Source organism: Primulina eburnea, chromosome 1, assembly GCF_022965805.1.
Source record: "Primulina eburnea isolate SZY01 chromosome 1, ASM2296580v1, whole genome shotgun sequence".
Taxonomy (NCBI): Eukaryota; Viridiplantae; Streptophyta; class Magnoliopsida; order Lamiales; family Gesneriaceae; genus Primulina; species Primulina eburnea.
In genome coordinates this window covers 490452-551109 of record NC_133101.1, presented here as the reverse complement: position 1 = coordinate 551109, position 60658 = coordinate 490452, and the positions used below count along the sequence as shown (strand labels likewise).

At 35.4% G+C, this 60658-nt stretch overlaps 9 protein-coding genes and 1 long non-coding RNA gene across 21 annotated transcripts; 3 read left to right on the top strand and 7 right to left on the bottom strand.

The window, feature by feature from the left end:
• Positions 1 to 1822: 1822 nt before the first annotated feature.
• LOC140830215 (phosphoglucan phosphatase LSF1, chloroplastic-like) lies at positions 1823 to 6671 on the bottom strand. Its single transcript, XM_073193516.1, has 10 exons — positions 6201 to 6671; positions 5772 to 5878; positions 5227 to 5683; positions 4451 to 4522; positions 3909 to 4030; positions 3456 to 3671; positions 3128 to 3233; positions 2884 to 2996; positions 2463 to 2607; positions 1823 to 2277 (listed from the first exon to the last, which is right to left on the bottom strand). Exons 1-10 carry the CDS (start codon positions 6531 to 6533, stop codon positions 2158 to 2160), a joined length of 1791 nt encoding a protein of 596 aa, XP_073049617.1. The 5' UTR covers positions 6534 to 6671; the 3' UTR covers positions 1823 to 2157.
• A 2682-nt stretch (positions 6672 to 9353) lies between these two features.
• On the bottom strand, positions 9354 to 10088 carry LOC140814540 (uncharacterized). Its single transcript, XM_073173564.1, has one exon. The coding sequence runs from the start codon at positions 10086 to 10088 to the stop codon at positions 9354 to 9356; it is 735 nt and encodes a 244-aa protein (XP_073029665.1).
• A 4209-nt stretch (positions 10089 to 14297) lies between these two features.
• On the bottom strand, positions 14298 to 17615 carry LOC140830113 (ADP-ribosylation factor 1-like). Of its 2 annotated transcripts, none has more exons than XM_073193420.1 (7): positions 17533 to 17615; positions 16559 to 16732; positions 16021 to 16091; positions 15545 to 15664; positions 15125 to 15243; positions 14803 to 14884; positions 14298 to 14560 (listed from the first exon to the last, which is right to left on the bottom strand). In XM_073193420.1, the coding sequence occupies exons 2-7, from the start codon at positions 16704 to 16706 to the stop codon at positions 14555 to 14557; spliced, it is 546 nt and encodes a 181-aa protein (XP_073049521.1). In that variant the 5' UTR covers positions 16707 to 16732; positions 17533 to 17615; the 3' UTR covers positions 14298 to 14554. The 2 variants fall into 2 exon arrangements, with proteins under 2 accessions (XP_073049521.1, XP_073049564.1); XM_073193463.1 differs by lacking the exon at positions 17533 to 17615 and adding an exon at positions 17465 to 17489.
• Positions 17616 to 21222: 3607 nt separating this feature from the next.
• Positions 21223 to 23630, top strand: LOC140830056 (peptide deformylase 1B, chloroplastic). Its single transcript, XM_073193354.1, has 6 exons — positions 21223 to 21492; positions 21619 to 21757; positions 22004 to 22196; positions 22271 to 22381; positions 22864 to 22926; positions 23073 to 23630. The coding sequence occupies exons 1-6, from the start codon at positions 21249 to 21251 to the stop codon at positions 23172 to 23174; spliced, it is 852 nt and encodes a 283-aa protein (XP_073049455.1). The 5' UTR covers positions 21223 to 21248; the 3' UTR covers positions 23175 to 23630.
• A 1366-nt stretch (positions 23631 to 24996) lies between these two features.
• Positions 24997 to 28538, top strand: LOC140829856 (shaggy-related protein kinase epsilon-like). Of its 3 annotated transcripts, none has more exons than XM_073193299.1 (13): positions 24997 to 25201; positions 25456 to 25636; positions 25745 to 25837; positions 26038 to 26097; positions 26299 to 26571; positions 26932 to 27003; positions 27078 to 27134; positions 27243 to 27383; positions 27498 to 27548; positions 27704 to 27799; positions 27886 to 27969; positions 28083 to 28185; positions 28268 to 28538. In XM_073193299.1, exons 2-13 carry the CDS (start codon positions 25535 to 25537, stop codon positions 28351 to 28353), a joined length of 1218 nt encoding a protein of 405 aa, XP_073049400.1. In that variant the 5' UTR covers positions 24997 to 25201; positions 25456 to 25534; the 3' UTR covers positions 28354 to 28538. The 3 variants fall into 3 exon arrangements, with proteins under 3 accessions (XP_073049400.1, XP_073049276.1, XP_073049337.1); XM_073193175.1 differs by having other exon boundaries at positions 25456 to 25645; XM_073193236.1 differs by lacking the exon at positions 24997 to 25201 and adding an exon at positions 25220 to 25338 and having other exon boundaries at positions 25456 to 25645.
• A 1235-nt stretch (positions 28539 to 29773) lies between these two features.
• LOC140829468 (phosphoenolpyruvate/phosphate translocator 2, chloroplastic-like) lies at positions 29774 to 32509 on the bottom strand. Of its 3 annotated transcripts, none has more exons than XM_073192765.1 (8): positions 32043 to 32509; positions 31545 to 31667; positions 31296 to 31448; positions 30968 to 31053; positions 30789 to 30873; positions 30584 to 30703; positions 30386 to 30463; positions 29774 to 30296 (listed from the first exon to the last, which is right to left on the bottom strand). In XM_073192765.1, exons 1-8 carry the CDS (start codon positions 32397 to 32399, stop codon positions 30096 to 30098), a joined length of 1203 nt encoding a protein of 400 aa, XP_073048866.1. In that variant the 5' UTR covers positions 32400 to 32509; the 3' UTR covers positions 29774 to 30095. The 3 variants fall into 3 exon arrangements, with proteins under 3 accessions (XP_073048866.1, XP_073048945.1, XP_073049006.1); XM_073192844.1 differs by having other exon boundaries at positions 32083 to 32325; XM_073192905.1 differs by having other exon boundaries at positions 31545 to 31682; positions 32043 to 32182.
• Positions 32510 to 33123: 614 nt separating this feature from the next.
• Positions 33124 to 35956, bottom strand: LOC140829635 (uncharacterized). Of its 4 annotated transcripts, none has more exons than XR_012117533.1 (5): positions 35773 to 35956; positions 34842 to 35291; positions 34125 to 34369; positions 33630 to 34011; positions 33124 to 33461 (listed from the first exon to the last, which is right to left on the bottom strand). XR_012117533.1 is itself a non-coding variant. In XM_073192972.1 (4 exons), exons 2-4 carry the CDS (start codon positions 35288 to 35290, stop codon positions 33779 to 33781), a joined length of 927 nt encoding a protein of 308 aa, XP_073049073.1. In that variant the 5' UTR covers position 35291; positions 35773 to 35956; the 3' UTR covers positions 33124 to 33778. The 4 variants fall into 4 exon arrangements, 2 of the variants coding, with proteins under 2 accessions (XP_073049073.1, XP_073049137.1); XR_012117553.1 differs by having other exon boundaries at positions 33124 to 33442; XM_073192972.1 differs by having other exon boundaries at positions 33124 to 34011.
• A 1007-nt stretch (positions 35957 to 36963) lies between these two features.
• On the bottom strand, positions 36964 to 47333 carry LOC140829404 (altered inheritance of mitochondria protein 32-like). Its single transcript, XM_073192648.1, has 5 exons — positions 46926 to 47333; positions 46493 to 46578; positions 45816 to 46121; positions 45594 to 45677; positions 36964 to 37627 (listed from the first exon to the last, which is right to left on the bottom strand). Exons 1-5 carry the CDS (start codon positions 47322 to 47324, stop codon positions 37300 to 37302), a joined length of 1203 nt encoding a protein of 400 aa, XP_073048749.1. The 5' UTR covers positions 47325 to 47333; the 3' UTR covers positions 36964 to 37299.
• Positions 47334 to 48283: 950 nt separating this feature from the next.
• On the bottom strand, positions 48284 to 60381 carry LOC140829147 (protein kinase PVPK-1-like). Of its 4 annotated transcripts, XM_073192279.1 has the most exons (6): positions 59680 to 60381; positions 59283 to 59417; positions 55026 to 55134; positions 51419 to 51599; positions 49809 to 50936; positions 48284 to 49262 (listed from the first exon to the last, which is right to left on the bottom strand). In XM_073192279.1, the coding sequence occupies exons 5-6, from the start codon at positions 50690 to 50692 to the stop codon at positions 48425 to 48427; spliced, it is 1722 nt and encodes a 573-aa protein (XP_073048380.1). In that variant the 5' UTR covers positions 50693 to 50936; positions 51419 to 51599; positions 55026 to 55134; positions 59283 to 59417; positions 59680 to 60381; the 3' UTR covers positions 48284 to 48424. The 4 variants fall into 4 exon arrangements, with proteins under 4 accessions (XP_073048380.1, XP_073048452.1, XP_073048298.1 ...); XM_073192351.1 differs by lacking the exon at positions 59283 to 59417; XM_073192197.1 differs by lacking the exons at positions 59283 to 59417; positions 59680 to 60381 and having other exon boundaries at positions 49809 to 50906; positions 55026 to 55093.
• LOC140829358 (uncharacterized) lies at positions 52537 to 54767 on the top strand. The gene is made up of 2 exons (XR_012117457.1): positions 52537 to 52653; positions 52794 to 54767. It is a non-coding gene; the product is annotated as an uncharacterized lncRNA (long non-coding RNA).
• Positions 60382 to 60658: the final 277 nt, after the last annotated feature.

Below are 60658 nucleotides of genomic sequence, written 5' to 3'. Positions count from 1 at the left end.
TCATTTTCCTAACTCTTTGCACTTCTATAAGTTTCTTCTACTTTTGTTTTGTTTTTTTTTTCCTTAAGCGCAATTCCAACCTGAAATAATAATCGTGTAACTACAAATATAAAAGAAAAAAAATCACTTTAATAATAATACATGTGGCTTTGACCAAAAAATAATAATATTCAAGGCATTCGTTCTGGTTAACTAAATCAGTTTTTAAATAGGAGCAATAAACTTTTTATACACTACAATATGCACATACTTTTTTAACAAGATTAAAATATCAAAATTTACGAACTCTTGAATTTATAAATTTCTACATATGACATTTCATCTTATATCCAAACATATCACACATAAATAAATCAATTTACCTCATTTTTTTAATATATTACAAAACTCACTTCACATTTCTCATATTTAACATTGACACGAGTTATCTCTCAATTTTTGTTTCTTTAGCATTTATACTTGACACGATTAATTTTTATTAATACATTAAAAACTTGCGATGTTTATTGTTAACTATATCATTTAATTACGAAAAAATTACTACCTGTTTTTTAATTCATATTTAATTATTTATTACACATTAACAAAAAACAAATTATTAAATAAGACCTACTCAAATATAAACACATGTTTACTTCCTATTTTTCCTGTATTTAGATGTTAATTCTATTTTTTTAATAGATATGTGATTAATAAAATTTTAACTTCTATATAAAAAAATTAACAAGATAAAAAAAGGAAAAAATGGTTTTCTTTTTAAAAAAGAACTCTAATATTAAAAAAAAAAAATTAAATGTACCGTCGTTTTCTCTTGTTTGTTCGAAATCACATATTTGTAATAAAAAGATAAATTTTTTTAACATTTTTTAAAAAAAGAGTTGAAAAAATTATAAAGAAAAAGTAACCAAAAATATAATTGTAACTTTAAATTAGATTATTAATCACATATTTTAATATAAATAATTTGGATCTTGAAATAATTAAAATATAAAGATTGCAAAATTTTTTTAAAAAAATAAATTTTTTTAATAGTGCATAGCACCCTCTGTTGTGCTGTGACTTGTAAGGAAGCCACAACAGAGGATCTTGATCCATATATATTGACCGAATATATATGGTAAATATATTATAGACAAATTTTAAATTTTCATGGATTGCGTGCATGTGAAAAAAATGGATAATGTTATGTAAAATACAGCTTCTTCCCATGCGTATCAGGTATGGATGATGGAGATGGATTCAGTTTTGGGTGGGGGGTAATTAAAAGATGAAGAAATTGCAATCAAATGCATGTTTTCATTTAAGCAACGCGATTATGTAAATGAATTTTTCTGTAATAATAGAATATTAAAATCTCATCTGACACCAAAATTCTAAATTTGAGACTATGTCTCGGATTCGAATCCAATTATAAAATCTTCTCCCCAACTCATTTAAAAAATCGTAAAAGTTTTGATTTTACAGTCAATATTTACCAAGAATTAATGTGTAATTACGGGTTGAAATTGAAAATGTAAATTGATGGATAATTCGTTTGAAGAAGGCAGACACATATGGTGGGTGAAGGAATAATATAAGATAAGGCCCCGTCTCTGCACATCTACATTATCTCCACCCCTGGATTGCTCTGCGGCAGGGGAACAAATGGAGTCCTGAAAATCTTATTTGGGCCGAGACTTTAGTGAATTATAGAATGATTAGCAATATCGAGTTCTACTATTGGATTTGTGGCCTTGTTTCGGACTTGTGGTCTGAACTCATATTACAGGTTAGATTCAGACACGTGTCGGTTGAATAGTAGTAGGTGTAAGTGAGCGAAAACTACTGCTCAACTCGAGTTTGATTTGACCGAGCTCTAGTCGAGTTCGAATATCTCGACCTACACACAAGTCAAGATCGAGCTTGAAAATATAAAAGCTTGACTACACCAAATAGAAGTAGGCACTTTTGTCACTGAACTTGAACTTGAACTTCGAACAATTCTAATAGCATATATGACCTTTAAAAACTTGTGCCGCAAGCCCGCATCCGAAGCCCTGCTCATTGTATCCAAGAAGATGTGTAATAATATTTACTCATTGTGCTTATGCTCGTGTAACAGGTCAACAGAAGATTGTTGATGAACTTCCTGGTACAATTCCCAGAAATTGTAGATCATCACTTTGGAGCCAACCTTATAGGACAGACAGAAAAGGCAACACATCGAGCGGCTTTTGCCAACATAAAGCGTTCATTTTCCGTCAATGGCCTCTCAATGACCTTCACAATATTTGCGTCCTAACAAAAGAAGTTTCCAAGTACCATCAGCGGTGAATGAAAACAATAAGGTGTTTATTGTTTTGTGTAACTCATTTTTCTTAGTAACAATTCAAGGGGTTGGCCAGAATAGTAATTACAAGGTGGTTTAGAGTTTTGTGGATTAAAACTGCAAAGGTCTCTCTCCATGTTTGGATTTACCATACCTTCTGTGGCGGCAGAAGAGAAGGTTCCACATTGGCTGTGTCACCGATTACGATTACATTGTTAACATTCCCCCTTTCATCCCTTTCCGTCGGCGAAGCTGTTGAATGCCTCCAGTTTTCATTAATAATGTACTTGTAGTAGTATCTGTAACAAATATTTTATGGTTAGTGTCTTGATAGCTATGAACCCAAAACTTAGTCCTTATCATGACATGACATGACAGGAACAAACAATTGAGGGATTCCCTAGCAATGCATTAGTATCCAGTCCTTTGATGGTTTGATTGACAGATGTAAATCTCCTGAATCTCCTACTCACCAAAATTTTGTAAGAAAGCAATATCTACCGAAGACTAATAACAAACTTGAAGACAGACACTCAGAATATTAGACTTCTAAATGAGAGGATAAGGAAACTTACTTTCCCTGTGGAAGTCTAATATCAACTTCATATTTGGGACCACCCTTGTGGACTGCCTTGATTGGCTCTTTCCAGTTTCCGGTAAAATCTCCAACCAAGGATACATCTTCCCCCTGCAAGAAGAAGATTTCCAAGATTAGAAATAAAGTAGACACAGATTCCTAAGCTGATAACAAACTGAAAGCATGTGGCCCTTTACCAATAGAGACCTCGGCTCTTAAAGAGTTGGGATTTATCTCCTCACCTCATGACCGTTCCATACAAAAGTTACAGCATGGGTTGACGGTCCATCATGGATACCACTTTCAACCATGGCAATAAGATCCCATGTTGCCCAGGCAATCGCTGGCCTGCATTTAAGATCTTGGTTAAAAACTCAACCAGATTATCTTGTACCAAATGATTGGTAGATATTTATTATTAATCTAGTATAATATCCTTTATAACAGAACCAGACTTAACACCGATTTTTCCTGATAGGATCCACGTAAGGACATGTGTTAAGCTCGAGGATAAGGCTGTTTATGGCAACGCATTCCTTAAAAAGTTTGAGAACCAATGAAGTGACAAACCTGTCAGGCCTGCATGTATGCAAACCCGTAACAAAGTTGTGAGCAGCATGAAGGGAGGTATCTGTTATCCAGTGTAGGTAGGCAATCACACAAGCAGGCGATCGATCAAACCCAGTGGTGCAAGTAATACAAACACGATGGTTCTTCTTAAGTAACCGCAACAGAAGACCCACACAGAATGGCAGTTTTTTTCTCATGTCAAAAGAATCTGAGTCCCTAATATAAAAAAAATGATAATAAAATGAAATTATAAGGACAGCAAACATTGGAGAAACAATTTCATAAAACAAAATACAGCAACATGAAATTGTATTGCTATTTATTTTTTGAGGTAGTTTGCGACGACTTTGCGTCAAATCCAGACAAGGATAATTAAGAGAAAAATCAGTGTAAATTGAAAGCATAAAGACACTGATTTGTATTATTCTTCTCAAGAAAGCACAATGCGACAACCTTATGGGATGGTTAATCATAAGAATGTTGAACTTTTGGCATGACTCATTAATCGAATTTGAATCAATTCCCCAATTTGCAGCTTCAATCGTACTCTGGAAATTCAGTACTGCTGTCACTCCCTGATGCAGACATTGCAGAATGTTTCAGTTGAGTAAAGGACCAGAAACAAACCCTACATTACAAAAGAGAAGGTAATGAACCAGAACAAAAGTACCCAGTAATATAGTTCATTTACAATAATAAAAATAATTCATGTTGCGAGGACCACAAATTCAAAATATTCCAAAGATTTCATAGACAATAACAATATGTTGCAATTATGTAAGGAAATGAATAATATTAATAATGTACCAGATGCCTTGACCAATATAATCGAACAATATCATTTTGTGATTCCTGATAAAGACTGCCAAGAAAGGTGGTTGAGAAAATTGACATATTATTTTGGGAGCAGAACGTAACAAGTGACATGAAAATCCAAGGGGAAAAATTTATAAATCAGGCAATAGTAAAGAAGATAAGGGTATGTTAGCTCTCACCACTGTGTCAGACAGCGTCTCTACATCTTTTTCTGTTTGAATACATGATCCGACATAAATTTGCTCCGTAATCTATCAGAACAGCGTTAAAGAATAAGATGAAGTTGAACACTTACTAGAAGTAATTTAGTGACATTAATTTTAAAAAAAATCACTGTAACATTGAGAGAGACTGATAAGTATGAAAGAGTATTTAAAAAATATGGTTTTAAGGCAGTTTAAATACGGAGCACTTAAGACCAAACACCCCAGAACGAATAAAATAAGTATCCATTTGATTCCTTTGTCATGTGATATTATGACGAAATACACAGGTTATGCTCTTAATGAGAGAGCTAGTTTTCAACTGGTTAGATAGCATCAGAGAACCAGGATGGTGATATAGACTACGAAAATGACACATGTGCGTGGAAAAGTGTAAAATAATCGGACACTTCCATCATACTACGTGGGAACTATTCCATAGAAATGGTAAGACGTGATGAGAGTTTTCGTGGATATCCCTATTATTGAGTGTTATATAATCACCAGGACAAAAAATCCATGAATGTAGCTACTCCAACTTCAGATGTGTCGAACAACTTGTAGATTTACGAATACCAAGTGGTGAATGTGCAGGTTAAAAATAATATGGCACTTTCTCTTTCTATCTCTGCCTGTTTTCCGATTTCCACAGTGACAAAATTTAAGAAACTTGATGATCAAATGTAATTTCTTCTGAGACTACAAACAACTGCCAATGCTAACATTATGAATAAACCAGTTCAAATACACACCTTACTATAGCGCATACCAAGAGAATGGTTATAGTAGAGCTCTTCATTTGAATGTTCCAATGCCTTCACATACTCCTCCAGCGGAAAACTCCCATGCCCCCATTCCGTGGTTTCGGGCAATTCCTCTGTGAAAGTGGCAACAAGAGGACCAAATGGTAGAGTCGGAGAATTCATAGCTATCTTTGGTTGACCATTCTTGTTCTGATCATTCAAATACTTCCATCCTTTGGAAGACAAAAGTTTTGGACAAAATGTTACAGATCCAGATTTTCCAGCACCCTCGCCTGACGCATTCGAATTTGGAGATTGTATATAATCGTTCCAAGTGGAAATTGGAACAAGACTTTCGTTAAATAAAGTATCAAGATCATTCAGAAGATAGAGATGGATGGGGAAAGGGGAGGAGGGTCTCTCGAGTACGAGGCTACAAGAACCGGCTTTCTCCTTGACAAGAATCCTGCAGTTACCATAGTAAAAATTGGCGTAAAAAGAGTGAATGTTCTAATAACGACTAAATTTTGTAAGAAACACAAAGCCATTCGTACTCCATATCACCGTAGTCCCTGATTTCAACAAGCTTTGAAGTAGACGATTCACTCGCTTTCTTCAAAGTGTCACCCACCATGACTATTCTTGATTTCTCAGCATTCCCCTGCATGATCACTTTAATGGATTAATTGGTCAAAAATAAAATCAGCAAAACCAGTCATCAGACACGATCCGTGCTCAAAGAGCCTACTAAATTACATCAAACCAATCACAATAAAATCTGAGAAGGATAAAGACACTGGCACTCTTAAAGAAAACATTTTTAGATAGAGATATGAGCTAACTCAAGTCTGCTCACCAGCTTCATGAGCCGGCCATTGAGTTCGAGGTTTTCGAGCTTGAAGAGCTCAAACACACAAAAAATTGTTTTTAACCAAAATTTTTCTGAAAGAAAAATAGGCCATATAAATAGAAAAGAAGAATACCCCTTTCTGAAGTGCAAGAACAAAGACTTTCCCTTCAACAGAGAGCCCGAATCGAATGCCAAGGGGCTTCTCCAGCGTAACCATATACTCGTTCAGATTCATATTGAACGAGGAGGAGGAGGAGGAGGAGGAGGAGGATACCGCCACGAAAACGGTGGAAACCCTTCCACAAGATCGACGCGCGGTGAATTTCGAAACTCCATTCTTGAAATGGAAACCTCTGCCACAAAATGAGGATGGAATGGCCGCGCCGCTCTTCTGGAAGTTGTCATTTGAACACGGGAACACGGAGCAGCGGAAACCCCTGTAATTCAAGAACTGCAGAAGATACATCTAAGAGGGATCAAATTGGGAAGCTTTTTTGATGAATGAATTCGAGATGGGATTCACGAGGAAGATATAGAGCTTCTGTTGCTCCAGCATGTTTTTTATATATATACTTTTCTTTGGATTTATTGCCACGTGACCCAAAACAACTTACGTTAAATAAAAAATAAAAAAATTGATAAATAAGTTTTTTCTTTAAAATAAAAAATTGTGGGGCACAGGCTTCTTCCTTTTTACTCCTTCCACCTAATCATATAACCTAAGTTTAGTTGAAAGGATAAGATAAACTAATAATTAATATATAAATGATAAAGAAAATGATTGTGGTAGGATTGTAATATATGGTGTAAAATAATATTATGTTTGGTAAGATTTTTAAGTGTAGAATAATTTTGAATTTTGTGATGAAAAGACAAAATTACCCTTCCTCTTCTCGGCGGCGACGGCGACGGCCGGCCGGAAACGGCCGGCGGGGGGCGGCGGCCGGAAATTTCGGCTAGCGTCGAAATGGCCGGCGCCGGCGGTCGGTTGTCGGCCGGCGGCAGAGGTTGGTGGCGGGAAGTGGTGGTGAGTTTGAATTTAGGAGAATGGTAAAATTGGAAAAATAGGATGGATTATGAGTAGGATAAATAATCTTAAGGGGTGAGGAGGTATTATTTTAACCTACCTAATATAACATAATCATTCATAGGAGGGATTGACTTGGTTAAATAATCACGCGTACCAAACGCCGGATAAAGTGGGATAAAATAATCTATCTCACTTTATCATTCGAACCAAACGCTCCCTAAAAATTGTCTCATCTATATAATTTAGTTTTTATATTTAATAACAAATTTTTTCACTTATATAGCCTTTTAATAAATTTTGAAAAACATGTAACTATTTTATAAATAAATTCAATAAAATTTTATTTTATAAATAAATTCAATAAAAATTTATTTATAAAATTAAATTTTCAGTAATTTTTTAATCCGTATATTTAGAATAGAGAGAGTGGTAAAATTTTCTTACGATCATGGTTCCAAAGCCCAAGGTTCCAGACCCTGCGGCCAGACCTTTCGATTTATTATGAATTTTTTTTATCTATTTTTTATAATTTATATTATTTTAAATATTTAAAAAACCTAATATATTGATTAAAAAAATATAACAACAAATCATATTCTCGCCCCTATTATATATATATATATATATATATATATATATATATATATATATATATTGTTATTTATTTATATATATATATATATATATATATTGTTATTTGTAATATATATATATATATATATAATGTTATTTTATTACAACCCTTCTTGTTCACAACCTATGTGGACAAAAACCATGGGATTGGGCCACAATGAGTGAAACTTTTATGAGTTCTCTACGTTTACTTGTTGGGCCCATAGCCCACAACAGTTAGTGAGGTCCCAGTAGCTATTACAATTGGACCAAAGCCAGTCTAACAATTACATTGTACTTTTAGATCCATTTGAACATTTTCAAGTAAGATCCATAAATAATAAAAAAGATAAATAAATTTAAAAGTCATTCATCCTACTCTATAGAAGTTTGTTGAGAAAACGATGAAAAATTGGTACAATATACTAAAATTATACATAATAAAATTTACATATCCATATTTAGTATATATTAGAGACACAAAACTCTTATGAGATCGTTTCACATATCAATTTTATAATTATGAGATGAAAAAATGTATAAAATCATGAAAATATATGGATAGATACGAATAACATAATTATATTTTGATTCAATGATTATAAAACTCGAGCCAAGGAATAAATATATGGGTAGGAACGAGTATGTATGAGACGGAAGGAGTAATATACTTATAGGATAAGTAAATGATTAACTTGGGATCAAATACCGTCAACTTTTGGTGTATTTTATTGAGACATGCATGTGCATCAAAAATAATGGGTTTTTAAAAAAATGTAAGCGTGGGATTATTTATTATAATATACATATTTACCTGTGAGGTTTTTTTTTTTTTTGAGACATATTTACCTGTAAGTTATTATCTTTATTATTGTTACATTTTATTGTACATTATAATAGATGAAAAATGTGAAAAACCCCTCATAATTTCTTATTATGTTCAAAAAATGATTATATCATTTAAAATGTAAAACACCATAAATTCTAAAATCTATAACATGTTATCCTATTTAAATTAACTAGTTAGCAAAAAATATCGACACTGTTTATCCCTCAATTATTTAATTTAATATCTCCTTTTTTCATATAAAACTACTGAATAACAAATAATAATGTAAAAAATATATTAATTCATAGGCACACCACGTATGCTCATGATTACCTGTATGAATTAAATTATATTGTTGGAGATTCATTTATATATAGTAAGCACATCAGTCTCCTCCTTTTTTTTATTATTTTAATGTAATATTATATTTAAAAATAATAATCATCTATATTCTGTTTTTACTTTAAAAAAAATACACACCCCCTATTGATAGTAAATTTTTAAATAATTAAAATTAATACCAACTTATATACTATGATAAATATATATTACACGTTACACAATATGTATACTTAATTACTAATTCATATTATACGGAGCTCACATAATAATTATATTATATTATGTATGTTATAATTTTTATCCATGTTATATAATCCAAAGAGGCTGGGTAATTTGGTTAGATTATAAAAAAATATCCTCTTTTTTTCTCAAAAATATGAAAAGACAACCAAACTAAAATTTTACATCAATTAATTATCAATTTTACGTGAGTAGAAAATTAAATTTTTTAAAAAATGAAAATTAAAAAACTTCTAGAAGTGCGGGTAACTCCTGCTAAAACCGTTGACATTAGCAAAAAACCCTACAAGGTCTTGCCTGTACGGCAGATACGATTTCTTCCTCTTCTCTGCATTCATCGCTCTGTTCCACGTGTAAAGCACCTCGTGCGGCGACGGAGATCCCGGCGCCCCGCCGCCGGAGATGGACTTTGTTCCTGTAACCTTTTGGATTTTCGAAGCTTCGATCAACTTCTGAGGCTTTTGATCATGACTACTACGGTGCTTGGGAGTCAAAAACACATAATTGTCCTTCCCTTCGCTGTTGCTCCGCCGCATCAGGTCGGAGAACTTCCAGCTCCTCGGCTTCGATCCAGTCGACTTGCTCTTCTTACGCAAGACCGGACATGGCCTCCAAATGCAGTACGTCCCCGGGGGCACGGTCTCCAAATCATCGCCTTCCGACGACGAACACGACGATAGGTGGTTCCGATCTGATCGAACGTTGGTCACAGGAATTCCGAGACTCTCCGCTTCGGCAGAATCAGATGAAACAAGATCTCGGTTGAAGACGGGGAAGATGGACCTGATTTGGCCATCGTAAGCCACAACCTCTTCATCTCGGAGTACAAAAGTGAACTCATGAAAGGCCCCATCTTCATCGTTTTCTTCATCCTCCATGGCGACTTTTACAGCGATTTCTGCCAACTTTTCAGCCGTATAGCAGTTGAAGCTTGGGCACAGGTATGCATCTTCTTGATTGTTCTTCATAATTGTTTATTTGAACCAAATAAAGAGATTTTTAAGAGAAATGGATGGAAGATGGGGAAGCTTTTATACTCCGGTTTCGTGTTAGGAATATAGAGGAATCACCAAAGCATAAATAAAATAATACTTTTTATTAAATTATTATTATTATTTTAATTCCTACCTAGTATTATCAGTTATTACAAGTTCCTAGTGTTTGTGGAAAAAATCTATATAGATTTTATGGATGATTCTTAGTCGATCAATCAATTTAAAACAAAAGTTGGGCACAGATTACATCACAGTTAAACAGGATATATCAGCATTAATTAATTAATTTTGTACCGAATTTAATCGAAGTGCAGTGTTGTTTTTTGCTGCACAAGAAAATTAAGCGTAGACTTAAAAAAAAAAAATCTAGAAGGGTAGTTACTAATTAAGAGTCATTAATAAAAGGCAGCCAAGACTGATTACAGCTCATCTATGACGTTTATATATTACTATTATAATAATAATTATTTGATTTGAGAATGAATAAAACCTTTGAGAGGAAGCTTCTGATTCATATATATATATATATATATATATATATATATATATATATATATATATATATATATATATATATATATTCAACTTCGACTTATGCTTGATCTTGTCTCTTTTTTCCAAGCTTCGAAATTTTAACCACTTAAATAATAGAGAAATTTGGTTTCTTCAAATTGAGTTTTAATCGCGTATTTTTCGATTTTTTATTCGTAATTTCGTGATCTATTTTATAAATTTAGTCTTCTATACATTGAAGTAATTATATGACTTGACATATGAACAAGAACCACGTCAGCACCATATTAATGACACCTGAAAAATAGAATAAAATTCAAACAACAAAATAAAGATATCGGAATAAAATATAAGTTTGACATCACACATAGAATCATAATCTAAAGAGAAAAATATAAATGACCGACTTTGCACTTTTTCCTAAATAATATAATAAACCTTTTAAGACGTTTTTATGTAAAATTTTATATGTGGTTACGTAAAACAAATTAGTTTTGAAACCTAAGAAAATTGAGTTTGTGCGTATAATTATTTTGATAATATATATAGATTTTGTCTTCTCGAATAAAAAAATAACATAAAATGAAATCTGCTACTCCACTCATTTCGTGGACCTCCCATATTCCCAGCGCATGCTTCTTTATAGGTTTGAAAATTAAATGAATCAATTTGATTACGGAACAGACATAATTAATACAAATTGAATAAATCCAAAATTTTCACCAAAATAAAAGGATTGATGTTTTCATACAAAACCAAACACACTGTACATAGTGTTTGAATTATTATACAATTTTAAATATTTGAGTTGCACATTTATCATCAAATATATATTTTTGTAAAACGACAAGCGTTCGGTCCTACAACTATATTTAAAAATTCGAAAGAACCAATTTTCAAAATAAGTAGTAGTAAATTTATATTGTATTAATAAAAAATACAATTTATCAATTAAGTAAAATAATTATAAAAATAAATTAAATGTTTTTTGAGAGATATTAAATATACCAATTTTTAAAACATTTTCATAGTTCAGTTCGGTATTTGTTTCCCCCATCTATTATCCGAAACCCCCTCTCTCTTTTCAACTATACAAAGATATAATATATGAAAAGATATCCCATTAGGATCAACAAATTACGATGCAAACATATTAATAATTAAATATATTAGTATCGTATGAACTCATGAGATAAGATGACGAGATATGATATGATAGAGTGAGTCTCATGTGAGACCGTCTCACGGATCATAATCTGTGAGACGGGTCAATCCTACCCATATTCACACTAAAAAGTAATACTCTTAGCATAAAAAGTGATACTTTTTCATGGGTGACCCAAATAAGAGATCCGTCTCACAAATAATACCCGTGAGACCGTCTCACACAAATTTTTGCCGATATGATAAATTGAAATATAAATATAATATAGCCACTTTTTAACTCAAATTATGATAAAATTTGAGTCAAACACGAAACGATGCAAAGATGTTGAATCACATCTTCCCACACGAAACGATGCTAACATACATTAGAGAAACTAGAGTTTTCAGAAGCCATCAAATTAATCAACAAAAATATCATAATTAATTACCACAAGAAGATCATATCGCTTAGAAAATCTAATTTACATTCATCCGTCATCATTTTCATTATATTACAATAATCACTTAATCAATCACTAGTTAGAAATTCAAGAGAACAATACTATTATTATATATTTATATCAACTAATTATAAATTAAAAACAATGTACTAGGCTTGGGGAGCTGGTTTAATTTTAAATAAAATATTATAATAATTTATGAACCAATTACTATTATTTGATTTAATAATTAGTCTCCATTAAGTAACTGCATGGACCAGAGATCCTCCATGCTCCACATGTTATCGTTCGATACAGTAGTTGCAGTTGGAAAAGGGACTTGGTGGAATATGTCCACATTTGGGCGAAACGACGGAGGAGAGTACGACTCAACTGCATGATCCGTAGGGCAGCAACCGGACATTTGGCTCGTGCTTGCTTGATCGATTCCGTGATCCGGATTCGGCGCTGCGAATGCCTCGGTCTGCTTGATATGCTTTTGGATACGAGTTCTCCAGTAGTTCTTGATCTCGTTGTCTGTTCTTCCAGGGAGATGTTTCACGATTTTCGACCACCTGCATGAAACAACAAAAAAAATTATTTAATCTTTTTACAAGTATATATTAAATACATAAACTGCCCTAAATGTGGCTTGTCACGATGGAAGCTAACCAAAAACAAGGTTAAGACGGTGCTTGGAAAAATATAGTGACCAAGTAGTAGTAGATTATGCTGATTGTGAATGCATTCAGTTACCGATATGAAAATATGACTTTTTACTTTTTACATTGTAGTGGCGTGAAGATGCATATTTTCTCGATGGATATTCTGATTCCAAAAGGACAAGGTTTTAAACAGTTGACAGTATGTTTTATGAATGAAAGCAACAACTGATATTTCTGATTATTTGGATTTTGACTATTGTGTTATATTTTTCGTGTTTTTCCATCCTTTTTTTTTGGAGCATTTTAATTGCTTGGTGTTAATTAGTGTACTTGGTGTGCAGGAATTTCACCTTTTTTTATGGCAAAAACTTGTGTGAGACGGTCTCACGGGTCGTAGTTGTGAGACGGATCTCTTATTTGGGTCACCCATGAAAAAGTATTACTTTTTATGCTAAGAGTATTACTTTTTATTGTGAATATGGGTAGAGTTGACCCGTCTCACGAATTATGATCTGTGAGACGGTCTCACATGAGACTCACTCTTTTTTTATTTATGATTGTGAGCAAAAACCTAACTTTGATTCTATCATTCTTAAGGTCGGTCTTTTTATGTACCCATGTGTAACAATAAAAACCAAAAAAAAGGGTAATTACAATATCTTTTAAATTGTGAAACTTTTGTATTTCGAGGATTCAAATTTTTAAAAAATTTGATCAAAATATTAATAATTCACAATTAAAAATATAACGTAAATAATATGTTGTTGTACGATTTTAAAAATATAAATTTACGATATTAATCTATGCCATGCATATCCAATGTTGTGCAAGACAATTGAATAGATACGAGTGTCAACTCAGCTACCTAACTTACTTAGATAAAAACAGCCCAGCTCCATCCTTAAAAGTTTTGCTTGAAGAGACGAGTTTTGTAATGTTATTTCCTTTGCCAAATTAGCTGACATCAGAGCATACGTATGTATTAATTAATAATTGATTTCACAAAAATTGACAAAAGTGTGTTTGGATAGATAATTTCAGATAATGGAATTCGAATCCATTATTGATTTTATTTCATTGATTTACTTAGATAAACAAGATTGAAATGAATTTCAAATCCAATCTAATTGTGGTAAAGTTCATAAATTGAGTGTAATTTGAAAGTAGCGGATGTTATGTTTCAAAATAAAGTGTATAATTACGGTCACGGTTAGAAAACCGGTACGGTAAAAAGTAAACTTTATGGTGTCATACTATGTTCCTACCAAGATATTATTTCAGTTCCTCCCCCCGCGTGTACATAAATAATACATATTTACATAAATTTGAAATTATTTACTTGGCAAGCTTAATTGGATAAAAATAACGAGAACAAAGCCAATAACCATTTTCCAGCAGAAAGAATGGACGAATCACGATCAAAAAAAATATCAAATATCAATTGCATGGCAGTTAAGAAATAGTTAAATGGATCAAAAGCTTTTGCAGTGTACGTCAAAAAGTCTATTGGAGGAATAGCACAGCATAAAAATAGCAAATCAACCGAATCACATCACTACAATAAACTGAAGACAAATATTATAAGATGTTTCTCTAATGTTGCCAAGTCCGCAAAATGCCCAGACGACAGTTTATGAATCAAATCAAATCAACCATCAACATAAAACCCTTCACGTTATGCCTGCAAAAATAGAGAATTGTAGACGAAAATAAAAACCAAGGCGGCAGTTAGTTATTGAAGCAATGAGACCTGAAAGTCATTTAATTTTGCAGATAAGTTCAGAAGCACAAGAACCCTGGGACAAAAGACGGGAGGGTGTTGTGCAAGGGCTTCTCTTATTACAGATAAATTTTGCAACTGATGAGGTATAATCTCTAACTCATAATAGTCTTTCGGAGCAAAAAAGTTTGTGCAAGAAATACCTTGCTAGCAATGTTGCTAGAAAGCCAATCAAGTCCTTCATATAGACCCTCACCAGAGGTTGCACATGTGCTCTGAATATACCTGTCAGGATATATATCTCATTTAGTATAAAACATCAAATTGGTGACAATATATAAAAGGAATACAAGAAAAATTCTCAGTTTCTACAAATAAATAAGGCCAACAATACTCTCTGCATTTTGGTTACGTGCTGCTAGTAATTTCACTTGAACTTAAGCAAATTTTTAATGCGCAAAGTCATGGAACGGAAGTACTGATTACTGATGACAAATAAACTTGTAAGACAAGCCTACTGCCTACCAATGGCGTTGACGGAGAGAATGCAGACCCAGCTTATCAGTGATCTCTGCGGCATTCATTGCATTGGGAAGATCTTGCTTATTTGCAAATACCAGCAAGACAGCATCTCTCAACTCATCCTGACACAACAAAAATAACCAATAGTATATATTAGAAACAAGAACACAAATTCAGCAAAAGCTAAAGAGCGTCTGTGGATAAATCATTAATGCAGTTTCAGAAGAAAAATAGAAGAGCAAAAACTGCCATCATCTTCAGAACATGAGCGGTGATCATATAATTCGTAAAGCAGCACTAGCCATACGATGACGAAAACAACATTTGTCGATAAAAACGAATTATCGAAACTAGAAAGGCTTCCATAGGCTAATTGACGGCAACAATAAAATCAAGAATATAATATAAGGAGAGGTGACAGACCTCATTCAACATCCTATGCAGTTCATCCCTTGCTTCGACAACTCGATCCCTGTCATTGCTATCAACCACAAAGATAAGACCCTGAGTATTTTGGAAGTAGTGCCTCCACAAAGGACGAATCTGAAAGAAAAGATAGAGTTAACCAGTTAAGACATACATAAATTAATAGTTGGCTAGAGATGATTAAATATGTATACGACCAATGGCATCACACTGCCTTTAAAAGAGAACAATAAAGAATATCAAACAAACAGACAAACAATTAACAATTTGGAGATAAAAACTAGATGAAAAAACTTCCTGGATATAGGCCCCAAAAAAAATTATTTTCAAATGAGGAACATCCAAAGTCTCATATGCCACTAGTATTTTAAAAACACTATTTACAAGACTCCCAAAAAAGGGAAAGCTCGACACATTTACAGAACATAGTTTACAGCAATTTCATATTTGCAACAACATAAGAAGAAGCTTACCTTGTCCTGACCACCAACATCCCAGACAGTGAAGCTAATGTTTTTGTATTCCACTGTCTCAACATTAAATCCTTGAAGCAAGAAACTCAGAATCAGTAACAATCCAGGAAGTTGATGATGATTAAATTAAAATAAAAACTTTCAGAAACCGGTGCACTATCTTTTGCACAAGATAAAATAAATAATGCTCAATGAATCTAAGTTATGTTATAGACCATAATTCCTTGACCCACCAGATATTTACTCATAAGACAATTTAATCACGGATAAAAAGAAGATGCATTTGAAACTGTACAAAGAAATAGTCATAGAGACAACTATCCTACCAAGGAGGCGTCTTTCTTGAAAGATGAAAAGAAAAATAGGTCAGGTAACAACATAAATACTACGAATCACCATAAAGCAAATAAAATCCCATGAAGGCAGACAATGAACCACAAGAATAAAATATACAATTTAGTGCGAGCTGCAAATACATAGAGACACAAATAGAGTTGAAATCAGAGTACTACTTCCAAAACCGGCCAAAAGGACTCACCAATGGTTGGGATTGTAGTAACTATTTCCCCGAGCTTGAGCTTGTACAATATGGTGGTCTTACCAGCAGCATCAAGACCCACCATCAGAATTCGCATCTCTTTCTTAGCAAAAAGCCTGGTGAACAGCTTGGTGAATGTAAGTCCCATCGTTGTCGGGCGGCAAACTGATCACTCTGCACAGTTGGTGAATTAGATGCTATTCAGTCAAGCTTGATCATCAAACGACCCTATCCCACTGATCACTAAACATGAAAATTATTCCTTCCAGACAAGTAAGAAATTTGACAACAACCGAAAAAGACAATCTGGAACACAACCAGAACCATGGAGTGTTTTAGCAAACACAGTTAGTATCACATAAGTGATTCACACTCGTCTCCAATAAAACAATTGATAACTTTACATAAGAATTAAAGCAGAACCATGCCATTGCAAATCAAGCGGTTATCAGTAAATCTTGAGGAGCTAAATGAGCTTAAAAGAGTTTCGAAACAGCAATAACTACATACAAAACCAGCTATCCAAAAAAGCATATACAAATTCAAACAGAATCAAAGCATAACCTCCAAGATCATCTAACAGATTAATCCACGAAACTCTAATAATAACAATCATAAACTAGGAAACACTTCCCGAATAAAGAGTAAAAATTGGTCATCCGATATGTGATTCAAGCCAGAAACCAACGTGTATGGCGTCCACAATTCAAATAAATGGCTTAATTGTACAGATCTAGCTGAAATACGGACAGACACTCAGATCGAATAAAAACAATACGAATCAGACCATACATAGCGAGACGCAACAGATAGATCGCAAATGAGGGAACTCATACACGCACGACAAACAATTTCACCTTTCAAACATCTTAAGCGGAAATTAATACGGATCTAGGGTTTACTTACTGAACGAAAGAGGAAAAAAAATGAGAAAATGACATGAAAGAAAAGGAGAGGAGAAGACTCGAGTTCACCTCTCGAAAGCTTCGCCGAAGAGTCGAAATGAGGGACTGAACGCGCGGAACGAACGTAAATACAGTTGGTCGCTACAGTTGGTCGCGTTCGGGCAAAAATGGGTGTGAGACGATTTCACGGATCGAATTTATGAGACAGATCTTTTATAAGGTCATCCATGAAAAAATATTATTTTTTATGCTAAAAATATTATTTTTTATTGTGAATATGAGTAGGATTGACCCGTCTCTCAGATTAGTATCCGTGAGATAGTCTCACGTGATACTTACTCGCTAATTAATGGCCATGTGGACATGACACAGAACCAATGATTAAAAAAGCTGACCCTTCACATCAATAGGTTTTCGAGTAAGTCTCTCGTGACATAATTTCACGAGTTTTTATCTGTGAAACGAGTTAACCTTATAGATATTCACAAATAAAAAATAATATTTTTAACATAAAAATTAATAATTTTTTATTGATGATCCAAATAAAATATATTTGTCTCACAAAATATGACATGTAAGACCGTCTCACACAATTTTTTGTCAAATTTTTTTTATTATTATTATTATTATTATTATTATTATTATTATTAGTGTTTTTAACGGAACTTCCATTTGTTCTTGATTGTGTTATTTGGGGCTATCACCACCTTCATCTTATTGGGCAATTTCACTTATAAAAAATATTAATTGTTAACAAAGGTTTTGCTTTGTGGATAAATGGGTCATACCATTGTTGAATTACATGCATATGTTGAAATTTTGCAAATGTTGGTTTTGCTTATTAGAGTAGGTGTTTACTGAGTCAATTTTGTGGCTTGAGCTTTATTAACTTTCATGCAAAACAATATTATTTTAATAAAGTTTTATATTTTTTATTTAATTATGATATTTATTTATCTGTATACTCATGCAAGCTATATATATAAAGTTCTTGAATATATTATAAGAACCATGATGTTCACGAGTCTAATGGAACATGAAAATAATTAGGAAATGTTATGTATATTCTAAATATGTTTATAGCCGATTCACCCGCTTAAAACAAAGATAAATATTGCTCGAGTTTGAGAGTGATATCTTTGATGTAAACGTCAAATTTCATTATTGAAGGACACGTGGATGTCCATTTATACATATGATTGTTCATTTGATGAGGCACTGAACACTCTTTCCTCGGACTTTTCAAACGGTTATCACTTATCGAATGGAATAATTTATAGTTATGATTGTACATCCTTAGTCATTTGACCCGAGACAATATGGAGGTTCTGCGTACTAGCATGAATTTTGATCTGTTTACTGGTCATTAGATAACGAGGTTGGATGTAGTTTCAAAATATGTAGGAGCCAATGCATTGTAGGATTCACCACTTTCCCGCATGTGAAGATATAATATGTGATTTGATGAGTTAATAGTGTAAAGAATCTATTGCAAGATCAAAACATATGCTTTAGGGAAATATGTTTTCCTAGTTACACATATAATGTCACTATTATTGCTCAAAGATACACCACATCGTTATCAAATTCATTTGCAACTTTGGATGTACCAATTGTTGTAGAATCGATCGTGATATATGAGTTGAAGAGACCGTAATGTACGATATCATAACTTTCTGGTTCTTGCCGACATTATCAGTTTTATATATGTATCATAAGACGATGCTACTAGATGCTCTTACCATGATCTGATGAGTGCAATTATACTTGAGTTATAACGTTCTTGATCAAGAGGTTTGATGAAAAAAAATAAGGCTAATTAGGGTAAGCTCAAATAAGAACAAATGTTGTTATGAATCACATGAAGTTATGAACTTAAGGTTAGCTGTATCCCTGAACAATTGATGATCGCACAAGTATTGGATTATATGTTATCGTTGAGATAATTGAAATTCAATGAGTTGAATTTGATGACTGTAGTTTGATGAAAATCAAAAAAATTGCTTATAGAAGGAGCTTATGAATAGATTATATTATTGAAAATTAAAGAATTTAGCTTAACTGTTAATTAAGCAAAGATACTAGAATTGTCTGTCTTAAATTTTAATGAAAAAGTTCACAAAATTAATATTTTGAATAAAAAAAGAAACAATGAAAAATTTTGGCTCACTTTTCTATGAATGAGATTTCTATTATTGATACATCGATGTTGTCTGATCGTCAGTCAATTTAAGTTAGAATCTACAGTTATTTATTTAGTAGATTGAGAAAAAGTTTGGGATTATTGCTATGATTCTGAAATCACTAGTGTCATTTTCCCTCATCTTGAGTTTGTGGTTGAAGTGGGAACAAAGTAGCACTTTCTTTTTTGTGACTAAAGTTGTTTGTCTTTCTAACCACAAGTCTCTGTTTATCTAGCTGTTGATCGGCTAATTAGCATTTTCTCAATTGGTTGCCTATACGGAAATCTGCATGTTTAGGAAATATTTATTGGACTCCAGTTTTATGTCGTGTATAAAATTGTTGGAACTTTGCGGTTAAAGAAAAAATTGTGAAACATCACGAGAATCTATCGTTTCATAATCTCACAGAGCTTCCTCTTCGTTTTTCCCTGTCAAAAATATCAGTAGCAGCACCAGGGGCAGATCTAGGATTTCGATATTGGAGGCCGCTTAGTTTATTTTGCGACGGTTTTCTCAACAACCGTCGCTATATGGCGACGGTTATAAAAAACCGTCGCGGATTTTGCGACGGTTTCTGTCACAACAGTCGCTAAGCCAAAAAAAAGAAAGAAAGAGGGATCAGGTTTCGAAATCGGGTGGAGCAAACGTTATAATTGGCTTTAGCCACTGAGATACATGGACGTATCATTCATTTTGGGAGGGCCATGTATATATATATCTGTTTATATATTTAGTTTAAAAAAAATTAATATATACTAAATTTTTTTTTTAAATTTTTTGGGGGGGCCGTGGCCTCCGTTCGCCGTACACTGAATGCGCCCATAAGCAGCACCTGATTTTGAGCCAACGTCTGATTCAAGGTGATTTTCTTGATACATTTCTATAATTTTTTTAACTATTATTGTACAACACTATCTGTCCTCATGCATTCTCTTAACTTCAGAATACAATCTTTTTAAGTAAAACAATTAAACTCTTTTATATTATTTCTCCAACTTAACGCATTATCTATCTATATTATATTATTAAACTTAGCATTTCATATAAAACTAACTTTGATATTTCAAAATGATATCAACCTTTGTTGATATTTCTTAGTTAATTTTGTCGGTTTCTATTTAGTAGTAATTTTTGTGCATCTATTTTTTTTTTTTTTTTTTTGTCTTTGTCTAATTACTTATCTATAAGTATAACATTATAATAAAATAATATATATTTTTTACGCGAAAATCATGAAATACCAATAAATTTAAAATGTGTGTCACTGATCACATTATATATTATATATATAGTGTGTACTATAGGTTAAAAAGAAAATCCTTGTACTGTATAGTTTGGTACATTTGATAACTAGATGAATCTTATTAAAATCATACCAAACATTAAATATAATATCCTACATCTTATTTATCCTTAACTTATCTTTATATTATATATCATGTATTTATCCTATTATGTGTACCAAACTATGCCTATATATATATATATATATATATATATATATATATATATATATATATATATATATATATATATATATATATATATATATATATAGTGTGTACTATAGGTTAAAAAGAAAACCCGTGTACTGCCGCTGCTATGTGGTTGATGGCTCGTGCAACTTATCTCCATTCCTCCGTAGTTCACACTCGGACATGCTTCCCCTCCCACCGCAGCTCAGCGGCCCTATTGTATTCACATAACCTCAGCCAAATACTACCCTTTTCCTCCAGAAGACATTTCCTTTTATCGTTTAACCAGTATGAGAACCCCCCCAAACTGCTAATCACTGCGCAGGCTCGGCGAAGCTTTTCATCCTCGCGTGGAGAAGCATTTGCTTCTGGTAATCAGTCACATTTTCACTTTTCCTTCCATTTAATCGTTGATTAGCTCAACTTGTCCCCCCTCCCCCTGTTTGGGTTTAAAAATTCGATGTTTATAGCTCATTTTGTTTGCGATTTTTGGACAGCGGCTGATTTATTGTATGGGGAGCCTCTTAAAATTGTGAAGTATCCAGAACCATTTTTGAGAGTCAAGAACAAGAGAATCAAGACCTTCGACGAGAATTTGAAAAAGATCGTCGATGAGATGTTTGACATAATGTACAGGTGATCTTATGTTTTTTTCTTCATGTTGTGAAAGCTTGTTGATCAGTGGATGAGATGCTTTGCAATTCATGACGAGTTGTTTGGATGGGAATATGCATTCATTTGTATTTTAGGACACATCAATTTGAAAAGTGTCTGGAAATTTGAGTCTATTTAAAGTTTGCCAGCTCGCATTGTGGTACTCAGACTTGTGATAATTTTCTATTATTTTACCCAGAGTTACTTGTTGACTTCTTTTTCCTGCAGAACTGATGGAATTGGACTCTCTGCACCACAAGTGGGGATAAATATTCAACTTATGGTGTTTAATACAGTTGGCGAACGTGGTGAAGGAGAGGAGATTGTTCTTGTCAATCCACGCATCACTAGATATTCCAAAAAGATTGTTCCGTATAACGAGGGTTGTTTGTCATTCCCAGGGATTCACGCTGATGTGGAGGTATCTAACACTAAAGTATATATGCGAACCACAATTCCTCGATTTATTTTTACTTGTATTATCTTACTCCTCAGAGACCAGATTCTTTGAAAGTCGAGGCACAAGATATTACAGGTGCAGAATTTGAACTTAATTTGACAGGACTTCCTGCGCGGGTTTTCCAGCACGAATATGATCATCTACTGGTATTTGTTCTCGAATTTGTATTTATATTGCTTTGATGGAAGGACAAAAAGCAAGCATATATCGTCTTGTCTAAATTATTTGACGATTATTCAAATCACGGTTTCAAATTCCTCAACTTCATTTTTAATTATGTTTCTCAAGTCAAAACAGAAACAAAGTATTTCAAACAATCGATTATTGGAGTCTCTTCCAAATCTCTCTCACAAATGAAATGGTTCAGTCCAAATGCAACAAGGTCTTGATAATTTACCCTTGTTGTTCACATTGCTCGATACCCTACTCTATAATATGTTATCCGTGATCTAGTATTGAAAATTAACTTGTTTTAATATATTGTGTCGGTGTCGAGATATTTTCAGGTATTAACAGGACTTTTTCAAATAGTTAACGATGGTTAGCACCTCTTGTAAATATAATCTGAAAAGGAGCGGAACTGAATTTTGCTCCTTGTTGGAGCGTTCTAATTTGAAACAAAATGCAGGGCATCCTATTTTTTGATAGGATGAGCGATGAAGTTCTTGATAGTATTCGCGTGGATTTACAGGCAAGTGATTCTTACAATCATAGTATATCATGATCTATTTGTGTTATAGAATCTGGCTGTCCTTTTTGCCTAGAAATATTTTATGGGTAACTCTTACAATGATTCATGGAAACATCTTGATTAGTTGTTGTCGTTGTTCTTAATAGGCCATGGAAAAGAGTTATGAGGAGAGGACTGGATCACCAAGTCCTGAAAAGATTGATAAAAGCAGAAGAAAGATGAAAGCTGTTGGATTTGGAAAATCTTGATTACTCTCATCAGCGCAATATTCTCTGTTCCTCTGTCACATTGTTGAAGTTAATAAACTCGCTTGGAAAAAAGGAGGGCGAAGAAGCAGAAATTGCAAGTGTCATTACTCGCAATAGAATCGTGTGTATGGAATCATAAAGTTTTTTACTCGACAAAATGAGATTTCTGGCACTTGTTGAACTTGTAAGAACACTCAGTTTAGCATAAAGTTTACTCTCATGAACAAAGGGTCCACCAATGAAGTCAGAAGAGAAGAAAGGGTGTTACATCATACCATGTTAGATCAGTGATGAATATTGATGTGAATTTAAGTACAGTTTCTTTAAACTAAATTTCTTGTGCAAGTTTGAATTTAAGTTCCAGTTCTCTCACTGTATCTGATAAAAAAACAAAAGGGAAAGAAGAACAAAGTCATATAAATCTTACTTAATCAATAATGATTTTCAATTAGATGATATTATATTTTGTTATTTGTTCTCATTGTTTGTTTTATCAGGTGATTTTTGTGTGTTAAAACCAGGGGTGATAATTTTTTTTTATTAACACTCTGACCGAATTGCATAGTATCTTTTTTTGCCTCATTTTTTTCTAAAACACGAGCTGCTCAGGAATTAGAACTAACAAGGAGTTAATGAGCTAACGAGCCAAGCATTCCTGAACTGCGGTAAGGCACTTCCTTACCTAGAGCTACGAGCTAGGCAGCTATGGAGCTAGGCTGCTATGAGCTAAACAGACCGACTATTCCTGAATCATACGAGAGAACAGTGTAAAAGTCTATAGATCCATGTTTGGAAACTTCATGAAATCGAATTTTTAATAAATCTATATTTCGATGATTACATAGCATTGATATTTTCATATCTGAGCTCCATGATCAAGCTACGAAAACGCACATTTCAAATTGGTTAATCTTCTCCAGATTTCTTTGATTATCTTGTCATATAACATATTAGAGTGATGTTTTTTTGGGCTTTTTACCCATTTGACTTGAGCTACATTTGATACACTCAAATTTGTAATGGAATCTACCATAATTTGTTGTTTAAATAGAATTATGCAATTAATGGGACACTCGACCGAATTTATTTAGAATATCTTATACGCATTTAGATTTGTTTCAGCTTATATCTTACTTATATGAAATATCATGCGTTTGGTTGGTATGAGGATATAATTTAAATATGTTGATATCAGGCATTGTAAAATCTTTTTATTATAGTACTTATAAAAAAATGACATGATTCTATGAACATATCATAAATAAATATCTTTGGACATCTTTTGGAATCTGGTATTTTTAATTCACAAAAACTTCTAGGTGATCGATCGTATCATGAGTACAAAATATAGATCTAAGCGAATTAAATTTTAATTAACAAAAAAATGAAAAGGTGAATTAAAAAAATTCAAACAACTTTTTTCAACATCTTATGAATTCTTTTAAGAAATTATGAAATAAAAATTTATCAATTTGACAACATTTTTTGAAACTGTGGCAAACACAGATTGTAACGAACAGGCTAAATTCTACACAAAAATGCTTATTGGGCCTCGTAGTTACATAGCTCGCGTTAAAGGCCATAAAATTTTCAATTGGCCCAAGAAACGGGCCCCTCGCAAAGGACCATTTCCACCAGATCATCGTGCTGTGTGATATTCCAATGTGGTCAAACAAATGTCAACCTGTCATCCAATTACAATCCAACAAGTGTCTGTCAAGCGCAACTTTCCGGACCCGGGTAATTCCTATCAACTGGATTTGATAAAAGCATTTGGCATCCGCCAGATAACATCTCTTATTACCAGACAGAGTGTCCCAAGAGAGAGACAGATAGATATACTTGGAAAGAGAAAAAGACATTCTTCCTTCCTCGGTCAAAGCTTTTGGGAAACTTTCAAGCACTCACCTATTTCTCCACTTTTTACCTTTTCTTATTCCCAATTTCTCTGAAATTTCCTAGGGTTTAACCAGCTGTACGTTGAATTCAAGCTTGGAAGTCTGCGAAATGTGGCTCTGTTGATGCAGGTGTGTTTTATTTGTGCAGTTGTATAAAAGTTTTGTGACGCTGCTTCGTCCCCCACCTACCCCCCCCACCATTTTTATTTTTTTTATAGGAAGTTGAGCTGCGTTTTTCTTCTTAGACCCGCTGATAGAGATCTTGTGTTTGTTTTCTTCTTCATAGTTTTGAATGTTTTGTATTTTAGTATATCAATATTGAATTATTGATTTGTAATGGTTGTTTCTGGCTTGTTTAATCTTTTTCTTTTACCTTTTGTTAGGTTGTTAAGTTTTTGGAAGCTGAAGGTTTACTTGTTTAGCTCGTTAGAATAGAGATTTTTAGTCATCGCGTTGTCGAGTATGGAGGCAGGTGGTGTTGTTTGTGAAAAGCCAAAGTGTGATGCGATGCTCGTGGACAAACTTCCGGAGGAAATCAATGAAATGAAGATCAAGGATGAGAAGGTGGAGAAGGTAGCCTTTTGTGGGGGACTTTGTGCTTAATTTGCTATTGTGTGCACATTTTGCCTGATGGCATCATAATTTGTGTTTGTTTATTGATTTTGGTTGCAGGAAATGGAAGCAACAGTGGTGGATGGAAATGGGACCGAAACAGGACACATAATTGTGACGACTATCGGTGGTAAAAATGGCCAGCCCAAGCAGGTAGAATGGTAGAATATTCCGAGTAATGGCGTCTTCCATTATTTATTAGTTTCTGCATGGCCTAAAATTTCAGGATAATTAGATATAAATTTTGAGGTAACTAGATAGAACATTACATCTAATTTTCCTGTCAGTCATTATTATCTTGCTTCGAGCTATCTTAGAATAAATTGTTCACTGCATCCATCTTGTTTGATCAGACTGTAAGTTATATGGCGGAGCGAGTTGTGGGACAAGGATCATTTGGGATTGTATTTCAGGTGATTTTTTATGCATTACATAGTATATTATAATGGTCAGTGGCGGAGTTCCGGGATTCAATTTTTTATTATTTTTTGAGGTTTTGGAAAAAAGAAGTAATACTTGTACACTCTGTGCAACAAGACTTGAAAATTTTCTTTTAAAGTTATTATATCCAAAAGGCAGAATATTTTTTTGTAAATGTGCTTATGTCATCGCAGGCAAAGCATCTAGAGACTGGTGAAATGGTCGCAATCAAAAAAGTTTTGCAGGATAAAAGATACAAAAATCGTGAATTGCAAACGATGCGCCTTCTGGATCACCCCAATGTTATTTCACTTAAACACTGCTTCTTTTCGACCACCGACAAGGATGATCTCTACCTCAATTTAGTTCTTGAATATGTTCCTGAGACACTCTACCGGGTTGCTAGACATTACAACAAGGCGAACCAACGAATGCCAATGATCTATGTCAAGCTCTATACGTATCAGGTCAGGAAGCTTGGATAGGCTGTGATGCTTAAAATTTGTCCAACTTCTTAAGTAGTTGCTTTGTGATTGTAATTGAATTTGGTGGCGTTTGTTGACATATTTTCACACATCTAGTTATTTGAAACCAATGTTGGAATATTTTATCTAATTTATATTAGCATTGTCTTGGATTTATGTTGTTATCTATCGTGCAACTGGGATTCTTTTGAGAGGTAAATGTGGATTGATGAGGTTTATTCTTCAAAGAAAAATCCGTTGTTTGAGCAGTTAGTAAAGTGAATCTATCACGATGAATCTTGTGAATGATTTAGTTGCTGCACCTCAGGTGGCTAATTCCTTCTTGTTTTTTGGGATGCACAGATTTTTAGAGCTTTGTCATACATCCATGGAATAGGAGTCTGCCACAGGGACATCAAACCTCAAAACCTTTTGGTACGCTCTTGAAAATAAATGTCTCTGGTCATTGTGGTTCAGTTGTTGTGATCTATTAAATATGTTGTTTGTAGGTCAATCCCCATACCCATCAGCTGAAACTTTGTGATTTTGGAAGTGCAAAAGTTTTGGTACGTTTATCTAATCTCCTTCTTGATAGGGCTGCTCTTACTGGCTGGACAAGCATCCATGGCAATAAATGATTCTATGCTCTAATCTTTTTATATCTTATTTGACAGGTGAAAGGCGAGCCAAATATTTCTTATATATGTTCTCGGTACTATCGTGCTCCAGAACTCATATTTGGTGCCACTGAGTACTCTAGTGCTATTGATATCTGGTCTGTGGGTTGCGTTCTTGCTGAACTTCTTCTTGGACAGGTTCTTATGAAGTTCACATTTTTGTTATTACTCATATATGTGGCATGATGTACCATTTTGATAATATTGGTTTATGGCTTCTGTATTTTGATCGCGTGTTGATCCGTAATGCAGCCCATCTTTCCCGGGGAGAGTGGAGTTGATCAGCTTGTGGAAATTATCAAGGTAAAAGTGAATCTACTATCTTGGTATGAACATATTTATACCATATTTCTCTAATTCTCTTCATAACATATTTATGCTATATTTCTCTAATTCTCTTCATCCTCTGAGGATCATAAATTTAATGGCAGTCTGATTTGATTATCTTTATTTGAAAGGTACTTGGAACACCGACGCGTGAGGAAATAAAATGCATGAATCCAAACTACACTGAGTTCAAATTCCCCCAAATCAAGGCTCATCCATGGCACAAGGTTAGATCTGTCTCCTGGCTATTATGCCCAGTTCTTATAATCATTTTTGTCTATATGTAGTTGTATTTAATTTTTGTTGCCTGCAGATTTTCCACAAACGGATGCCACCTGAAGCTGTAGATCTCGTGTCGAGACTTCTTCAATACTCTCCAAACTTAAGGTGCACTGCCGTAAGTATCTCCGACTTCTTGATGCATCATTTATTTCCTTTGTCACATCTTTCTTTTTTGATACACCAAGTGCTTTTAGACCCTTAGATGGATATTTTCACTTGTTTTTTCAGTTGGAAGCTTGTATCCACCCGTTTTTCAACGAACTCCATGAATCCAATACGCGTCTTCCCAATGGTCGTCCATTACCTCCTCTCTTCAACTTCAAACCCCAAGGTTGATTCTTCAAAACCTTTGCACCTTTGTTTTTATTGTTCTGACCACTTCATATTTTGAGTCAAGTTCTCTTTATTGACAGAGTTGAAAGGAGCATCTCCAGAACAACTTTCCAAACTGATACCTGAGCATGCTCGGAAGCAGTATCCGTTCTTCTTTGGTGCCTGAACTTCCTGAAGATGCTGGTGTATACTTGTAGCTGATTTGTACTTGGTGTTGTTATTCTAATCTAATCCGAAACCCCGATTGTACTGACTTGTAGTGATTAACCTCAACTGGATGTTCAATTCTTTTGTTTCCCTTGTTCTCTAGGCTAATTGATTGGCCAATCTAATGCAGGACTTGTTTTCTTCGATCTTGTTATTAGTTCCTATTATGTCAACGTTTTACCTCCAATCTGGGATTGAATTAATTGTGTAATTTTCTATGTTAAATATGTTTCAATTGCACAAGTCACGTGTTCGTGTGAAATATGCAAGATTTCATGTTTGTGGAGTCGCTGTCTGGTTGCTTTTCATCCAGGGTGATCAATTTTTTTATTAACCGTCTGAACTGTTTGAATTGCAACTCATCGTTTTTTATAATATTTTATAAAAATCGAGATTAAAAATATTAAACATAAATCGCATCGTATATGTGGTTTGGTTATTTTTTTTTCAAGATTGACGTCGACGATGTGCTCATGGAAAGCCTCATCGGAACCAATCATCTCATTCTCTGACCAGGTCTCAAGAGGAAGCAGATCTCCTTTAACGAATTGAAGCACGAAGAAATCCAAAAAAACATCGGAACCAAAGCAGATTGGCGCCGACGACCGATGTTTTTTTATTAAGTCATTTTGTGATATGATACATAATTCTCTGTATACGTATACTAAAAACTCAAGCTACTTAAATTTGATTTGAGTTCAATTAAATTAAGCTCATGTCGAATTTTGAACGAGTTGTCACACGCACAAATTATCGTAACAAGAAATCTTTATAGTTGTAAATAGAGCGATCGAACCGTGGTGCTTGAGCTGCTGTGCGGTTTAAAAGATTTGAGTTGCATCATTACCACCAACTACAGCTTTTGGTAAAATGGCAAGAGCTCGGTCCTATAATTGGTATCAGAGCCAAGGTCACGGGTTTGATTCCCATTGATTGCAAGGAGTGTAATTGTTGGAAGGGAGACTATAAGTGCAATAATTGTCCTTGCTTGGTTGAGCGATCGAACCGTGATACTTTAACTGCGGTGTGGTTTAAAAGATTTGAGTTGCACCATTACCACCAGCTATAGCTTTTGATAAAGCGGCAAACGCTCGTACAATATGTGAATTTTTTTTAACTATATGTGCAATCTATATCTAAGTTCTTATAAAGCGTATAATATGATAAAAAATTAAACCTAGATAAATAACAAAATGATTCAAATTGTTTTTTAGAAAATCATATTTTTAAAAAAATTTATAATATAACTGATATTACGTGGTGCAACGCACGTGCATCACGCTAGTATATTTATAGATTTACAAAAATTAATCAGTTAACCATCTTGGTGTTTCCTTCGATTGTAATAGCCGAAATTAATCTAAACTGTCAGTGTTCAGTTTGATGAAAGAATGTTTCAAGAACTATCTATTACAATCTTTGGATTCAAAACAAAAGAGTCGTAAATACGACACGTTTTCCAGTTTTTTCCTTCTCTCAAACACCATTTCTGCTGTACCTAGTCGATACTAACAATCTCCGTACTTCTTCTTTTTTCTTTTTCCTGAAATGAATCTTTTGGGATACATGAATATCCAAGTATGGAGTTTCAAATCGACCCCAAAATTCAAGCTCAAAGTCACTTCATCATCTAAGAGCTCCAAATCTTATTAATTATCACTTCATTTTGCTTTTCTACACCAATGTATGCAATAGTGTTAGTCATTCATCTTTTGGTTTGATTCTCTTTGCTCTTGAATACAAGCAAACTCCAGCCAGAGCTACACCAGTCCCCAATGCATTTATCGGCGATACAAGCGTTCGGAAAAAGATTATTGAAGACACAATCACCACTACTCTCTTTACACAGTTTCCTACTGCATGAGTTACCGGTGATACCATTTGTAATATCATGTAAGAAACCTGCCCACAAATTAAAATTTCGTTAATAATATCATGCAGAAGATGATCAAGATTTACGGGCCAATATTTAGTTTTGTGTGAGAGTTCACCTGTTGGTACGTGTGGAAGCAGAAACCAGATAAAAAAGACCTTATACACAACTCTCTAACATTCAAACCTTGACTTGCCTGTATAAATAAAGATGATTAAGCAAAATAAAATAAATTTAAGAAATAAGGGAATTTTTTATATTTAAAAACGCCGATTTTTTCGATACATATATGTGTTTTAATGTGTGTGTTTCTTACAGCATATTGCAAGTATGAAGGAGTAAACTTGACACCATCCTGGAATATTGCAGCAGGTGCCAGAAGTAAAAATGAGATGATTGTTATGATAGAGAACAGATTAATGTTATCCAGGGTTCCCTGTCAAAATCAACCAAGAAGATTTGGAAACTCTTTCACCAAAGAACATGGGAGCAAAAGTTGTGATAAATATGATGGAACTTACCTCCATTTTAACCATTAGTTTTTTACTGAAGACATTTCGTGTTTGGTTTGTAAGATTTGAAGCCATTGCGCTGTTAAAACCTATCCTGTTAATATACAAAACATCATCATCAGGCAACAAATGAATGTTGAAAAATAATAAACCAAACCACAGTTTTGAAGAGATTCATACAATCATACCAGTTGAAAGAGGCCTCAGTGAACGATGCTAAAGCCACGCCACCAACAACCGGAACAAGAGAAGCAATAACCCATATAGAGGGACTCTGTGTGATCAAACTGAAAGTCAAATAACTTCAAATGATATAAAACTGCCGATTCTTAAGGAAGGAAAAACTATGAGGCAAAACAATGTGATGTCACGACATATAACTAAAAGCCCTTCTACCAAGAAGCTACTTGCTCAATGTATCCCTTGTTATTTCAGATTACAATCCACAATAACATTTTCTCAGCTGAAGAGAGATTAAAATTCAATGGTACGGGCAACAAAAAATGGCACGTTTACCTCTCCAAGAAACAGGGCAGCAAGCAGCACTGTGAAGAAAGGTTCCATTGCTTTGATCGTGTGTGTGAACGAAACAGTGACAGTTCCGATACTTATATTTGTTAAAAGATTTCCTGCTGTGTGTCCAAGAGCCAGTAGAAATATTGGTCCAAGCTAGACAAATGATGTTCATAATAAGCAAGAAGGTTGAGAAAACAACAGCCAAATGTTATGCAATTAAAACATAAAATTGAGATGCAGAATACGTACCTGAGACCGGCTTAGTTTTGGTGTTGGATGGAGTTTTAGTGCCCACATCAGAAATATGAGCACTGTTCCACAACCAAACTGGAATGCTGTTACCGTCGCAGGGAATGGATAAACCTTCAAAACCTAAGCTTCAAGAATCTAATATCAATATATTTTAGTTGGTTAAAAGTTTAAACTTCATGCGCACATAGATTAACAATCAAAATCCCAATATCATTTATGATTTACTGAGGCAAAGACTAACAGTTCGGCGGCCAGAAATAACAGGAGAACTCCGATCATGGACTTGAATAGGTGATCAAAAGAAAGAGATCGTTTTAGGGATTTACAAGAAGTACTGACTCCGTTAACCTCGGTCTGTTTTGGTGACTATGAATGTTTTAACTCATACGACGTTTTGAACGGCAAAACAAAATTTTTTAAACTTCTTGACATGAGAAAACGGTACTCCAACACTTAATAATCCAGAAACAGAGAAATGCATAAAAGAAAAGGGACCTGTTTGTTGTAGATGTTGAAGTATATGTTTAATAGATACCAGATTGCGAACATGCATCCAAGCTGTAATGTTTGTAACTTTCCATCAGTACTCATACCCTCATTAATGCCTTCTGCTGCTGATCTGACTTTAAACTCATACAACCTTTGGCTAGCCAATTTATATGCATTACTACAATCGTTCGGAAGTGAACTTGAAGGGAAGGAGAGATTATTGGCATTAGATAAATGGTGCGTTGATTTCAGAAAGCTTGCGTGAAAAATTGCTCCAAATCTGCAGTTGAATTTTTTAAATGGTTGGCTTAAAGATTTGATGAATGGCTTAGAAGGGGAAAGGGCCGATGCATAGCTCACCATTTTCTTGAAATCTGCTTAGGACAAATCAAAGGTGGTTAATCTGTGGATGTGTATACATCTTTTCTCCTAGCCAAGAAAATGGTTGTGTAGTGAAGCAAGATAATATCGTTTTTGTTGTTTCAGAAAGGTAAAGTCACGTGTGGTTTAGAATCAATTATACATAATTATCATTATAAGATGACAGAATTGTCATTATCTTTAGTAATTCTTCTTATATTTATTCCTTCTGATGCAGAGCTTGATTGAACGAATTAAATTGATTTTTCTTATACATTTTCATAAGATCGAAAACCGATAACTTAGTTTCGAAGAAATTGACGATATAACAAAAACAAGCCATGGTTGGTAGCGATGCAGCTCGAATCAAGAAATCGAAGTTTTGAAAGATCGACTGCTTAGTACCAGATAATTGATTGAGAACAATGTTTAAAAAGTATATATTATTTAAAATGTGTGGTCGAAGTGACTTCAACTCCGGAAATCTTGTGAAACACAGCAAAGCTCTCTGAAATTCTAGTTACCACTCATCCAATATGTGGACACACTATCGTGTGATTTTCAGCTCACTTGGATTCAAAACAAGATGGTCCCGTTGTACGGGACACATAAGCTTGCCCCAGGCAAAAAATATCATTATCACTTCCCTTGGTCATCTGTTAAACATTTCAAATTTTAAAATTTATAAAACGGTAATTCAAAAAATGGAAAATAATTAACAATTGGCTGTATACAAATACATTTGAAACTGGCTGAACATATTAGTTTACCTATTTGTGTGGGAGACTTCACAATTTTTCAGAAATTCAAGATAAAAAAATCACCATTAGATTGAGTGAATGGCTTAAAATCTCAAGCAAATGACAATTACCAAGCGTGTTTTACAGACCAACACCTCGTTTCCCTCCATAATCTTCTACAAAACTAAACTTCGAAGAAACACCTTAGTAGCCTTTCCAAAGGTAATTCGTCTGGCAGCCTGAATCGGTGAAGTCTCCTACTCATGTTTGAAAGGGATATCGCTAAAAGGGGGCCAACTAGCAATCCTGTTACGATATTTTCCTTCTGCATTCGATCCAGTATAAGTTGGAATTGCAGTGAAAGATGTAGTTTCTTTTCAGCCATTTAAAGTACTTATTTCAGGCCCTGGGCTTTGACTGTCCCAGCCTTTTAGCTCTAAGCATAGAAAAAAAAAGAAAAACGTTCTAATAGGACGGAAGACTGATCAGATACCTTGTCATTGTATACTCCCGCGGGTCGGAAGGCGGCGGGGGAAGGAGGGGGACACTGGGCGAAATTTATTCATAAAGTTGATGATAAAATCCATGGACGTTAATTCGCAGAATCTCAAGTCATACGAGAAACTCGGGTATAAGAAAACTTCACATTGTGCACTTGAGTCTGGCAAATGTCAAATAACCCGTATGACCTCTTGCCTCACCACTTCGTTTTGCCATGATAGAGCGAGGAAAAGAATTCTCCACCCCATTTGCTCCACGCTGCCTCTTCTTGCAACTCTTCATAGCTGATAGACATTCATCATTATCCTCCCAGCTCCTCAAGGAAGCTTCTCGAACTTCATATGTGTGGAGAAGCACTTCAAATGTTCTTATATCTGAAAAATCAAAACCAAGCATAAGCGCCAATATAACATAGCATGATAAATAGCCTATAACATGAAAATAATCACTGAATTCTCCACCAGAATCAAACTCCCAAAAAACTTACCAGTGAAGTCTACTCTGAGTGTCTCACAGGATCTCTGTACTTGTTCGATGCAAGGAGAGAAGGAACACAAAACCCCATCTTGCTTCAGCATTTTCGCAGCTGACGGGATGGCCAACCATGGTTGAGGCAGGTCAAGAAAAATGGAGTCTGCCTGCGCTGAATATTCATCAGGAAAACCCTCACCCTGTATATCTCTCACACCGATGCTCACCAAACTACTTAATCCGTTACTATCAAAATCCTCCCTGCAGTGAGAAATATGAAAATTTTGCTAAAATATAGATGATACACATACCTTCACTCCACCAGTCAAGAGTCATCCATCAAGTGTAAAATGTACAAGGTCCCTTTAATATTAACAAACTTTATCACCGTGATTACGTGCCTAGGTTCAGTTAATGCTCATCAACAAGTGAAAATTTCTAACAAACTCTGCCGCGTAGACAAGATCCAATTACCAAGCATAACAAAAAAATTCTTGGTTTTGAAGAATCCGATCAGATTTTTAATCCCTAATGAATCCTATGAACAGGATCTGTTGAGCAGTGAAGAAAAAATTATTTGTAAAATGAGCTCTTTTGTGCTTTCTACTATAATTAACAAAACATAACTTTGGATACTGACAATTCCTTAAAACACCATGAAATCCCATAATTTGAGCAACACTATGGAATTAAAAAAGAAAATCAAATAATAATTACTCTCAAGACACCTCACCTAGATGAGGCTGCCCTCTGTTCATGAAAATCAAATGTATAAACATGTCCATTTGGCGCAACTGCACGAGCGAGCGACGTAGTCAACGATCCACTTCCAGTTCCCGACTCAAGCACCACACAACCCGGAACAATCTCCAAGTACATCACCACAAAACTGATATCAGCAATGTACAAAATCTGAGTTCTGTGGCTTAAAACCAGGGTCCATAACTCTGGAGTTGGAGATAACAAGTACACAAATCCACCCTTATTGCTTAGCACCTTTGATCCAAAGTGTTTTCCGATCCAATCTGAATGCTTAAACATACCAAATCGGTTCTGCAATACGCCATTTTCCAAAACCTTTACGGCCTTCATTCTATCGTGTCTCTCATATACTATAACCAAATCTCCATAGCTTATGCAACGGTTATTGGATAATTTATCGGTGGGATCGAGCGCCAACATTCTGAGGTACAAAACCGAAAATTATGTGGAATCAGCAGGGCAGATTACGGTTAATGAGATCCTACCCACGTGGGCATTGCCTCCATGAGAGGATAGATGGCCAAGATCTTACCAATCATACAATTTCAGAAAAAAAAAAAGTGGGTCCTACATATGCATGGACAAATCTTGACCATCCATTCTATCATGGGGCAATGCCCGCATAGATAAGATGAAATAAACCGGCAGATTACCTTACTCGGAAATCCCATATTTCCTAAGATATACGGATGAACAAAACTAGACACTTTATATAATACCTGGGTTCCACCGATTTCTGTAGCTGAAATTTCACTTTAAACCTCAAGAAAGTTACAATAAACTAGCAATACGGTATCCAAACAGTAAATGTTCAACTCTTTCAAATCGCCAAGCAACGCATTCAAACTATAAACCGTCCACACAATTCTTATCGAACTTAAAAGCACGAAATCGAGTTTTACCTCAAATTCTATGGCGTGGAGATAGTTTTCTTCTCTGTGGGTGCGGAAGCGTTGGTGGTGGTGAGGGTTTTCCAATAACGATGGATTCGGGGGACGAGCCCAAAGCTCAAGGCCCAAGAAAAAATATATAGATTATCCTAGAGGCCCGTTCGGTGTGCTGGATGATCCCATATTTAAAGCCCATCCAAACTTGCTTGATGTAGCGTCTCATCCTACACAATCAGAGATATCAAAACCAACCAACGAGGTGGACCAGTTCTCAATCTGCCACAACTTGTCATTTGGTGGAGCCGGATGGGTCGATCCGCCATATCCATGGCTTGAGATATTGTCCATCTAACTTGTCTATTTGACTGAACTGATAACCTGTCAATTTTTAGTTATGTTTGACAAATTGATTTGCTACCAGCACAAACCTAGCATTTGATGGATTGGCTCGTCATTTGAGTGGATTAAAAAATTATCGATTCAACTCGCTTATTTAGCGAGATGGGATGAATCAACCCGATGAACCTAATACAGTTTGACAATTCTATATACAGTTTCTTGGAGGAGGTGCAGAAATTACAAAACTGGTCATAGGTGGAAATTGGATGAGTAGGGATAGTGTTATTATCGTAACTTACACAAATTAAGCAAAATTATTTTACCAAACACTGTATCTTTTATTATGTCTTTAGATAGATATATTCGGTGCTTGAGATAAGGACTAGATTACATTTTTATCCAATGACACGGGTTCAAATTTTATACATCTCTAGTAAAAAGTTGTATTGGCGGCGGATGATTTATCCCAGGTGGAATGATATTATCCCCGGTCTGCATAGAGGTAATGATTATCAAACGAGAGATATTTGTTTCATCTCACTTTGAAAAAAAGAAAATGGAAAAACCAAAGAACAATTTTTTTTTTTTTTTTTCTCGTGGGGTTCGAATCTCTGCTTTTTCCCCGCCACAGAGAGGTCTTGGCCCGTGGCGCAACTTTTTGCCCTCCTCGAAAAATAAATTAAAAATTTTGAAAGCCAAGGAACTCATTATTGGTAGCAACGGCAATTCACAGACATTAATTAAATAGTTATGTTTCAGTCATCAATTTGATTGTTGGGTGAGTGAAATCAATTTTTTGTGAAACATATTTATTTATACACATATTTATTTATATTATTCACCTATATTTAAGTATATCCAAAGAAGACACATTTAGCCACATACAACACGACACAAAAACCTTGACAAAGTACCAACTGCTTGGAGATGAGAACAATCATGTCTTCCATTAAAACACATTATTGTGTCCTAACTAACTTCCAGATTGCTAGACATTCAACTGTTTTTCACACTAGTGGTCGAACACCAACTATGAAAAGGTGAAGTACTGTATTGATACAAACCTATGACCAGACTGTGTATAACACCTAACTCGCTTGTTAGAAGGATTATTTATTGATTGACTTGGCATCACTCCACAAAATCAAGGATATAGAACTCCCATATATAAACAGTACACACTGAGTCGAAACGAATGCTTCACCTAGCTCTTTTGTAAAAAGCATAAGCCAAAGCAACAGTGACTACTGCACCAGCTATAGCAACAGTTGTGAGAACATGGCGCTGCTCCAATTTACTTGTCCAGCAAGAGAGTCCTCCCATTTTGTTCTTATCCTGTTTCTGCTCAGTGCTCTCATCTCTACAGCAAGAGAATCCATTAGCACCTTGACAACAGCTTGCAGATCTTTGTACATTCTCTTCAATGGCATTCTCTTGAGGCTGGATTACATTGTTCGGCACAGCTGTCCCATTAGCTAACTTCAATTCGACTTTTTCTGTTTCTTTAACCTTTGTGACCATTTGGCCCCTACAGTTAGATAATGGTAAATTTGTCAGTCGCGAATTGCATAATTCCGTAATGACAATTATTAATTCCCTTTTCACTTGCAACACGATTTTCACTACTTGTACATAGGTTTATATAATTAATTAATCATCAGAGTCAAAGCAAAATACTCTCAGTCTAGGAACAGCAAAAGTTCCCCGAGCAGATAGTTGAGAAGAAAATCTTAATGCATGTAAACAGTACGTTTATCAATCGGATTCATTTGGGTTTTAGTGAGACTAGCAAAATTCAGTAGAATTTCATCATCAGTAGGATAGACTGAAAGCAAATAATGTCTAATTGAACTCATCAAAAAGGTGGACACCAATAATTACCTGGTTCAGTTACTATTTTAAAACAATATTTTAGTATATATTGGAGATTATGACAAAATCATTTAGAGATGATAGATTGATTGTTTGAATCTTTATTCATACCTTTTAAGCCTCTAAATTGACAATGTCAAACTCTAAAACTTCTAACTTCTGCCAAGTCTCAGGAAGTAAACTCTAGTATGTCAATTGGATATTTGCAGAATATTAAGGCAAATTATCCATTGGATGGAAAAACTATCTCAAGTAGTCTCAATTTGTGCAGACATATTTGAAAGGAAAAGGAAGACTCAGTCACCTTGTGGGCAATGGACCGAAAAAAGGTGAGAAAGGCTTTGAAACATGAGATGAAGCTGACTCTATGGTTATTTCATGGTTGTGGGACTCAATGGATCTGAGAATCAGTGACACAGTTATGTTCCTGACTTTTGCTAAAGCCATATGGGATCAGCCTGTCGAACCTATTCCAAAGCTAGAAACATTGCTCATGTTTTTTAAACAAAAGTCAAAGTAGGAGTACTCAAGCAGATAAACAATTTGTCACTTAGTATGCGATTCAATTGCAAAACTAATGGCAGGAACTTGACCACTACAGAATCACTAAAATGAAGGACCCTCAAGATGCAACTACTCTCAGAAACTTTATTGATAAAGACAGAGTCCATGATTTTTTGGCTGGATTAATCTGAATTTGATTAGGACGGAGCTCAAATTCTTGGGAAGGATGAAGTTGCATCATTGGAATAAACAATTTCCTTAATACAAGAAGAAGAGAGTAGAAGAAGTGTATGCTTGAAGTCCAGAATTCGAATGGTTCAGCTATGGTGGCAATAAAATCAGAATTTTCACATCAAAAAAAAGGGAAAAGAATGACAGACTAAAGCTCCCGGACGTGAGAATGAGAAAGAACTTTGGTGCTCCTATTGGCAAATTTGAAGCAGATTGACCTCAAGGAAGAAATTGAAATACTCAAAGGGATGATCAAATCCCTTGAAAAGGCTGGTGGGGATAACTATGGAAACTGCTCCTTGGCACTTTCAGGTAAGTACCCAATCTCTCTAGGGTAAATGTCTCCGATAAAGCTATTAGAAATTCATGAATGATAGACGCCAGAGCCACTGATCACATGGCACACTCTTCTCTTATATCCACTACTTACACACCTTGTCCTAGTAATTGGAAAATAACCATAGCTGATGGTTCTCTTAAAACTGTGGCTGAAATTGGCGACGTGTTTGTTAGTAAAGTACTTACATTAAGAAATGTGTTCCATGTGCCTAAGCTCTCCAAGAACCTAATATCCATCCAAAAGCTTTTACATCTGATATGAATTGTAACGTCCTCTTTTATTTTTCGCTTTGTGTTTCTTAGGACCGGGGTTCGAGGAGGAAGATTGGACTAGCTAAGAAGGCGAATGGACTTTATATCTTGAAGAAACTGGCCCCGGTGAAACAGCTTCATCATTTTTCTCTTCTTCATCGAATAAAAATAGCATCTGGCTCCAACATTTTAGATTAGGGCACCTATCCTTTGGTGTTTTGAAGGTTATGTTTCCGTCTTTGTTCAAGGGTTTAGAAAATAAACACCTTCACTGTGATGTGCGTGAGTTTGCTAAACACAAGCGTGATTCCTTTCCAATAAGTAATAAATGTTCAGTTCTTTTCTGTCTAATTTACAGTGATAGATGGGACCCTCCAATATTTTGAATATTGCAGGATCTCATTGGTTTGTATTGTTTGTGGATGATTGCATCCGAATTTCTTGGAGTTTTCTTCTCAAATATAAGAGTGAAATCAGCGATGTGTTTCAAATTTTTCATAACATAATCCAGAACTAATTTGGGGTGAAAATACCAAACCCTATCCCCATATTTTGGAAAAAAAATAAACCATTCATGAGTCCTCGTGTGTTAATATTCCACAACAGAATATAGTAGCAGAACGCAAGAATGGTCATCTTTTAGCCACCACTCGAGCACTTCTCTTTCAAAAGAATGTCCCAAAAAATTATTGGGAAGAAGCAGTATGAACCGCTTCTTAAATTATAAATCGATTGCCCTTCTAGCGTCTTGGGATTTAAATCACCATTGTAAATTCTCTCTCGATTTTATCCATAAAATCATGCAAATAATCTAATCCCGCAAGTCTTCGGGTGCATTGCGTTTGTCCACATTCATAGTCAAAACAGGGGGAAACTTGACCCTAGAGCTCTTAAGTGTATCTTCTTGGGATACTCAACCACCAAGAAAGGATACAAGTGTTACCATCCACCTACAAAAAGGTTTTTGTCTCAGTTGATGCCACCTTTGATGAACAAAATTCTTATTTCAGCCAGCCTCATTCCCAGAACGAGTACCTATACTCTCTCAATTATGACGATAGGGATGCATTCTTGTTGGACTTACCTTCAGCCAACTTCCCTCCAACAGTGATTGATTCACCATCTTCTTCCAACAGCCTACCTGAACACATGCATTTTAACCAGGTTTACTCGAGGAGGAGGAAGCTCGACACAGATCTTGACGAGTCCAAGAATCCTCTCCCAATTCTGCAACTGAGGTATGTTCTGAACCAGATATCTCAGCCTCGCTATCTATCCAGACTAATTTACTCATTGATTTTAGCAAGTTAAACATTATTGATATCCTCACACAGTCACATTTAATAATATAGTATAGATTACCTATGGCCAAATATATTACCTTAAAAAAAAATTCACCTTCACATAGGAGTTTTTTAACTAGTTAAACATTATTGATATTCATAATTCTTTATATGAGACTTTATCTAATGAGAATTGGAGACTTGCTATGAAACATGAAATGCAGGCACTTGAAAAATATCAAACTTGGGAGATCACTAACTTACCACCGGGAAAGAAAGTTGTGGGATGCAAATGGGTGTATACAGTGAAATATAATCTTTTGGTTCCTTAGAAAGATACAAAGCCAGACTCTTTTGCAACTTATGGTGTATTATCAAGAAACCTTGGCTCTAGTTGTCAAGATGAATACAGTCCGAACTTTACTATCTCTCGCTGCCAAATTCAACTGGAGCCTTGATCAATTTCACGTTAAGAATGCCTTCTTAAATGGCACCATGAAGAAAGAAATTTACATGGAGATTCCACCAGGATTTAAGGAATTGAGAGAAGCAATAAAGTTTGCAAGATAAAAAAAGCTTTATATTGTCTCAAACAATCACCTAGAGCATGGTTTGGAAGATTTGCACAAGTAATGCTCAAGTCGGGGTACAAGCAAAGTCAAGGAGATCATACACTCTTGTCCAAGCATTCAAATTCTAGAGTCACAATTCTCCTAGTGTATGTTGATGACATAATTGTAACTATGAACGATAAGAACAAAAAACAGATCTTAAGAATATGTTTGGCAAAGGAGTTCGAAATAAAAGAGAATATGTTTGGCAAAGGAGTTTGAAATAAAAGAACTTGGAAGATCGAAATACTTTCTTGGAATTGAAGTAGCACGTTCCAACAAGGGCATCTTTATTTTTCACAACATAAATTTGTCACAGATTTATTGAAGGAGACTGGGATGTTGACTTGCAAGCCAGCCCAAGGCCCCAAACTCCAATTGAAATCAACCATGAGCTTGGAGACTTAAATGAAAATCCTCTTGTTGAAAAAGAAATGTATCAACGGCTGGTAGTCAAACGCATATATCTATTTCACATACGACCAGATATCGCATATGCAGTGAGCATTGAGCCAATTTATGCATAATCTAAGGGAGGGACATTTACAAGCAGAGCATAGAATTTTAGACTATCTTAAGACAAGTCCTGGCAAGGGAGTTTCGTTTAAAAGAAATACAGGATTGAGCATTGAAGCATACATGATGCTGATTATGCATGGTCACCTGTGAATAGAAGATCTCCTTCCGGATATTGCACTTTTCTCGGAGGAAATCTTGTAACATGGAGGAGTAAGAAACAAAGTGTAGTGACAAGATCAATCACAGAAGAAGAGTTTAGGGAAATGGCCTTGGGAATATGTGAATTGCTATGGATCAAGACAATTCTTGATGATCTCAAAATCAAATGGCAAGAACCTATAAATTATTCTGATCAACATCGTCCATAATACGGTGCAACATGATATAACAAAGCATGTAGAAGTGAATAGATAATTTATAAAAGAGAAGATTGATAGCAAACTTATTTGTACTCCATATGTTCCTACTAATAGGCAACTTGTTGACGTGCTCACCAAAGGACTCAACACCGCAGCTTTTCAAGACATAATTTGCAAGCTGGGAATGGAAGACCCATATCAACCATCTCGAGGGGTGGCGTTACAGATTATGATAAAATCAATTAGGGATGCTAGATTGATTGTTTAATCTTTAAATTGATGTGTATATTAGATTAACGTAGATTAGGGGATTGTGTGTATCAAACAGATTGTGTAATGACCCGAATTCTTATTTTGAATGAAATATTAATTAAGAGATAATTAATGAGTTGTTAATTTAGTATTATTAAGGAATTGATAATTCCGCTGTTTAGTTGTTGGTATTAAGTTTAATGTTGCATGTTTATTAGTCTGTTTAGTAGTGGCTCGGGTAAGGGCGCTACATTTGGTGGTATCAGAGCATGCAAAGATTTTTGGGACATTAGTTATTCTGTTTTGAGGATTTAGAAGTTGATTTTAGTTTCCTTTCAGATGTCAGGAGATGGAAGCAGTCACGGTAGTGTGGGACATGGCCGTTATGGCGACGATGAGGCTGGTCGAGAACATCGTCGTAGAGATCGTGACGGAAGGCGTCACCGAGATCATGATGAAAGGAGACGTAGGAACCGTGTCAACATTATGGATTTCATGAAGATTGGACCTCCACCGTTGACCGGAGACGAGAATGCTGATGTTGCTGAAGCTTGGGTCGATATCATAGTGTGCCAACAAGTATAGTCAGTGATAGAGATCCACGCTTTACCTCAAGGTTCTGGGGAAGTTTTCAAAAAGCGTTGGGAACGACATTGAGTCTGAGTACTGCCTATCATCCAGAGACCGATGGTCAGTCTGAGAGGACTATTCAGACACTCAAGGACATGTTGCGTGCTTGTGCTTTGGATTTTGGACCAGCATGGCATGATCATCTGCCGCTTGTGGAGTTTGCATATAACAATAGCTACCACAGTAGCATTGGTATGGCTCCGTTCGAAGCATTGTATGGTAGACGTTGTCGTACTCCTTTGTTTTGGGACGAAGTAGGAGAACGACAAGTGCAAGGACCTGAATTAGTGCAACAAGCGATTGACGTAGTGGAATTGATCAAGAAGAGAATTAAAACTGCACAAGATCGTCAATCGAGTTATGCGAATACCAAGCGTAGACCTCTACAGTTTCAGTCAGGGGAAAAAGTTTTCCTTAAAGTTTCACCGTTCCGCAGGGTGATGAGATTTGGACTCAAGGGAAAATTAGCCCCAAGATTCATCGGACCTTTTGAGATCTTGGAATGTGTTGGAAATTTGGCGTATCGATTGGCTTTACCGCCGTATTTGTCCAGCATTCATAATGTCTTTCATGTATCGTTGCTACGACGGTATGTAGCAGATGAGTCGCACGTTCTTAGTCCGACAGACGTTCAACTTGAAGAAGACTTGACTTATGTCGAGCAGCCGCTTTTAATCATGGGTAGGAAAGAGAAAAAGCTCAGAAACAAGACCATTCCACTTGTTCTAGTGCAATGGCAACGCCGAGGTACTGCAGAAGCGACTTGGGAGTTAGAGAGTCGTATGCGCTCAGAGTATCCTCATTTGTTTTGAGTTGTATTTTATTCCGTTGTATTGTACTTCAGTTTTGATTTCGAGGACGAAATCTTTGTAAGGAGGGGAGGATGTAATGACCCGAATTCTTATTTTGAATGAAATATTAATTAAGAGATAATTAATGAGTTGTTAATTTAGTATTATTAAGGAATTGATAATTCGGGTTTAAGTTGTTGGTATCCACCGAATTTTAAATGGATAACCCGACCTACTTCGGATTACATTATCTCGAGAAATCCAACTAGACCAATGAGATTCTGACACGTGGCAGATAAGATTGGTTCGGATTTTCTGAAATAGTGCGGATGCAGCCTATAAATGGAAGCCGATTCTTTTGTTTCCTTCACCGTATTCTTCAGAGAGAGTTCTAGTTGTACCTTAGGTTTTCTAGCCAGTTTCTAGGGCACTTTGGTGTCAGGAAGTTTCGGAGCTAGTGTCGACTCGAGGAGGGTCGGTGTACTGAGATCGAGACATCATCAGCGGGCTGACGACGGACGCAGGTATAATCCTAAATCCTTATATAGTGATTTAAGGATCATAGGGAGATCTTTGTAGCATGTTTGATCTGGTTTGTTAGTGATTTCATTATGTTGGTATTGTCTAGATTCAGAGCTTTCTGTCAGATTGTTTTAGTGAGGTACGTGATGTACTGACTGAGATATCCAAGCGTAGTATACACACTTATATGCTGCATATTTATCTGTTGCATGATACATGTTTTACTGCTTTGGCATATTATGCATGACATATCATGTTGAGCCTGATATCTTTTGAGATATACCTCGTTTGTTGGGGCCGCTCAGCCCTATTCTGTATTGTGGACGATGGGGCATCGAGAGCTACAGTGTCCGACGGGACCCACGGGCTCTGATGACCTGGACATTGCAGGTCCACGTCTTGATGATGAGTGTGGGAGCCAAAACATGCCTAGGGCAGATCAGAGACTACACACTCAGGCGTCTCTAGACTGAGCATGAGATTCTTGACTTGATCCCTGATAGCCGAGCATATTGCATTTTGCATGCATCATATCAGTTTGTATACTCGTACATTCTCGTATTGGGCGATTGTCGCTCACGTCCTTGTTTTCATCTTTGGCACCTCATTCCACGGGGCAGGTCTTAGGTTGGACGGTTCGGACGACCAGGGCAGTGGCTAGAGCAGTTGGGTTTTCGGTGGTGATCCAGTGGAAGTTTTCTGTGGTTTATCGTTTTCTCGTTCAGGGTTATGTTTTGTATTTGTTATGGTTGTATTAATGTTTAAGACTGTCGTTATTGCTTTGTTTTCATTTGGGTTGTAAGATTGATTAAGTATTTGGTTTCCGCTGTTTAGTTGTTGGTATTAAGTTTAATGTTGCATGTTTATTAGTCTGTTTAGTAGTGGCTCGGGTAAGGGCGCTACAGATTGTCGGTAAACACAGACCTAAGCAACAGCATTTGCATAATGTGTTTATAAAAATTCATTTGCCAGTAACAAGTGAGAGTAGTTGTGAACCGAATTAAAGCCTTCTAACAACATAAAATACAAGTAGATATCACTCTAGTTTTATTGTTTTAATTACCAAAACAAGAATAAAAATGCCGAATCAAAGGCAACAAAATTCCCTGCCAATGTATTCAAAGATGAGTTTGACCGAGAAAGCAGTTTATTAAATAGCTTCAGTAGCCAGTGAAGAATGACTAAACCACATGCTACACAAATGACACACAATACACAAATTTAAAGTTAAAATCAGTTAGTCAGACCGAGCATCAATACAGAGTGAAAAAAATAAAAGCCTGTGTGTGAATTGGGAGAGAGAGATATGGTTATGTGGTATAAACATACCTCCAAATGCGGTCAATGACTTGACCCTTCACAATTTGCTGATCAAGCAATTCAACAACATCATTAGGGGTGACATAACCATACCTTCATAAAACAATGTGAGAAAATTCAAATGACGAAAAGATACGTGCAACGGATACAATATTACAAAAAATGCATCCAGAACATGTCCTATGCCAATACTCAAGGACAATAAAAACAAAAAGTGAAATGTATCCTCACCAGTTACCAACAATTTTTCCTTCAGGATCTGCACTAAAAGTAATCACGTTGCCTGCATATTTATGACCACCTACATGTGAGCAAGCAGTAACAAAAACCTGGTTCTTCAAATTCCTGTAATCAATCTCCTCTTTAAACTTTTCAATCAGAACTGGACCACAAACACCACATCTTCTGTCTCGGTTGTTATGAGCACACACAAACACATAAGAACCTGTTAACTCCTCCGGGATCCCAGATACCCAAGGATTGCCACTAACAAGCACATCATCAACAAAGCTATCTACATCTGAGTCTTTCAAGTCCCTTCAGTAAACGAAAAGATTTTAAGTGCCAGTAACAAATTAACAACATGACAATTGAGCAAGCCAACTTTAAAACAAAATCATAGCATCCTGATCAACCATAAACACCATTCATAAGGAATAAATTTTGATTATAGTAAGAAGAAATTGCCCCAATATATGACATGAAGCAAAAGGAAAATCGTATTTCGGGCCACTGATTTTACTTAATAAAGCCATAGGAAATTAGAGAATCCAAATATATCATGTGTGTGGAATAAAAGCAATCAAAACACATCTAACACCAAATACATGTATAAATATATTCCTAGCCCATAGCAATACCTCGCCTACTTAAAAAACAGAATGGTGGAAAACCATCAAAATAATTACCTGTATACGATCATGTCAGGAAAAATCATAACATCTCCATCCGATAGCTTCACATCATCGCCTCCCTCACATATCGTCAGCCTAGTCTACAAAAACCAAGTTCAACTCAGTAACACCCAAACGTATCACAAATGCATATCAGGAGCAAAGAATGGCGTAATGGATAATACTGTAAAAGCTAGTTAACTGAAGTATGCCTTTCGTTTTTCAATATTACTATCCATCGAATAGCTAATCCGAGTTCCAATACAAAAATACTGTGGAATCCGGTGTAAATGGATTCCGGATTTGATTTCACTCTCATTCCTCGAAGAGCTAATCCAAGATCCAACATCAAACGAAGCATAAATTCATATTCACACCTGCTGAGTAATTTCCAACAACTGCTAGCAGCAAACATATAGTCATGCGAATTCAATGTCATTTAATAAACCTGAACTTGGATGTCCTTTTTCCTAGCTTTGAGAGCGGAAGCAAGCAGCGTTGGTAGCGGATCGGATTCAGAATTCTCTACGTGAGAAGGCCACGAGTCGTGAGACTTGTAGCAGAGGAACAAATGACGTTCGTATGGGTTAACCGACCCGGCGAGGTTTTTCTGGTACATCTCCGCACGCTCGAAGCCGTATTTAGTGGTCTCCTCGTCGGCGGATGCGACGGTGGTGGAAAAACTCTCCGATTGTGCGGCCATAAGAGCTGACACTCGGAAGAAAATGCGGTGGTTACGTGCAAGAATTGGTCGACTCAGAGGAATTAGTCTGGGGGAGTGGAGAAGCACATATAATTGTGAGATTGAGGGGATAAATCGGGTCGGTTGAGCTACGCACAGGCGCATTTTCCTTCTTGTTGTGTAAAATATATTAATTTAAATCTTTGATTTTCAAATTAAATATTACTTTTACCTTTTATTTCTACAAAACTATTCCAGTGTCTACTTCTATTCATCTTGTTCTTGACTTTTCATAATAAGAGGAATAATTTATTACTAAAACTATTTTCTTGCACGCTAAGAACTAAGTAAAACTAGACACTTGGATTACAGCAACAACATAACTATTACCCGATGAAGTGGGACAATGCATAACAAATTATGTTTTAAAGTTGATTGCAGTAATTTTTTATCATTATAATATAATTATTAAAACGATGTTAAACATATATATATATATATATATATATATATATATATATATATATATATATATTATAATGATTATATATATATATAAGATTCTACATAATAAGAATCAAGGACTTTGGAAATTAATGGCCAGCTCCAATAGTGTGATAGAGGGGTATGGCTAACCGAGAGTAATAACCATTTCGGCTTTATGCAGGAGAGCTACGACCTGCAATTCAAACTAAGGACAGGGTTTTGAGGATCACTCACCCTTGTCGGAGTGAGGATCTTTATCCTGATCATTGTAACATGTGTGTCGCCTTTAATTATATTCTATTTAAATCATTTTGTAAGGTTCTTAAACAAATTAGAGCAAAACTTTTTGAAAAATACAAATCAATCTATAAACTCTGTCAGTTGCTAGAAAGTTTTACAATATTTAAAATATATAGTTTTACAATACATGAGCTTATAATTTGTTATTTCTATAACATAAGATATAGAGTAAAATCCAATTTCAATTTTTTATCAAATGATTTTATTTGCAATTATTTTTGTATCCTCTCTACTTGGTATTCAGTGAAATATATATATATATATATATATATATATATATATATATACACGCGCGCGCACGTGTGTGAACAAAAAAACTGAATGAAAAAAAATGCATTACATCAATCTACACCATATATAGGCATTTACTCATTCAAGGAAACACATTTTTGCCTCCCTTCTAACGAAACAACTTCCCTTCGTATTTAATTCATCCAATGCAATGGAACAGCCTCGAGTTATTAAAAAAAAAAAAACGATCAGAAGAAATCAATCTCATAGTAATTACCTAAAGGTTTCACATCTACACCTTGGACTTTCTCTGCTGTTGGTGGTGCAGGTGTTCCTGCATCTGGCACCAAGAACGGCGGTGGCACATCTGGCGGAGTGGCACAGCGTACAAGAGCCCAATTCACACTCTGAAAAAAAGGGTGTTGTTTAATTTCGGTTGCCCCACGTCTATATGCAAGGCGATGCTGTGGCTCTTTCACAAGCAAGCCTCTGATCAAATCTCTTGCAGCAAAGCTAACGGTAGGCGTTTCGGGAAACCTTAAGGACTGTCCAACAACATTAAACAAAGTAGCTCTATTTCCAGCACCCTTAAAAGGAGTTCTCCCGAACAAGAGCTCATAAAGAAAGATCCCAAACGTCCACCAATCCACTGCACTGCCATGGCCATCGCCTTTTATTATTTCGGGTGCCAAGTATTCGTGCGTGCCTACAAAGGACATGGACCGAGCATTTGTTGGTTCGGCTATAAGTTCAGGAAGAGGGGTGACATGGTTATGTGTTTCTTTTTTTGGATTTTTAAGGAAACGTGGTCCAAAACATGTTGGTTGGATACAAGCTGGCTGGATCACGCACGATGGTTCGATGCAAAAAGGCTGGACACAGTAGCCTGCATTCTTGGATTCTGTGTTGGGAACCGAGGATTTGACTAAGGTTGGGCTCACGGCACATCTCAAGGAGAGGTCGAAATCTGACAACATTATGTGTCCATCTTCCCTTACTAAAACGTTTTCTGGTTTAAGATCTCTGTAAATGATCCCAAGCATGTGCAAATACTCTAGTGCAAGAAGAACTTCTGCCACATAAAACCTGTAGGTTGGCATTAACAATTAACACGACTAATATATCTAGCTAAAAACTTTTTCGGTCTGTTTGGATTATTTATTATTATTTCCAACATCCATAAGAAAATTTCCAATATACTCTGAAGCGGTGATAAAATGAAATAGGAGCTCTTTGCCTCCAAGTTATGAGCAACTATTGATTCCATCTGAGGAACGATGATAACTAGAAGTAATAGCGAAATCATCAATTCCCATGTGATCTAAAAGGTAAAAGAGATTAAATAGAAATGTCTTGCAACAGAGGGACTTGACGTCTCAGGAGATTGTTACTTGTTTTTCATTTTGTTTATTAGACTGTTGAGATTGTTTTTGCAAGTAATTAAACAACGTTTCAAAGCATTAAATTGTCATTGTTGAATAGTTGAGATTTAGGAAGTGCAGAGGATAAGAGAAAACTCAATCCAAACGCTTTATTAAATCTAAAGGATAACAGCATTTTTAAATTACTAGGCCCCTAAAGATTCCATAATCAAATACCAAACAGCCAAACCAATATTTAATAAAATTTTACCTGGCGGCATGCTCAGGGAAAAATTTCCCAGGTTGTTTTTGCCGAAGCGCGTGCAAATCTCCTCCAGCACAAAACTCCATCACCAAAAAAGAAAATTTTTCTGTCTCAAAATGAGTGTATAAAGTGGGAAGGAAGGGATGATCCAGAGATTGCAGAATCTCTCTTTCCGTCTGAGCTCTGAGAAGTTTCTTCCGACTTGCCAGAGCATCTTTATCCATCACTTTCATGGCAAAACAAGTTCTTGTTCCAATCAACTCTGCCAGATGAACACTTCCTATATCACCACATCCCAATCTCTTGAAAATCCTGAAATTTTTCAACTCCAGCGCCCCATTGTTCCATGACCTGACGGCTTGAATTGCTTCCCACCTGGTATCATTGGCTTTGTGAGGCTTGTATAAAGCACTGCTCAAACTACTAGAGCTGCTCTCATCACTAACATCACTGCAAGTACTGCCTCGGTACATGCTAATTTTCCTACTCTCAACCAAGTCACACAAGTTGCTAACTTCACCACTTTCACCAGACTTCTTGATACTACTCGCACATTCACTGACTTCTGTGTTTGTAAAGCTTTGTTTAGCTCCTGTGTACTGTATGGCAGAGTAAAAACTGTTTTGAGGGCTTGAGCAATATCCGATTCCAGGTTTAGATGGTAAGTTTGCATTCAAAAGGTCGATAGCTCTCTCAGATCGCGATGAAGGAAAAACCAAAGGTTCTTGACAATCACTGGTAATAACATTCTCAGAATCATCCAATGGCCGCAGCTTCTGGATAGCAGCTTCGGTCATTTCATCTTCTTCTTCACCAGTGCCAAGAAATTGTTTTTTTCCTTCATTGAGTATACTGCTTCCTCCATCTTTTTTAACCATGGAATGGGCCATTTTGCTAGAGCTTTTTGAACTGATAATGGAGCCAGATGCAGAATTTGTAGTCTTCAACTTATGATCTGTAGGTATTGCGCTAGATCCAGACAAACTCCCTTCCCATCTATATTGCTTTGTAGACGACTGATTACGCGCACAGAAGAGTTATATTCAAACACAACCCATTGAACTGGAACTCATCTGTAAGGAACCAACTCCCTCAACGAGTGATCTGACATTGTTGCATGGCATAATAGTCAAACTGAAACATTCCGTTATCAAATGAAACTAAATTATTTACCCAGCAAGTAAATTGCTTTTCCTTAAGAAAATATTGATGTACGGATCACATTATAAGCACCACAACAAAGGATACAGTTAAAATGGCACGATTACAATTCAGTCTATCTTAACCCAAACCACCACCAACTATTCAGGTATTGTCATTCCAATATCGGCGATGGGATGCATATAAACAACGACAAGTAACTTTCTTTTCAAGGAGAAACTTTACGTTTCTCCAGATTCACTAGAATCAAGAAAAATTATCTTTATAGCAACCCATTTACCAAAAGGAAAAAAAGAAAAAAATGAGAATTACCCAAACAAAAATAAAAATCCAGCTAAGTTATGTAATTCGTGTATCCCATTACATATAACACACCCTTTTCCACTCACATTACCACAGAAAACCAAACATCAAACCTCAGGATAACAAAATATAAAATGAAATAGTATACTCGCCTCCTAGAAAATGCAGGTGACCGGACAATCTTTCATCAAGAAACAACACTTGATAAAACTCCAAGAAAGTAAATGAACAGGAGACGGCTACTTTTTCTCCATTCTTCTTGCAGTCCTTTCGAGATCCAATCAACACTCGACACAGAAGTCCCGCAAAAAGTAACAGTTGGAGATATAAATCCTTGAAGATATTCTTCGCTTAAAGATTCAACTTTTATGGAGAAATAAACAAAAGAAAGACTGAAATTTGCAACGCAGTCCACGAGCAAAGCAATTAAAAGTGAGAAAAAGCTTAAAAGAGAAAACCCCAATGATGGTATCTTCCATTTCTCACATCTTTTACCCGTAAAACGGTTCGTTAATTCATTTCTATCTGCACATTGTTTTCACGAAGTATGTGCGTTGGTGTGTGTAAAAAATGCAACTGTAGGTAGCGGAGACAACCTGGGCTGGACTTTTTGCTTTTTCAAAAAAATAATAAAAAATAATAATAACAATAGTCGTAGTAGGGGCAATTAATAAATAAATTTATTTCATAAAGAAACGGAATACTTAGTAGATTACTCATTTTTTGCTTTGGATTGCCTTTAAATTTTTATTATTATAAATTTTCAGTTTTCCTGAAATTTTATGATGCAATTATTTTATAAACGGGGACAATGCACAATTTCAAATACATGTACAAATAGAAAAAAGTTATGGTACATATCCTTGAATTAAGAACATTGAGCATTTCATGAATGAATCCGTTTTTACGTACAACAAAACAATGAGTATCTTAATTACGTATTTTTATTTGCTCATGAATATTTTTCTGATTTTGGAATTTTAAGTTTGGATTATAAACAAATTATTATGTTAAAATATGTGAGATTAAACTGAAATAGGATAATTAAAATATCTTATATGATGGAATTCTCAACAGCCTAAAAATAATCACATGGATTGAGCATACAAGCCTCTATCAATCCACGAGATGGTGTCACATGAAGGCACGTGAACAAAGGTTGAGGCACGTGGACCTTGTGCAGTAAAAACTTAAATACTTTTCGATTCGTAGGTCAACACCTACAATGAATTACGCATCTTTATTATGATTGGGTAATAATATATATTTTTAAATTTTTTTTTTTAAGGAAAGAAGGTGTAGTTTTGAAATTATTTGTTACGTTGTTAAATAAACCAATATCATATTCACACGGTGGGTATGCACAACGTTGCATTCATACATATATGTATATATATATATATATATATATATATATATATATATATATATATATATATATATATATATATATAAGTGTATGATAATTGAGATACAATTACTGATTGTATAGGATCAAATCAACAGCATCCACTATGCATCTATCAGTTAACCATGAATTGATCAGATACTCGTTACAATACGTAGTCATTTTCATGGTGTAATTTATAATCTCGCTCCTCCTTTTTGTGGATAAGAATTTATTTTAGGTAGTGTACGTAAATGGCTAAATATCTGATTTGAGATTCAAATGTAATCTCAAATGTAACATATATCAACTCTATTAAAATATTTAAAAAAAAAAGTACCATTCATGTGGCTGAAATGATATATTGAATTGACCATGCTTCAAAACTTCAAACATTGACCACCACAAAGCACATCCCCATATTGTAATTTCAAAAAGAAAATAAGTAGCAGAAAGACTGCAAAAGTGAAATGTGTATGCCACATATGAAAGTGTGAACCGAGTAGAGAAGACAATAATGCACAGACATAAAGCAGCATAAAAATCTAGCCATTTTTCAACTTATTACCAATTCCCGAATGATTATTTTAACAAAAAGGACAAAAGAAATCCTACACGTGGAATGATGAAGAGAACATATATATATATATTTTGTTTTTTTCCCCCAAAAATGGGACCTATTCTGTCATCAATCAACTAAACATGTTGGAACCCGATCTTATCTGATCCGTAAGAACTCTGAACATGAGTCCTAACGCAGTGGAAAAAGATATTCGAAAATCATTTTTTCATATGAAATTTTTGGCTTCAAACACGGTCGTTATCTAAGAAAAAAGAAAAAAAAAATAAGTAACATAGAGAAGTAGCATCATAACCTCTTTGACAAAGTTTGTTGTATACTTTCACTTTTCTAGTTAGCGTGGGATTAATCATTTCTTTTTCTTCAGTCTCCATTATTGAATTGGGTTCATGCCCACCACCACCGTAAGTAGCCATAAATAATTTGAACCTAAAGAAGAGAGGCTAAAATCCTAAAACTAAACCAGGCTTTAGAAATACTTTCCAGCAATTCGAAACATAAAGTTGCACGGAACGTGCGGTTGAGATCGCTTCTTCTTGGCAGAGTAAATTCAATACGAGGACTGTTCTGGCCGTCCATTTGGAAGTTCCAAATTACCTATTTTTTCAAATAAACTTCGTCCTCCTATGATCTTAATTATAAGTTGGCATTTAAATTCGAGATCATTGAATCGATACTTAGTTGGATTATTTTCAGCATATATATATATATATATATATATATATATATATATATATATATATATATATATGCCGAAAATATATATAGTTTTGATATCCTGCACACTTCTGTGAGCACCCTTGTCCAGTAGACCTATGCAATAGCTCTAATAGCGTGGGTGGCTAAAGACGTCTATAAGATGGGGATTCCGAGTGGGATATCATATAATGACGATAAAAGACCAAGTCGTCACTTTCATCTACATATAGAAAGTCCAATCGAGCAAGCCCATAACCGGCAATAAGAGGTCAAGTTGAGACATACAAAGGCGCCAGTCAAGAGCTTAAAATCAGTACAAGGGCTGCTATTGAAGGGATGAAATCTCCCAATCAAGGACTGCTTAGGTCCCTCTCGGCATATATATATATATATATATAACGATGCGTGGAAAGAAGAATGAAAAGATGTGATAACAAAGTCCAGCAACTTCTAGAAGCTAGAGGGACACGGCACGTGGCATAAACCAAAACATCTGAATATGCATGCAACGTGTTCTTTGACAAACAATTTTGAATTAATTTATAGATACAAACACAGACACGAGATTGAGCACTAAAGCAATTGCAAATCTGACGAAACTCGACAAGGGATGGATAAGGAAAAACGAGAAGAAAACGGAAAAGAGGTGGAGGCAGAGAAGAAGGGTGGCAACAAAGAAGTGAGAGATGAGATTGATGAGCACAGGCGCAGCAGCAAGAATGGTGGACATGGTAATGATGCCAAGGACGATGTTAAAGTTAAAGGGCTCCCACATCAACAAGTTCCACAGCCCGCCGATTTCGACACTACCCTGCTCGAGTCATTATAAGAAAAAGGTTCGCTCCCTTTCGCCAACAGTAATTTAAAACAACAAAATAAGTGGAAATTCTTCTCTTTTCCTTTATGTACATAGCACCAGTCTCATCCTGTATATTTTAAGTGGTTGTGAAATATTTTATTGCCAATTAATGAAAGGATGGAGACATAGTGAGATGGCAAAGTTGTAATACATACTTGATTCCTATTTCCTAGCGACTGGGGATTATATGTAGAGGAATTTAAAAATTGATAGTAGAGAAAATAGAAAACCTACCTTGATTTGCAGAACTTGAATGGAGCAGCGATCGTGTTCAGTAGGCAAGGCCATTCTCTTGATGATGGAGCAAAGCATATTCTCCATTTCTATCCCTGTGATTGCCAATCTGCGTGAATGAATGGTTCAAATGATCAGCTCTAAAGATATAAATTGGAGGGTTTTGAAAATTTTATTTGAATTCAATTTGTGGAATCATATCATCTTAATACAACAAAACAAAACAAAACAGTATAATTTTTCCAATAATTTTTTTTTACAAAAGAAAATATTATTTGAATTTTGTCCACCTAGTTCTTCTAACTACGTCAGTCTCCACAACTATTCACAACCTGCCTTAAAGAGGATATATTTTGCGAATAGTCTTCATCAAGAAGCATGATTCCCTATCTAAGACAAGTAATAGAATAGAATATAAAGATTTATTTCCCAAGAAAGATAAATTCTCAAAATCATACCATTTCTAAATAAAGGAAGTTCAACTTGGCTCAGGCTTCTTATTCATTGGATACTTGAACAAATTAAGCATTTTTCCACAACAATTTGTCCATCGTCCATAACCAGGATTCTATCTGCTCCTTTGACAGAAGACAGCCTGTGGAAGCGGGCTCAGAATTGCTTACAAACGCAAAGGGGCGTAGTGAGGAAAACTGACATTTGTGCTATTATAATGATTCCCAGTTTCTTCGAATCATTTTTCAAACAATGAAAAACCTCCTGTCCAGTGTACGTATGGAAGTACAAGAATGTCAAATGTACTATAGTTTTGAAGACGATATACCCTCCCTTTAAGGTAGAATTTAAAGCCAAATCTTATACCTTCGTATAACTTTCACTCTCAACATCGAGAGAACTGGTGGCTTCATCAAGTACCAGTATCTCAGGATCTCTGAAGATGGGCTTTGCTATTGAAATGCTGCTCTTGCCCTCCACTCAGCAAATTATCATCAATTATGGTATCATAACCATTAGAAAGAGAGATGAAATCGTGAGCGAATACTTTTATATCTTTTCTCTTCTAATGCTTCTAAAGCAGCCATAGCTTATGTTCGACTCGACATCACTACGGAAAATGTGGGGCTCCTGATCGTTAAGAACTTTCAGCGAACAACTTTGTGCAGCAAGGTTCAACCAAATTCAAGTTTTTTGCGAGTCTAACCTGCCTAACAAATCCAAAATTTTCTCTCAGCCAACTGACGTCCATCTCTTTAAGAGGAATGCCGTTTATATAAATCTGGATATCAGGGAACACAGACAGAGGTAAAAGTTTCGCGTTACAAGATCACTGGAGACGAAATCATAAATAGAGAGCATTCTGGAGATGAACATTGTAAACCATTTCATACAAATTGTATGACTGTCCATCACTTATACACATAAGCTAACTCGATGCATCCTGTCAGCTCTTGAAATTTTACTCCTGTCAGAGAATAAACAGCAAATTCATGGATTGAGTAGCAACAAATAATCAGTAAAACGGAATTCAATGTAGAAAGACCAAAGAGCTATAACTAAACGATCATTTAAAAAGGTAAATGTCGAAAGAACATATTTAGCTCTCCCTCATACTGTTATAGGGTTACCTTAAAATTTGAAGAATTGAAGATTTGACATTGTGAAATTGATTGTGCATCAGTAAAATTGTAAGGATTGAAGAGTTGAGCGTCATAGAACAATTCCAAGGAATCTTTTAATACCAGACATGAAAAGGCTCGATCATGAGCACATCAGATAAAAAAAAAAAAGCCAAAAAAAAAAAAAGTCACCAACCTTTTGATAAGAACTGACTACTAGGTGAACGATGAATCGACTGTAAGACGGCTGGATAAAATAGACGTTCATCCTAAAAGAACTGCAAAAACCTATGATATAATTTCAGAATATTTATGTACATATCAGATTTTCTAGTACAATGTACAAATTTTTGTTATCATTATCAAATAGAGACAAACCTGGATCATTCTATACAACACGATGAAGCTCAAGTTCTTCCAGAAACCATAACACTTTCTCGCATACCCATGGACGCCAGCCGCTCAAGCCATTGGGTGAACCTCAAAAGCTAAATGTTTTACGCAAATAAGTCTACAGATACCCAGCTTCAGCTTGCACGCGTTGCTGCTTTAATATTCAGGAAAACCATACAAATGAAGCACATGATTTGAATAACATTGTAAGACCTTTGACACTCTTCTCTTTCTGTTCCATACGCCCAGATTGTTTTGATTGAAGACAGTGTTTCTTGGGCAACCTGATTTTTTTGGGAGAAGATATTTGACAAGGAATAATAGATGTATTGAAATATGAGTTAATTTTCTGATGTACATCATTGGCAGAGGAGGTCAAACCTTGAGCAAGCTTTGCTGCTTTTTTCTGGCACCTGTCCAAAAAAGACGAAAAAGACGAAAAAGAAATTTTCAGTGCTCCAAAAAACTGCAAGTGGGAAACAAACCAGGTGCTAGTTGAACATGATAGGCGCGAGAATTAGGATACTGGTGCAGTCCATTGTCGATAATCAAAGTCAAATAACAAGCTTTAACGTCAAAATCTCCTAGACTACTACAAAAACGGTTAGTTATTGACAAATTGCCAAATCACAGCACTATAAATGAAAATTTGTATTAAAAGCCACTAAGAAGATCCGGTTTTTACGAAAATACACCAAAAAATTTACCAAGACTATGTACTATCTAGGCAGTAAAGGGTCACATGAAATGTCCTAAGATACTGGTAACAACAAAATCATATAAACAACTAGCAGAGAATCGGAGGAGTGAACTGTGAAATTCAGTATGCAAAGAAGTATCTCAAAACTTACAGGCCACAAATAACAAAAATTGCAGATAAAGTAAAGCATATGATCAGTGATGACAGTGCTAGGGACCACGACAAAATCATCGAGTTGACAAAAGCACCTGAACCCAGAAAAATATAAGTCAATAGAGAAGACCAAAATTAGGTAAGTGATCAATACTTTAGAATGAGCTAGATTAATGGTGACCTGAAGAATATTTCTCAGGATCAAATGTATATTATTTCCAATTGTGTGAGATAATCGTTGACAATCTGCAATAATTCTGCTAGTCAGATCCCCAACTGCTTCTGAGTCAAAAAAGGACGTATCCTCCATAAAATGTAACGCCATCCTGATGAATTACACGATATGTAGAAACTAATAAAGAGCACATGTCGAATCAAGTTCCAAACCTAATTGTGCATAGTCTAAATAAAATACAAACCCGAGAAAGAGGACTAAATAAAGTTTCCCTCGGGAGCTTAACCTGCAGGACTTCAGAAAAAAACCAATTAGTACCACAGCTCTACATCTGATAAAGTGAACAAGCCACAACACATGCATGTAAGCCTGCTATCAAGGTTTAAAAAAAAACAATAGTCCTTTTGAGCATCTAAATGGTTGCTTAAACAAGATATACGGCATTGAGATAAAATTCCAAAACAGAAACGATTATCAGATAACATCTATTCCTGGATGTTTGTTATAGAGCCCCAATTCTGACATTTGATGAAGTATGTTTATTGTCACAAATTATATCTTACTTTGCAAAATAAAACAGCAACAATTTAACACAGAGACGGAAGACTCAAAGGAAATTCAATCTAATGCAATATAAAATACTTTTACAAAAGAAATGACCGAGTTCCTTCGAGGAAAAATGGCGCCACAAGATCAAGAACAATATCCCCACTGAACATAATTCTCTCCCCTTCCATAACAATGCTAGTAACTACCTCAATCCTCAATAAAATTCTCAATACCCATTACCCCCACAATAACCAACTCTGCCCTTTAAATTCATTTTCCCTCCACTGCATGTGATCGCCTATTCTCTCTCCCTCTTCCAAGCCCTTCTAAAATATTTGAAGACTTTGGATTGTCTTGTATTTCATAGTCTTGGCCCAACCCACTAAAATCCCTTTGGCCCAAGTTCGGAACATTTACGACAACAATTAGAAATGACTCGCAGAATTGAAAATAGTAATATAATATGGCAATCTGCTTGCTTGAAGTTATTAGCACATGCCACGAGAAACTGGTACACTTAAATGTAGATGAGTTAGCAATATCCTTAAGGTTTCATTGGAGGTGGATCGATGTAATCAATGAATTGAAAGCTTCTCTTAGTGTTCACATAAACATTTACTTTTTTATGAAGTATGATTTCGAAATACATTGAATCATAGTGTCGTTCTTTTCAAGAGGGCATACAGTTGATAGACAAGTCTTCTGCTACATACCGCCCAAAAATAAATGCGAGTTAAAGGTAGTTTCAAGTATTCCCATCCAAGAAAGATGGCATTCTATGAATTCAAAAGTATAGAACTCTTGAGCTGAAAGTCTCAGATGGTAGAACATTAAGGTTTCACCATTTACTGCAGAAAAAACAGAGTCCATGATTATTCCGGGCATTGAAATATCTGAAAGCTGCAGAAAAGATGATAGTTCAACACATAATATCGGGGACTTTTATAATACACCGTACGAAAATCCAAATCAGACAAGAATGATATCCAATAAGAGTAAACGATCGCATCAGCTATGTGAAATATTTTATAAAAAGAAGAGTGCGCAAAACAAATACTAAAGAACAGCACTGAATGAGTTAAATAAGTTAAGAGGACAGAAATGATTTACAAGTTCATGCCCGATCAAAGATGTACAGTCGCGTCAAATGATCACAAAAACATAGTAAAGAACTCTGTAGAACTGATCACACGAACCGATGCCAGCCAGATGATGTGTACAGAACCCCTTTCTCAAACCCCTTTCTCATCATTTATCAACGCCCACATTTGATTCAGAGCACTCAAGACAGTCACCGGCTTCGCCGCAATCGATGAGCTACCCATTTCTCGCTCGCTATCAGCCAGTCTCCACCAACTTCCACAGGGAAAATCTCTCCGAATAAACTACACCCATCTCTTCAAAACGTGAATAATTTCATCCCTATCGCCGCAGCAATAATCCACCTTGCTTAAATGCATTTGAAACTGAATATCTCTTAGGAATTTTCACTGAATTAGATTAGTAAATCGATAACTGCGACTTAGCGTTGGGATATGTACAGAATCAGAGGATTGGAATTTGATTGTGGGGACAATAGCTTGAAAACGATTTGTTTCTGTGATATTTGAACGGGCCTTGAAAATGGAGCGTGGACGGAAGATTGGCCATTGCAGAAGCAACAAACGCCTCATAGATAGTCGAGGAACCGGCGGTAAAGATTCCGCCGCTGTCCACCATCGACCAAAGCTCCAATTTCAGCTCAGGTCAAGTTCATGTCAATCCCCACTCTTTGTGACAATGAAGATATCGGTGCATGATGTAATCTGTCTCGCTTATCCAGCCCAATTATAATGGGAACAAAAAGATCAATTGAAAAGCCCATTGCAGCCCAATATATATTTTTTTCCAATGATGTATTATAAATTTCCTCGAAATTTATATATATATATATATAAATGATTTTTTAAAAAAAAAAAACAGATTTCTTTGCAGTTAATTAAGGAAAAATTAAATTTCAACTACGAAAATTTCATATTAACTTGTCGATAACTCATCGGCTAAACTAAAAGGGCAATACAATATTTTTAAGAGTGAGTCTCATGTGATA

Excerpts from the sequence above, each read along its gene's own strand:
- LOC140830056 (XM_073193354.1), top strand. The coding sequence starts at position 21,249 with ATGTGGTTGATGGCTCGTGCAACTTATCTCCATTCCTCCGTAGTTCAC. Across the intron at positions 21,758-22,003 it reads ATGTTTGACATAATGTACAG|AACTGATGGAATTGGACTCT; the intron begins GTGATCTTATGT and ends TTTTTCCTGCAG. Across the intron at positions 22,382-22,863 it reads ACGAATATGATCATCTACTG|GGCATCCTATTTTTTGATAG; the intron begins GTATTTGTTCTC and ends AACAAAATGCAG.
- LOC140829147 (XM_073192279.1), bottom strand. The coding sequence starts at position 50,692 with ATGGCCCATTCCATGGTTAAAAAAGATGGAGGAAGCAGTATACTCAAT. Across the intron at positions 49,263-49,808 it reads TTCCCTGAGCATGCCGCCAG|GTTTTATGTGGCAGAAGTTC; the intron begins GTAAAATTTTAT and ends GCCAACCTACAG.
- LOC140830215 (XM_073193516.1), bottom strand. The coding sequence starts at position 6,533 with ATGTATCTTCTGCAGTTCTTGAATTACAGGGGTTTCCGCTGCTCCGTG. Across the intron at positions 5,879-6,200 it reads TTCTTGCACTTCAGAAAGGG|GGGAATGCTGAGAAATCAAG; the intron begins GTATTCTTCTTT and ends GTGATCATGCAG. Across the intron at positions 4,031-4,450 it reads AGACGCTGTCTGACACAGTG|GGAGTGACAGCAGTACTGAA; the intron begins GTGAGAGCTAAC and ends TGTCTGCATCAG.
- LOC140829856 (XM_073193175.1), top strand. The coding sequence starts at position 25,535 with ATGGAGGCAGGTGGTGTTGTTTGTGAAAAGCCAAAGTGTGATGCGATG. Across the intron at positions 26,098-26,298 it reads CATTTGGGATTGTATTTCAG|GCAAAGCATCTAGAGACTGG; the intron begins GTGATTTTTTAT and ends ATGTCATCGCAG. Across the intron at positions 27,135-27,242 it reads TTGGAAGTGCAAAAGTTTTG|GTGAAAGGCGAGCCAAATAT; the intron begins GTACGTTTATCT and ends CTTATTTGACAG.
- LOC140829404 (XM_073192648.1), bottom strand. The coding sequence starts at position 47,324 with ATGCGCCTGTGCGTAGCTCAACCGACCCGATTTATCCCCTCAATCTCA. Across the intron at positions 46,579-46,925 it reads AAAAGGACATCCAAGTTCAG|ACTAGGCTGACGATATGTGA; the intron begins GTTTATTAAATG and ends TGGTTTTTGTAG. Across the intron at positions 45,678-45,815 it reads GGAAAAATTGTTGGTAACTG|GTATGGTTATGTCACCCCTA; the intron begins GTGAGGATACAT and ends TGTTTTATGAAG.
- LOC140830113 (XM_073193420.1), bottom strand. The coding sequence starts at position 16,706 with ATGGGACTTACATTCACCAAGCTGTTCACCAGGCTTTTTGCTAAGAAA. Across the intron at positions 15,244-15,544 it reads TGCATAGGATGTTGAATGAG|GATGAGTTGAGAGATGCTGT; the intron begins GTCTGTCACCTC and ends TTGTTGTGTCAG. Across the intron at positions 14,885-15,124 it reads TCTCTCCGTCAACGCCATTG|GTATATTCAGAGCACATGTG; the intron begins GTAGGCAGTAGG and ends ATATCCTGACAG.
- LOC140829468 (XM_073192765.1), bottom strand. The coding sequence starts at position 32,399 with ATGGTGAGCTATGCATCGGCCCTTTCCCCTTCTAAGCCATTCATCAAA. Across the intron at positions 31,449-31,544 it reads CAAAACTAAGCCGGTCTCAG|CTTGGACCAATATTTCTACT; the intron begins GTACGTATTCTG and ends TCATTTGTCTAG. Across the intron at positions 30,464-30,583 it reads CTTCATACTTGCAATATGCT|GCAAGTCAAGGTTTGAATGT; the intron begins GTAAGAAACACA and ends TTATTTATACAG.
- LOC140829635 (XM_073192972.1), bottom strand. The coding sequence starts at position 35,290 with ATGTTGGCGCTCGATCCCACCGATAAATTATCCAATAACCGTTGCATA. Across the intron at positions 34,370-34,841 it reads CAGAGGGCAGCCTCATCTAG|GGAGGATTTTGATAGTAACG; the intron begins GTGAGGTGTCTT and ends TTCTCACTGCAG. Across the intron at positions 34,012-34,124 it reads ACTCAGAGTAGACTTCACTG|ATATAAGAACATTTGAAGTG; the intron begins GTAAGTTTTTTG and ends TTGATTTTTCAG.
- LOC140814540 (XM_073173564.1), bottom strand. The coding sequence starts at position 10,088 with ATGAAGAACAATCAAGAAGATGCATACCTGTGCCCAAGCTTCAACTGC.